The sequence below is a fragment of the Azolla caroliniana genome, unplaced genomic scaffold, assembly GCF_043228905.1.
Source record: "Azolla caroliniana isolate FFs.n. ecotype wild unplaced genomic scaffold, voAzoCaro1.0.p SCAF_21, whole genome shotgun sequence".
NCBI classification, from domain to species: Eukaryota; Viridiplantae; Streptophyta; class Polypodiopsida; order Salviniales; family Salviniaceae; genus Azolla; species Azolla caroliniana.
In genome coordinates, this window is record NW_028230456.1 from 4,024,550 (window position 1) to 4,096,638 (window position 72,089).

Consider the following 72,089-nt stretch of genomic DNA (forward strand, 5'->3'; position numbering starts at 1 on the left):
TTTTACTACCAGATCCTACAAACCAACCCTCTAGATCATCGTCATTCCGGTTCTTCTTGCTAACAAGAACATCCCCAAACCCTGCTGATGCCAACACTTCTGGCTTCTGTTTGGACTGTGGCAAAGCTTCCCCTTCTTCTTCGGGGGCAATCTTCTGCATGTAGGAGATGAGCTGCTCACAGAGGATAATCTCGACTGTGTATGGCTCCACAAAGTTCTCGAGAGCCCTTTGTTTCCGAACCTTCTCCCTCTCCAATCTCTCCTCCCTCACTTTCTCATTCTTCACCTTCATATCTGCAGCCTGCTGCGCTCTCCATTCCCTCTCCTTCTTCCAGAACTCATCTTCTGTAGCTGCAAAATCCAGCTTTAACTGTCGGATCTCTTCGCGCAGGGCCTTGATCTTCTGGTAGGAGGTGTTCTTCTCCTGAACGAGAGCAGGGACATCGAGGGTGAGTTTAATCTCACGGTCCCGGATCTCGGCGAGGAGGAGGCGCTGCTCCTCTTGCTGCGCCTTCAGACCGTTGAGGCGCACATCATCCTCCTTGATGAGTTCCACAAGCTTCGCACGGGATTCCAGGTCTTGCTCCACACGGACTTCGTGAAGAAGGAGGGCCTCCCTCGTCTTCTTCAGCTTCGCAAACTGCTGGAGGAGCTTCTTCTCTTCATCAATGTGAAGGGTTGTGTGGGTCTGCCTGTACTCCAGCTGCTTCATCTCTTCGTCCATCTGCTCCACCTTCACATGGGGGATGCCGGACCTCGCATCCTCACGCAACTTCTCCTTCACCACATCGAGCTCCTGGCGGTGGATCTTCTTGGCCTCGAGGGACTGCTTGAAGAGCTCGTTGAGCTCGGCCAGGCGGTTCCTAGCATGGACCGTCTCGGGGGAGGCGGCATGCCTGTTCTGCAGCTTAGTGTCAAGGAGGTCCTTGATCTCCTTGATGCGGATCTGCAGGGCGTCGATCTGGCCCTCCAGGAGGCCGATCTGCTCGATGAAGGCGGGCTTGTTGGGGCGATCGGGGCGCTTCACACGCAGGGATCGAGGGGGAGGATCTGAGCTGCTGCTGTTGTTGTTGTTGTTGTTGTTGGAGGAGGAGGAGGCTACTTCATGTTGTTGTTGCTGCTGCTGAGTAGATCCCACCATGGCCACCAACACCTGTGTTTCTGGTGTGGCCGATTCGTGCTCCCCAACTCACCCAGAGAAGGAAGGAAAGGGAAGGGAAGGAGGGAAGGAAGAATGTGTACCTCTGCTCTGTGCCTGTGCCTCCTGCTCTGCGATCTCGGCTATGTCTGCTATGTCTGCTATCTCTGCTCTGCGATCTCTGCTATGTCTGCTCTGAGATCTCTGCTATGTCTGCTCTCAGATCTCTGCTATGTCTGCTCTGCGATCTCTGCTATCTCTGTTCTGCTCTCTGATCTGCCAATTTTTGTATTTGACAGAGAGAATGCATAACATAACTTAACATAAACATATATGTAAGTTGTAACAGTATATGTATAGCATAGCATGGATCTTCTCTGTTTTTAGAGTTCTTTATTTAGTTCTTCTAGTTAACCCTTTGAAACGAAGCACCATATATGTATACAATAAAGAGGTTTTTGGTTTTTTTTATGCCTAGGGCCTAGGGATTGACTAACTCTCTTGTGGCCTCGGCGAGAGAGAAGCGGCCTGACACCGCCAAATGCCGACACAATCCCCATGTCCGTCCGGCAGGCCATCACTCACCGCACCCCTCCCCCCCCCACCTTGTGACACTCACAGTATCGTAAGCCGAGCTTACGTATAAAGGTAACTAATCCTCTTAACAACCAGGTGCTTCGCATTGCTCGCCCCCCTGAAACCTACATGAGAAATCAGCTCCCCTTTCAGCCTATGTATGTGTCTATCTGCATGCATGTCATGGCACACCGACAAAGCTGTCGTTTCATATGATTTAGAGGGTAAAGATCAACTCGTTGGATGGTAAAAACAACGCAGACAGAGTGACTAACTTTTCTTAGATAACGATACCCAAAGTTTGTGACGCTAAACAACTTGAATGGCTATCGCGACTACATGCACAATGAATATATATATGCTTGGCAACGCCCATGTGTTATGAACATATATAACAACTCCAAACGCATGATAGAGATTTGAACCCATGACCTCTTCAAAAAAGACATATAACCTTAGCTATTATGATAGATCATATTCTACATAATATGTTACCAAATGATATCATACCTCCCATAGGCGAATTCATGATCAACAAGTGGCATCCTTGCATGAAAATTGTCTTCTTACATCAACATTTGGACATCCTTGGGTAATGCACCATTTAGTGATACCTTGGCTATTTATTGAGCTCTATCAATTTTTGTTATCGGGTAACCAATCTATTCATGGCCTTTTATCACGTCAGTTTTGGAATAAAGGTCACGATGCATATAGTCCTAGGAGGATTAAGTGCATGCATAAATGTAACATAATAGATTAAATAAGGGGTGTGTGTTTGACACACACACAATTGTACAACAAACGTCAACCCACTATTTGTGTTGATAAAGCTATTGCTTTGGATGCAACATTCACAATGGAGGAGCTTTGGAGGCTCATAAGGGTCTCGGGAAAGGCAAAGCACCTGGTTGAGATGGTATTACGTTAGCGTTCATTGCAGAATTTTGGGATGTCCTTAAGAATTTAATCTTGTATATGGCAAATAAAGCTTGGCAATAATGGGATATGCATATCTCATGGAATGAAGGTTTGGTCAAATTAATACCCAAAAAGAAATCGTGTGAATCTTTTTCGAATTGTTGACCAATCACTCTCATGCTAGTAATATATAAACTTATTGCAAAGATTATTGTTAATCATATTAAGGACACTTTGTTGGGAGGCATACACATAAACCAATACGGGTTCATTCCACGAAAGCAAATTACATATAATATTGCTAATGCCTATATTGGAATGGAGTATGCCAAATACACCAAACAAGATGTATTGATCATGCAAATTGACATTGAAAAGGCCGTTGATACCATACAATGGGATTTTGTGGCAACTACAATGGTCAAACTAGGATTTGGCCCAAAAATGTCTCAAATAAGCTATTGGCTTTATGGGTCTAGCACATCTTCATGCATTATTGATGGTGAATTGACATATTCATGGAGCTTAGCCAAATCAGTACGACAACATTGTCCTGTAAGTGCATTGTTGTATGCAATTGCAAGTCATCCACTATTATTGTACATGGATAATCTAGTATCAATTGGTCAACTTCACTGTTTGCAAATGAAAGACGAATATGATTTTGTGGCTCAAGCATATGCAAATGATACATCATTCTTGTCACAAAACAATCCAATTTATGGATGCCCTCAAATTGTATGGATTAGCTACTGGACTACATGTTAACTTCAACGAGTCCAAACTCCTACCCTTGACACCATATAGTTGGCATCAACTTTTGTGACCAGATCAAGTTGTTAGTCCAAATGAAATGGTTAGACATCTTGGTTATCCATTGGGATGGAATGCAACAAGCAAAGGAAAGGTTGAATGGGTTCTGCAAAAAGTGAGACAAAAGCTAAGTTATTGGAAGATTGCAACATGGCCACTCCATTTCAGATTGAGGATAGTGCAATCTATATTCGTGACTTACGTACAATATTACTTAATTATGATTGATTGGTCGAAACACATGATATGAAAGATTAATTCAGAAATCATAAGCAACTTTTGGTGCTCTCAACAGTCACGTAGTGGTGTACGACTCTTATCACTAGAGAAGATATGCACTCAACGATTATGTGGAGGGCTAAATATTCTTAATTTGCAGTAACTATTGCATATGTTGGCTAGAAAAGCTACTTTACTACCAAAAATGGTTGAAAAAGCATTGCCTTGGGCTGGAATGCTATCATATATGTTTGCTAATTTGAAAACCAAGTCATTTGGCTCATGGGATATTAACCATTGGGATGTAGTGTTTGGAAAGCTTGATGGGAACATCAAAGGTTGTCCATTTAGCTCAAAGCTTCTAAGCACTAGAAGGAAGTATTGCACCACATAAAATGGAGAGGCAGGAATTCAGAATTAGGGAACTCATTACACCTCGAAAGCTTACATTGAGGTACTATATTCCCAGAGCCACTAGTTGAACAAGAGCCTAGGAAATCTTTCTTTTTAGCAAAGAAGGGGTTGAAATCAATTGCAGATGTGGTAAATGACCAAGGTCACCTATTAAGCTTCAATGACATGACATGTTGTTATAGTCTTGGGTCACATCATCGCATTATCTGGAATCAAGTCACAGAGTTGGTACTTTCTTTAGTACCTGTGCCACCTCTAGATGGAGATTGCAGGATTCAAGACTAGATGTTACAAAAAGAAAACATTGATATTCCAATGAATAAGATTACAACACCTTCAGTGTATATGATGTTGCAACCTGACCAGTGGTTTCACAAACATGCAAATGCATTGTGGCACATACGCAAAACACATTCTTGGTGGAAAAACCGTCTTACAAGCTTATGGAGCTCTGGTCTTCCACTTAAGCAACGAGTATTCCTATGGAGATACCTATTGGGTGTGCTCTTGACTGGGTCAAATTTTCAAAAGAGATCGATAGCCTTGCCGCATTGTGCAATATGTGGTGGACGATTGGAAGCAGTCCCACACTTATTATGGACTTGCTCATTCACTACAACATTTGTACAAAGATTAAGTGCATCTCTTTCTCACCGATTTCCTGGTCGAAGGTTTGGGAAACACTTTTGGCTATTTGAACAAATTTTATGCGCCCTATCAAGCAATGCCTATTTTCTCCAATGGACAAGATTTTGGGCACTTTGGACCATTTAGACAGCCTGCAATACTAAGGTCTTTGATCGCAACCCACTGCATGAAGTTAGCTTCTTTAAGCAATTCCTCAGGCAATATGTATTCTATTGTCTGCAACTTAGAGACATCACATTGCAAATTTACACTTTTTTCTTTGAGTGCTTTAAAGCTCTTTCATGTCTAATCGACACTTGTATATTTCTCTTTATTCTTTGTGGGTTTTCACCTCACTTTGAGGTATCCCACTAGTAATAAACGTGTTACTAAAAAAAAAAAAATACAACAAATGACATAACTATGTTAGGCAATAAAGGGAAAGATTAAAATGATAGTAATACTACTAAACAATCTATATAATCAACACTTTATACAAGAGTAATTGGGATATCTAGGGATCCACTTTGTTCAATGCAAAGGCATTTCATGTTCATTAGATAAATAGTGAACGTTAACATGCATGTGCCCCAAAGAGAGTGTATGATTGAGCTTATTATCTCAACACACACCTTCAAGCTCAATTATGTCGACTGATCAAGTAAACAATGAGTTTGGTTTTCTTTTACGAGCGCCCTCAAGCTCGATGGATCAAGCGAACATAGATCAAACATAGTTGACATTTATCCAAGGTAGTATGATTCGAGCACTTTAGTAAATATATTCGCCATTTGTCAAGACGTCTAAATATGTTGGAGATTGACATCTTTGTCTACAATCATTTCTTTAATTGTAATGCAACTCAATGTGGTTTTGTGATAAGTTGTGTGTTGTTAAGGTTATCACAATGTTGATCATGATGTTGAAGTCTTTAAAGATTTTATTGAGCTACACATACTCAAGGGCGACAACCATCCCCCCGTACTCTATCTCTGTAATTGAGAGAGTCATAGTTGACTTATTTATGTTGCTCCACGAGACTAATGCCGCTTCCCAAAGAGAAGATGAAAACATTTCAATCATCTATTTGTTGAACCTTCAATCAAATTGCCAGGTGGCTATTTTTTTGTTCCTCCAAGAGATAATGTTGTTTCCCCAATGAGAAGTTGAAAGTTTATTTTGATCATTGAGTCATCAAACTTCTAACCCAATCAACACCCATACACCCTTTGAATTAACCTATGAATTTCTCTTCTTTTGCAAGTGAATAGTTGGCATTTGTCCTTGGGTCTTTTACAAAGCACCTACGAGTATTGAATCAAACTTGCATGCCTTGTGACTGCCACTAAGTCCTTGGGCCTCAAGGATTGTGTTCAAACACAAGGTGCCTAGTTGAGCTTTATATTTAAATACATCGCATAAATCCTTGATGACCTTTCTGGCCATGGTTTTGTCTGATACTTTTGCATGTTTTCAATTATTTAGACTAGTGTAGTTTTCCATTCATTTCTTAAGTGATATTGCACATTTTTCAATTATGTTGTTTCAAGTGGCAAACTCTATGACATTGAGCGGAGGTAGCTACTTGCTTGACAATTCAAAGTCTAATTTTCTCCATGAAAGGAAGAGTCATGGAATGCATAGTATGGGAAAGAGAGAATTAATCCTCCAATATGTCAACAATATAAGATGGGAAACGAATAGATGATTTGAGTCATGTGGAGGCCAAATGCAAATAAGTAGATACATTGATGTACATCAAAGATCTATTTGCCAAGATTATTGGAAGAAGATGAAGGACATGGCAATCATAATTATCACCGACTCTAATATTGAAAGAGGGATTGGATATATGGCAACCTTAACAAATAAGTTGTGATTAATGGAACAACATCATCAAATTAAAGTGTGAAAAAAAACTGAATATGTTGACAAGATTGTCAATGAGTTGACTTAATTTATTGGTGATATCGTTGATATGGTCAAACTTTGTTAGAAAGTTTATCTCTCACTATCATAGCTTTAAAACATCTATTCATGTACATGGATTTCTTAAATTTGAGAATAATAGTGTCTATACTGTTTTCATGGAAAAGCAAACTTTTAGGACAACTAATGATGCTTTGGAATGACAATTATAATTTATTTTTCAACTCGTGATCGAGAAAGAGGTTGTCTAGGGGAGGACAAGGAAGTTTTATAGGAAGAGGAGAGCAAACATTGGGAGACTCTACATCGACAAAGTTCAAGGAGAGAGGGTCATCAACGAGCACAATGGGAGAGAACCTTCAAGAGAATGGATGTTTATTAGGGCACACTATATGGAAAACATGTGCAAGGCAATGTTTTTGATAGTTTGTTTTGGAAATCGGAGAGACACATACACTCCCAAGGTAACGTTGTCGTGAAGGATTCCGGCCATAAAGAGAAGTGGGGCCAAGCACGCGCGAACGGGTGTGTGCACCGATGCACACGAACCAAGAAACATGTACAAACATAATGTAAATAGCATAGGGGCGGTAAGTACTAGGTAGTAGGAATTTAAGGGTACTTTAGAGTCCCACACGCGTAGAGAGAATCCGGGGATTTAATGTGAAGAAATCAAAGGGGGGGGGGGGATCTCTGACACTGATCACGATGTAACGATCTCCCCTTGTGCTATAAAAAGGGAGGCTTGAGCCTATTTTAGGCATCCAGTTTTGGGAGGACGAAGTTCTGTTGGTTTGTGGGCCGAGCTCTCTCTCTCTCTCTCTCGTGTACGATTATGTAAGGAAGCCTCTGCTCGCGTAGGAAGCCCGTGAGCTCTCAACTAGAGGCTCCTGAATCTATTTGTGTGCATGTGTGGGTGGAGGGAAGGTGTGTTCCGATAATGCACGACTCTCCTACTGGCCAAGCCTGGTTGTATTATGCTTGCCTTAATCTATTTGTTTCCATAGTTCGGGTCGATCTCTTCTTGTTTCGGGTTTCATCTCTAATTTTGTTTCTTTGTGTTTGTTTCCTTGCTCTACCTGTGAACTGCGTGATGCGGTTCTTCTACGAACCTATACATACGTTGTTCGGGTTTCGGCAACTGACCAAGCACTCCGTCACAGTTGCTTTTCCTACTCCCTCTGACTCCTTGGTCTAAGATCCCCGTGGTCTTGCATGTTTCAACACATACTAGTTGAAAACCGCAACATCGTAGAGTTGTTATAGATGGACGGTGATGAACCAACTGAATGTGGCAAGACAATTTAGTCTCTTACACAAGCATGAAGATTTTTCTCGAATGTGGACAAAGACAAAGGTACGAGGCAAATACAACGAGACAACATTCTCATGCACGAGGAAGGACACCCGAATGCGAGCTAGGAAAGATATACGAGATGAATATGGGGAGAGGCCTCTCTCTCTCTCTTTTTATCGTAATCAGCTTACCCTAGTGGTAAGTTGTTAACACTACAAGCACTGCTTGGGTTCAAAACCCAATTTTCTCACTTCTCTCTATTATATACTTCATATATATCTCTTAATTCACTAGATGCCACTGTGGAATGTAGGGGTTGAACCCATGACCACCTGGTCTCCATTGGGCAACCTTACCAACTAACCTCTCTCTCTCTCTCTTTTATTGTAATTACCTTAAACCCTAGTGGTAAATTGTTAGCACTACAAGCACTACATTGTGGGTTCGAAACCCAACTTCCTCACCTCTCTATTATATACTTCTTATATATCTCCTAATTCACTAGATGCCACTGTGGAATGTAGGGGTTGAACCCATGACCACCTGGTCTCCATTGGGCAACCTTACCAACTAAGCTACATCCATCTGGGCTCTCTCTCTCTCTCTCATGCGCGAGGTAAAAGAAATCCAGAGAATGGATAGATATTTATGGAGCCGAATACGTTCTTGTGTGGATAGATATATAGGGAGCTATAACCGTTCTGAGAGTTTCCAAACTTGAACCAATTTGATTTCCAAACCGGTTACGCCTAAACCAATTTAGGAACCAATCTTTCAATCTAAATCCGTCCTCAAACACGGACCAAGGAGTCGGTTAAGCTTTAACTGGTTTGGAAGCCAATTTGAACCAAATCGGTTTGGTTCAGATTGCCCCACCTAACTCAAACCAGTTAAGGAAGCTCAAGCCTAAAACTGAACCGTCAAACCATTTAAAAACAACTTTAATGGATCGGTTTAGGCTAGAGCTGAGATGTTGCCGATTCCTACAGTGTGGTGAGAGGGTAGTGAATGGGGAGGGGGGGGGGTTTCCGATGTTGTGAAAGCCACGAGGCGACCGGGCAAATATGATTGCGCTCTTCAGCTTTTTCCTTCTCCGAGACAACGAGACGAGGGTGGACAACCCAAGGGGCACATATTGAATTTGTAGACACTTTTATAAGAGGGGGGGGGGGGGGGAGGGGTATCGTCAGAAATTGCTTCATCGATTATTATTTATTTATTTATCACAAAATAATAATAATAATAATAATAATAATAATAATAGTATATAAATAAATAAATATATTGTGGTGTACCTTTTGTCTATGTGCGTTTCACAATATATAAATATATAAATATATAAATAAATAAATATATTTATATAAATAAATAAATAAATAAATAAATATATACACACAGAGGCAGAGCAGAGAAACAGAGGTCAAGAGACAGAGAAGAAAGAGAGGTGGGTCCCAATCTTTAGCTGGACGCCAGAACATCGCAGGATTTGAACTCCAGATCTCTCTCTCTCTCCCTCGTCTCCACTTTCTGTGCCCCCACGTTCCTGCCATAGCCAGGAGACTTTCTCTCCTTCGCTCTCGCCCACAGCCTAACACCTCTGCCGATGAAAACAGAGTTCTTGATTGATCCGCGCATCCGCATCTCTGAAGGACAGGGTAGGGAACCTGTGGGATCGTTCTCGCATCCCGGACCCCTCTACCCCTAGTGTGCAGTATGAGTTTCCAGGATGTGGAGAAAGGTCCTTCCTTTCTTTTCAATTCCAGACAGCCTAAGGAGAATGAACACCATAGCCAAGAAGCTGTGGCCGCAGGGATCTTCCAGATCAACACGTCTGTCTTCAATTACAAGCGCCTCGTCAATACCCTTGGCACTCCCAAGGACACGCCGGAATTACGCCAGAAATTGTAAGTTTCTTTTCTTTCTTTCTTTTTGCTTTTATTTTATTTTATTTTATTTTACCTCAACATCACGAAATCAATGCAAAGACATAGAGAGGTCAATCGTTTTTGTCGTTTTTTTATGTAAGGAAAATTTAGAGTGAGACGGATTTCTTCCTCTCGCCAGTCTGATTATAGACTACAATAAGCTTCGCTTGCTATAATCTATCATGTATAACCGTGGTACTTTTATTATGGACCAAATGCATTAAGGATCTGTTTATATATTATTTTGTTGAACATCATTTTCTTTATCAGAGAATCTATGGTGTACCTTGTCATCAGTGGTATTTGTTTATCAATTGCATCAAATATCTGTTTATGTAGCAGTGGGCACCTTCGTTTTGTAGCAAGTATTTATCGACTTTAGCATTGATTAAGGAAAGGAGAGGCAAGATTTTTTTCTATGAGAGTCTCCTTGCCTTTAGATTAAATATGTTTTATCCCTCTATATATTACAAAGTGTATGAAAATCTTGAACCTTCAGTGGTTACAGAAAAAGAAACCCAAAATTTGCAGCTTCAGTTGTGTTTTTCATTTACTCCCATGAGTTAGTCAATCAGTTGCCTAGTTGGATGAAACTGAAAGGACAGGTTAGAAACTGCAGGTTTGATGTTCCAGAACAGTCATATATCGAAAGTTACCCCACAGCTCAGCGTTGGCATTTGATTCCATATATATGCTTCATCTATTATAATATATATACGTAATTCATTCATGAAAAATATATTCTAGAAAACAAAAGAATCGATGCACATACTGCGAAAATTTAAATGAGGAAAATTAAGACCGTAATTTGTTTTACAGAAAAATAACTGAATATAAACCATGTAGTGAGGCCAGTGATGCAATGTAACAGGTCACATAAGCAGTCTGATGAGCTCTGTTAAAAACAATACATCAAATATGTGATAAATAGACAACCTTCTTCACCATGCAAGGCTGAAAATATGTAGTTTTGTGAGGGATTGGGATGAGGTTTTATACACATTTTTCAGAAGCTTGTAATCTCTAGACTCCAGATTCTAGCCATATATTGCAAACACGGTTCTCTCCTACCAAGTTATTATGAATGGAATTTTGTAACTCGTAAGTACTCATCATGAATTTGTGAAAGTGTACATATAAAACGTAGTAACCGAAATTAATTTAACAATAAGACCACATGAATGGTGATATTTAAATCATAAATTATAAATGGCATATTGATGTAGTTTTTTGCGGCTTGCCTATGGTTAAAGATTCTCTCTTTTTGCCATTAGAATGATGACTGATGTGAACGGATTAATGCAACAGAGTGTCCATTGAGAATGAAGATATAAAAATAGTCTTATGTGTTAAATAGAGAGTTAATTAATATGCTCCATTGCTCTCTGGTACTTTTGTAAAGAAGTTGTTTAGAATACAGGGATTTATAAAAAGAATAGTTTGAGAAAAAGGCGGGAAAGTCCTTGTGTTCTGTGTGCAATTGGTCCCAAATAGCCTATGAGATTGGCCAATATTTTATATTTTCATGTACTTGAGAAAAAGGTAGGAAACTCTATGTGTGGTCTGTGTGCAAATAGGTCCCAAATAGCTTATGAGATCATGAAACAAGCAACATGTGGTTAATGATTTTATTGGCCTCAAGTCTTTAAGGGTAGGCTTCAATTGTTACCAATGCATGAAGGTTAGGTTTTATCCTGTGTATTTGCTTTCTCGCATATACAGCAGAATACAAAAGAGTATCAGTTCTAAACAAGCCTCTGGTCTTATTTTCAGGCACAAAACTAGGCAACACATTGGACAATTGATAAAAGAAACATCTGCAAAACTTAAAGCTGCTAGTGAGGCTGATCAAAGCACTGAAATTAGTGTAATTCAAACTCGCTGGATTTGTATTCACTATAATAATCACCTCTGGTTTACAGCATTGAATGAGAATTTCTTTGTGTAAGCAGTCTGCCAAAAAGATAGCTGATGCGAAACTCGCAAAGGACTTGCAAGCGGTGTTGAAAGAGTTCTATACAGCTCAACGAAGTGCTGCTGAACGGGAAACTGCCTATGTGCCTTTTGTTCCTCAACCTGCTTATGTGCCTTCTCAGTAAGTTATATTGAACAATCCAGTAAAAGACATTAAACATCAGTAAATGTTTCTATGGTGTACATGTGATTACTTGCTGATCTAACTGTTGCTATTTCGGTGAATTTCAAATAGCAGCTACACTCCTAATGAACCAATTGAAGAGTTCCAAAATCCAGATTATCGAACCTTATTATCAGAGCAGAAAAGGTATCAGCAATAGAAATATTGAGTTAAATTGCAACTGTAGATTGTCGATGGGGTATGATATAACTTTCACCACAGGCAAGAAGTTATTTTATTGGAGAATGAAGTAGTCTTCCATGAAGCTTTGATAGAAGAACGAGAGCAAGGCATTCGGGAAATACAACAGCAAATTGGAGATGTTAATGAGATGTTTAAAGATCTGGCTGTTCTAGTCCATGAGCAAGGTGTTATAATAGGCAAGACAGCTGATCCCTTCTAGTTGTGTCGATTCACATTTACTTGATTGGTTATATCTTCTATTGAGCATTGACATTGATTTCCTGCTTGAAAATATTAGATGACATTGATTCCAACATCGAAACTACACATGCTGCAATAGCACAAACTAACCGACAGCTTGCGAAGGCTACAAAGGGCCAGAAATCAAATTCATCTCTGGTAAGTATTTTCTCTCTAGTAACTGCAGTAATTGCCGCCAGCCATTTTTGTAAGGTTCCCTACTAAAATTTGACATACATACTTGTCCTTGGTTTTACAGGCGTGTCTATTATTAGTAATTTTTGCAGTAGCACTGGTCATTGTCATCATAGTTTTGGCAACATGACTTGCAAGTTACTACTCATAATGGTGCTGAGACAATTTACCTTTATGCGTTGAGTATCCAGGGACACACAATCAACAAAATCATGTGTCATAATCAATGCCTTGTTACATTAAACCTTCACCCCTGTAACAGTTTGCCCTATGTAATAGTGGCCAATGCATTCTTTTTCTCATGTGTACAGATTGCAGTTGTTTCCCAATTTTGAACTAATATGAACCATTTGCATTCATATTTAGTTTATTCGAGTTGTTCCTAATCTATCTCTGATAAATTTTCCATTTGGACCTTATATTTCTAAGAATAAAATACCCCAGGCAACCATTAACCAAAGCTCTCCATCTCTACACTTCCCACTGAACACACAGGATTTTGAGCCTTCTGGGCAAGCATAAGGCTAAGAGTTGAAGGGATAAGTTCCATTCCTAATCTTTTGCCATCATGAAAGGCACACAAATGGTGGGGATTCAATTCCTATTACAGTATAACAGGATTAAATGCACGTAGCATCTAGGTTGAAGATATTAAGCCTTCTGGCCCCTGGCCCAACTTAAGGCTCACAAAACTACATGCATCTGGCATTGTGATCAAAGAAATTGGGCCTACTAGTCAAAGCTTAAGGTTCAGGGGGTTATATTCATATCACACCATGGTCAAAGATTATGGGTTAATTTCTATTCATACTCTTTTGCGTGTGAAAATTACCATTACAACCCAGACTCATGGAGTATTGTTGCATGTTATACCTAAATCTTTTACCCAATTGTAATAGCTATTCCGAACAAAATCTCACCATTCTGCAATGACAATTTCATTGATGTCAAAGATGAACATATAAGCGGGCAACACGAGGAGATCAAAATGAGCTATGGAACATTCAAGTCACTATTGGAATGTTGGAGAGAAGCCTTAATGTGTATGTAACAAGTTTCTGAACTTACTAGACGGATGTCTTTTCAGAAAGGTTCTATTCTCATCTTGAGTGATCAGATGTGAAGAAGTTACTAAATCTTGCAAGAGATGGAAAATATGCATGCAATAAGTTTCTGAACTTACTAGGGGGATGTCTTTTCAGAAAGGTCCTTCTATTAACACCTTGAGTGATCAGATGCGACGAAGAAGTTACTAAAGCTTGCAAGATGATTTTCATCTCTTGTTTGTGTTAAACATGTTAGAGCAAAGCAAAGGTTGAGCTCATCCACGAATAATAAAAAATTGAGCAGGGGATATGAACACACACACAAGCTAGAACTGATTAAATATTTCCAAATGTGCAAATCTCGTCAAAAATATTATCGTCTAGGAACATGTTGGATAACTCAAGCTGATATATTCTTCTTTTTGGGACTTCTTCTCAAGTCTCGTAGCTACTTTTTATGTCATCCATATTTGTTAATTGATAGGTCGGGTAAGTTAATAATATATGTCGTTCATATTTGTTAATTGATAGGTCAGGTAAGTTATATATTATTACGATTGGTTTCTAGGCGGAAGGCAATGCCCCATCTAATCTACCCGGTTAAAATTTTGGTGATCATTCCATTGAACCAGACTAGTCATGAGTGGTGTTGGAAGGTTCGTCAGAAGTAAGAGAACCCTAGATAAGATACCATGTTTTGTAAGAGGAGCAATATCCATTTTTTTATGGAGACTTTTGGGGGAGGTGCCAAGCGAATGCTTGGTGGGGTTTACTTCAAAGAGAAGATGAGGAGGGGAGGAGGATTGATTCCATCCGTCAAAAATATCTAAAGATGCCCATATATATGTGTGTGTTAATGCAAAAGCCCATTTGCTATAAGAACAAACACTGGTTCCCACACAGAAAACTATACAACATTTCCAAAGTGATGGATATATACAAGACTACTACACCTGTTTTTAATCCTTCAAACTTTTTTCGCAGGGTTCTATACCCTTTATATGAAATCTGTGGATTTCTAAGCAAGCATGTGCCTCTTGTATTATTAGTTCAAGGATGTCAAGGATCACAGATTGGGCAGATGGAAATTTCTAAGTGTTCTATTTCAACGTTGTTGGTCTTTCCATTCCCTTAGTTCTCCATGATCCACCATCCCCGTCTTTACTCTTTATTAGTTTGTTGCAAATATTAAGTTCCAGAGTTTTTCAATGGTTTCTTCGCGGCATAATTATTAATAGCTCGTAATTAGTCAGTGTAAATGATAAATTCTGGTCCTTGTGCCAGTGATCAAAGTATGTTGATTTGAAAATCTAATGTTCCATCATTTTTCTTCTTTTTGGGTAACTTTCAGTAAATTATATCCATATGCTTACTACCTGAAGGACATCGGATCAAAATAAACCCAGAATCACAGCCCCCCAAGATCGTGATTCGTTATATCGAAAGAAACAGAATCTGAAGAACATTGTCTGGCATGGGATAAAAACGGAATCAAGGCAAATCTACATCCACTCACTATATATCAGTATTTGAACAGTTAAGAATCCTGATTTGGAGACGTATTAATACATAGCATATGTCATGATGATGTACTTGAATTGAATTATTGTTTAATCATGAGAATGGATAGATTCGTCTAAAGATATCATTCACTCAACTTGAAACTGTCAATATTGTCAAAATCAATCAAATAAGACATACATTAGAACTAAATGAAAACCACATATTTTTATTTTGTATACCACATGATGTGATCTCTCCTGTTTACTACAGCAGATAATGCTACTACTACTGTCCAGGATGTCTGACCAAAGGTATGCAATGTGTAAAACCTTGTGAGTATGCAAACCATCAATAAGTAGAGGGCAGTGAGCCAATTGCCAAATTGCCTTCATCAAAATTTTCTTCTTTTGTCCTTTCTTTTGTTCATAATTGACAGACTTTTGCTTTATGATTTCATTCCATTGATATAGTGAAGAAAGAAATTGCAATATTTTAGTACGGCTCAGCTATGAATCAAGAACATTATATGAACCTATGAACAAAATACAAGCAAACTACAAACGAGATATAATCAAGAAAATTCAAGCAACATGTATAGTGCCATGATGAGTGCAACCAACCAAGAGAAATTAGTCAAAAGAGTTTCGTAAATGGCGTTGACCCCGCAAAAAGCCTGAAGACTCCCTTCATATAGTGCCGACTATCCATGTCGTATAACTCTATAAACTCCGACTATATATAACATGCAATGTAGATAAGATTCTCCATTTTCATGACATCCATGTGAGATAATTTTCGAATAATGATTCCATTGTATAGCATGCAAACAACTACACTATATATTTGCCAACTCTAGATGCAATAGTCACTTTCAATGTGGCATAACTGGACACTACGCATGCTCATCACACATAAATACATCCAAGGAAAATAGGTAGATCTATCACAAATATATAAATCTCTTGAAATATTTTTAAAAGATCTCATAATGAGTGTTCCAAATCTTTGTCATACATTTAAAGAAAAGCATAATCCAATCATTGATATGACATGTGACTTGTTCATTCAAATCTTTACACAATAAAAGCCTGGATGGCTTAGCTTACAAGATACAAGAAGGTTTTTGTATAATGAGCAAACCCATTACACGATGAAAGCTTAGATTACAATTCACAAGATACAAGATAAGTAACTTAATTTCTTGAAAACTCATTACCATGAATTCACACAATGTAGGAGTCTATGCTTGATAATGTTTTGATACCCATGCAGCTTAGGCTTATTAAAAAATCGAAAATTCAGAAAATTCCCTTCAGATAAAATTCAGCTAGTTATCTACTCCATCCGAGTTTCTACGCACCACATATCTATCATTCTTCGAAATTTGAAAGCCATTTTCATTGGAACAACATAAATTGTAGTTCCATGCATTGGCGTTGAAAAAAATCTGAATTTTGGATGATGAGGGTGATAAGGAATATGCTCACATAGATGTTGTGGAAGAGGAAATGTGCATAGGATCCATATAAAGATGGTTTGTATTATGGTTGAGGAAGACAACGAAGAGGCTGCACCATATCATGGATGAATATAATGGATAGCCCATAACATGGGATGTTATCATGCATGGGTCATGGATGGGAAGTACATGTCTGAAGATTCCAAAAGCCATCCAAAATGTGTTAAACCTCACCAATGACTTGCTCCTCAAATAAACATATTAAAAAAATGGTTTTGACTGCATGGGGGACTTGGATGGAGCCACAAATCAAGTGGAATATTAGGTTCTGATGCATATATCATAGCAAGATTAGGTTCTCAGATACACAAGCACACATGCATCATTCATACTTGGCAATACATGCATGTACTACATATCCAAGCAATATTAGACTCAATCCTAAAACAGAATGCATACATACAACCACACACATGTATCAAACATAATACATACTTAGTAATATATTTATTTGAATACATGCACATATCCAAGCAAGCAATATCAACTCCCCCCATACCAACACATACATACATGTGAAAGCTAAGCAATATTACCTCCTCACATCAATTAAGCATTGCATTTCAGAAAACCAGCATTTACATTTCATTTCCAAAAGCCTTTTGAGTTGGAATATGTAACTACAGGCACTGCAATATATACATGATGCAAATCTAATTATTCTATACTCTCTGGAATCACCAACTATTTCCAAGGCAGGCTATCACGAAACAAGGCAATCCGCCATCTTCTCCAGATTGATGGAGCATGCTCATTATATACACAATTGCATTGAATTTGTCAAACCTCATGATTCCCCATCCATAACACTCCACGATCACTGCACAACAACCGTGTATAAAGTCATGAATGTACCACATGTTGAGATATATATGACTGCAGTAACCATTACAAAGTAGTGCCATGCTCGTCTGATTTGTTTCCAAAAACCCTTGCTATTTTTTTCCCCTGTTCTTCCTAGAGGATTAAATTGTGGAAAACAAGCAGAGAATTTGACATAGTTAATAGCACCATGATTCATACCTAGGAGTACAATTGTAGCAAACAAGCAGAGAATTTGATATAGATAATAGCACCGTGATTCATACATAGGAGTACAATTGTGGGAAACAAGCAGAGAAGTAATACATCGTAGCATCATGATTCATACCTAGGAGTACAATTGTGGGAAACAAGCAGAGAAGTAATACATTGTAGCATCATGATTCATACCTAGGAGTACAATTGTGGGAAACAAGCAGAGAAGTAATACATTGTAGCATCATGATTCATACCTAGGAGTACAATTGTGGGAAACAAGCAGAGAAGTAATACATTGTAGCATCATGATTCATACCTAGGAGTACAATTGTGGGAAACAAGCAGAGAAGTAATACATTGTAGCATCATGATTCATACCTAGGAGTACAATTGTGGGAAACAAGCAGAGAAGTAATACATTGTAGCATCATGATTCATACCTAGGAGTACAATTGTGGGAAACAAGCAGAGAAGTAATACATTGTAGCATCATGATTCATACCTGGGACCTCCTCCACTGATTAATTGGAAGAATATCTAGCCAAGCTTTAAGGATGAATCTCGGCTTTCAGGGCTCGTTTTAGGAGGGATGGCACCAGACGGGATTGCATGGTGGGGTTTAGTCTCGCCGGATGGGTGAGGTTGGAGGGGGTTAATAAAGAGGGGATTAGTAGGGTTCATGGCTAAGGCAGGAGGAGGGTGGTGTGGGGGGGAGGCAGGGAGAAGGCTGCCAGGTTTGGGGGGTTGGGCGAGGCGGAGAGAGGGCAGAGGGGGTGCGGGCAAAGGCGGAGGGGGGGCGGCCGAGGGTTTGAGATGGAGAGGTCGGGAGATAGCGCGGGATATGAGGAGGGATTCGTGGTCCGATCGGGGGAGGTCGGTGGTGATGTTATCGGGGAGGAGGCGGAAGGAGCCGGCGGCTTCTGAAGGGAGGTGGGAGGGATTGTGAGGAGGAAGGAAGGGCGATGGTGGTGGAGGAGGAGTGGGAGGAGGTATGGGTGAGACCTCGGCGGGACCGACGAGGCCCGGAAGGCCAGAAGGATGAAGGTCCATAGCCGGGCAGGCAGGAAGGCCTGCCTGTAGAGGTGTCGCCTCAGTGAGAGAGAGCCTGTTAGCCGCTCTGCGTAAACGAAAACCCTTCTGTTCTGTTCTGTTCTGCTCTGCGATCTGTTCTGTTTGTTCTGTTCTGCTCTGTTCTGCTCTGCGATCTGTTCTGTTCTGTTCTGTTCTGGTCACGAGAGATGGAAATACATAAATAGAAGGAAGAGAAAATAATCTACTGCTTCTACTACTTCTTCTTCTTCTTTTGGCGGTGCCCAATATATGTACATACATATACCTTAGTAGGACATATGAGACACTGGTTTTCTTGTCACATTAGCGAGAATGATTTAACTGTTTGGTCATTTGGATCTTTACCATTTGCCTTGCTTGAAAGCTCGAGTGAGTGATCGAGCCATCTCTTAGTAGGGGGGAATTCATTGGAACATCAGCATGGGATAATATAATCCATGCCCATTGGAAAAAAGACTACTGAATGAATGCGATCAGATTGTCATATATTTTTATAGCTTAGTTGGACTAAGCATGGAAAGGTAACACGTAAAACTCTTGTAACTGGTAGAATAAACCGATTGTGGTGATCAACAATTATAAAACTGGGAGGGCAACCCTTATCTTATTGCTCAGGAACACGACGGCTGTGTATTCATTCATCAAACTATACAAAAGTCCCACCAAAGGCATGCGTGATTTATTACACGACGGCCATGTATTCATTCATCAAGCTATACAAAGTCCCACCACTAAAAACAAAGGCGTGCACGATTTTACGAATCAATAAGGAGCACCTAGCGCTGTTATTATTATAAAAGATCAGTGTTGTTTAATCGAGGATGGCCCATAACCACGTATCAGGGGAAAACATACGGATCTCATCCGAGACTGCTTCTTCTTTTCTCCTAAAAAGCTAGTGTCCTCGGGATGGGATGGGAAGATCGGAATGGATTGGAAGGGACGGCAGCAGGTGTGAAACGGACATTCATTGATTCTCATTAAAAAAGCCCATTATTAGAATGGGGCAGGTGTGAAACGGACATTTCATTCATTCTCATTTTAAAAAAGCCCATTATTAGAATTTAGAATGGCGGCGGCGGCGTCTTCTGGCTGGCTCTCCATTCCTCTCTATTGCCTCTGCGTATGTACATATTTGCCTCCTTTGGCCTAGCCATGGTGTCCGCTCTGCGCTGAAGCCCACAGAAGAAAAAACGCAGACGACGATGGGCCTTCTATCCAACCGCATCTCTCCGCAGGATCTGCGCCCAGGAGATCACATTTATTCCTGGCGATTCGCATACTCCTACGCTCACCACGGTATGGTTTTCTTCATTACGTATATACCATTTTTGCAGTTCTGCCATACCTGCATATGGATATGGCCATCATCTATATGCATCGGTCCCCATGCCTGTGTTCGGTATGGTATGGCTTGTGTGTCTCTGATCGTTTTAAATATTTAAACCTTAAATCCAAGCCCTAAACCCTCTTGGTAATCACACTTTCCAATGTGAGATGCGGAAGAAATCCGAAGCCTTTGTTCCGAAGCCGAGATTATTGGGAAATCATCGATGTAAATGAATCCACTTGTCGAATACTAGAGGTCTGTGATTGGCGGCTCTTCGTCCTACCAACGCTGCATGCGGCGGCCTCCCCCAATGGTAATTTCATATGAATGGTTACCCACTGAGCTTGCGATGAATGCCGTGAACATGGATCATGCGGTGTTATTATCGAGCGTTGAACATTGAGCTGGAGAAAGAGTGTTGCTGTCACATGTTTTCACTGCTGTGTGTTAATTAGGAAGGGAGGATTGTTATTGTTATTGATCAGACCCCTCTTATCCTTCACATGCAGGCATTTACATGGGAGAGAACAAGGTAATCCATTTCACCCGAGCCCAAGGTCAGGAACTTGGTACAGGAACTGCTGTCGATCTGCTTCTTTCAAGCTCCATGCCCAGAATTCATCATTCAGACTCATGTGAAGATTGTGGCCCAAATGCTAATGACAATGGAGTCTTGCTCTCATGCCTGGACTGTTTTCTATCGGGTTATCCCCTCTATCTTTTTAAGTATGGAGAAAGTGCAGCCATTTTCTTGGCAAAAGCGAGGGGTGGGACATGTTCGTTGGCCTCATCGGATACACCAGATGTTGTGTTGCATCGGGCACGCTGCCTCCTGGGTAGGGGATTCGGTTGTTATGACATATTCAAGAATAACTGTGAGGATTTTGCAGCATACTGCAAGACAGGCCTAGTGATCATGCACGGGAACACAATAGGGTCAAGTGGGCAGGCCATATCCTTCCTTGGGGCTCCTCTAGCAGCCCTTTGCTCCTCTGTGTTCAAACTATTCATGGGAGCATCGCTTGGTACATTGGTTCCTACAGCTGGTATGTATTGCATGAGTAGGTACTGTGCTGATCTTGGCAATAGGAAGGATGTGGTTAAGGTTGCCGTGGAGGATTTGATTGCTCAAGAGGATTTGGGTGCTCGATTCCGTGTAGTCCCAGTTGGCATCGCCCAGGATCTCATTAATAAGCCTTCATAGGGGACTTTTGGAATCTTCCTAATGGTAGGTTCTTATCAGCTGATCATAGAGATTTCATAAGTGCATTTGGTTATTGAAAAAGGATTTCATCAGTGCACATTTTTATTGTGTCTAGAAAAATTTCATCATCACATATTATTACTTATGGTGGTAGATTTGAGTGCATTCAAATTGGTTTTGTAGAATTTCATCTGTGCATATTATTATTGTTGTTGTTATATTATCCTATGGATTTCATCATTCTAAAAGTTTATTTATCTGGTAGACTTCATTTGAAGCCATGTATATGGACTCTTTTAACTGATGGAAAGTGATGATAACTTAATCTGCAAGAAATGGAATAATTGTCTTCCCTTTCTCAGTGGGCACATGGTATTGCAAGTGATTTCTTTTTTTTATTTGATATGATCTTCTATGCGCACTTAGATTTCACCTATCCCTGGAAACCCTGTCACCCTCAGTTATCCAGGAGTCTTAAGATAATCATCAGCCTCGTTATTGACAAGTTAAAGTCCATCGTCACTCAGTTTATTCCATCTCAAAGATGGAGAGGTGCTTTCCTCGCGTAGGATATTTCTCAACCTTGGAGATATTTCGATTGCAGTTGTCTCAGTTCTGCTAAACCCTAGTTATATCTAAGATGACACATCGTTTAAAGATATTTCTCAATCTTGGAGATATTTTGATTGCAGAAGTTCTCTGAATTTTGCCAAGCCCTAATTGTATCTAAGATGAGACATCGTTTTAATGTAATCATCTTAACAGTTTCATAGTTCATTTTCACCTCTTCAAACATGTGAATGTATTTTCCTTTTTCTCTCCAAAATAATGAAATAAAAATTAGTTTTAAAGATGGAGAAGTTTACTGATCTTATTGAGTGTAGGTATATTTTAACTTGCAAGGTTTTGAATCTCTATTCTAGATTGATCCATGCTTCCCTTGCTGAATCAACAAATGCTGGAGATATTTCGAAAACAGAATTTACAATGTATTTGACTTGGGAACCTTGTATTGTTTAGTCTTTTTAATTTTTAATCGGTGACATTTATTCTGTTTCTCAAAAGACGGGACAATGTTTTAAGATGTAACCTCTTGTTGGGTTGTATATAGGCCATTTTGGCCTCTTAAACAATGCATATATATATCTTTATTTCTATAGAAATGAAACTATAATGTTATACAATATGATATACGTTCTTTAATCATTCCCACTCGAAGAGTGGCATGCCATTTGTTTCATTAGAAATGTTCATCCAGAGCAATTAATCCCACTAGGTGAATGATGGAGAAAATTGAAGAAAATTCAGTTTGTGATAAACAGTTTTGCATCAACTTATACCTCATAATGAATTGTTCAGTAAACTAGTGGAAATGACAGCCTGAATTCAAAAACTGTTTCCAAACAGAATTGATTCTCCACATTTTAGCCAGCAACAAAAATTGGCTCCGGCCCACTTGTATGGATCTTTGCAAGTACAGCCCAACATTCTCAAGAGTGTTGTTTGAAATAACATAATCTCATTGGAGTTCTTTATAAAACAATGTAATCTTCGATTTAGTCCTTTATAAAATAATTGTATCAGAATATTCATATACTTCCAGGCCTTTGCATGTCTTATTTATAGCTTCTTTTTAGTTGCAAAAGATTGGGTTTATCCGTCTTGATTCTTGCCCAAAATTGTCTTTCTTTAACATCTACTTTTTGGGAGCATATGGAGTGGCAGGACCGATAGCAATGGCAAATTGGGTCTTCCATATCTTCGATCCACAACGAAGGTGGGCATCCCTCTCCACGTTGGGCTTCATCTTTATCAATGTGGTTTATAGCATCACACAAGTAGCTCTGCACAAATTTTGGAGTGCAAGCATTGTGGAAGTTTGTGTATGTTGAAATGCTTAGATGTGCTGCAAGTCTGATATAAGCAGGTCACAAGAACGTGAACACAGAAAAGGGCTGAAATGTAAAGGTTGACAAATAGATTGTCAACCAAACATCAACTTTGATTCCATATAAACATGTTCTGGTACATTGCTCATTAACACTTATTCTTGCTAGGTGAAAATAATGAATCTGAACACACACTTATGGCATATTATTACTCATTTAAGTGCTGCTGTACCTTAGCCAGGACTTTCACATTGAATAAGGACAATTTGATTCCATATATATATGTTCTATTTACACAATGAGGTACATTGCTCATTAACACTGTCTTATTCCTGCTTGATGAAAATAATGAATATGAATACATACAAAATTGGCATATTAAGATTCCCTTAAGTGCTGTTGTACCTTAGCCAGAACTTTCACATGGAAGAATGCCAAGAATGGGAGTGAACTGGTGCAATGACAGGCTCTGATAATGCCATGAGACCGAGGAGAATATCGTGTAGCCATGATACATAACTCCTATTTCTACAGAGTTGCTATGATAATATTTTCCTTTGATCACATTCAGAGGGCTTATGCTTAACCAAAAGTTCCACATAACATCGTTAGAAGATCTCAGGTTAGGCACTCCTCTGGGTTTGCATAGAAGTAGTCCTCTTCTTTTGGGCTATCAGGTATTGCATTCCTCCTCCGCGGAGCACCCATCTCAAGGTTGTGATTTTCCTTCACCCTCCGAGAGAATGCATCCCAATCCAAGAAACCATTGCTATATTCATCAACAAGTTCCACAAGTTTCTTACGATCCGGTAATATAGTTTTCTTGAAGCCCAAAAATCTGTAGCATATGCATTAGTACTGTATAAAATAAAGGATACAACAAAAGCACATTAATGCTATGCTTAAACACTAGTATTACCTGCGATGACCTTCAACCACTTTCGCCATGTTCCCGTTATATGTTGGCAAGAAAACATCACTTGCAAGTGCAACCAAATAATCAATTGCAGCCATTTGAGAAGAATGATTTTGGACATACTTCAGATCTTCTGGACTCAAAATAACCTCCTTTCTTACCTGCATATTCCAAAAGTGCTATCAGAATGGAAGGTACTCAGACACATAAAATACAACATTCATTTTTCCCACTAAATTTAGATCATTTACACTATCATTTGCTGTGGGCATCCTAATGGTCTAAATTAGATTTTTCGAAGAGCAGCAAACATAAAGAGACTCCCTTGTCAGATGCTACCACTAAACAAGTGTTATCTGTGATACTTTAAGGTAATTTCGAAAACATGGAGCCCCAAATTTGATACAAGAAGTTTAGATTTTACTCTTAGTTTAAAACTCGCCCATTATTATTTTATTTGCGTTGATAAGAGTAGTGACATGAAACAAGGTTCATCAGGATTGTGGAAACTGATATAGTTATTGAGTCCTTGGATTGTTTTAGCCACTGGACTTTTTTAATGACATTTTAAAAAACATCATTGTAAATATTATCATTAAGTGTGTTTAAACTGTTTTTTCCTGAATGACCATGTATGTCCAGTGATAAGACCCATATACAAAACAAATGTTAAGCAGACATTATTTTGGGTTGCAGTGAAAAGTTGAACTCCATTAGTAACCCGACAATCCCATAGAAAGCATTGACCTCTACAGTTTATATTCATTCGTTCATTATCTCCTGGTAAGCTTAAGACTTACAGTGTTTGGGTAGGTTGCATATAATGGACCCATTCTCCTCTGACTCCCATAAATCTCACCAGCAGCAATATAAATTTGTGTGTCCTCCTTAATGCCTAGTCCTTGTAGAAAAAGCACTGTTTCTTCAGGTGTTAGTGGACAAAGACCATCAAGACGCTTTTGTTCTGAATCTATAACTTTCTCTTTCCACCATGGATAAGCATACCTATTAATTACCATAGTGACAGTCAAGACGACTCTGTCAATCAATGGAATTAAAATACACAGAAGTCTCTGAAAACAGTTGTATGAATAGTTCCAACCTCATTGTAGTGAGATTATCTGCTTCTGTGTCAGTGCAACCATGTGTGCATCCAGAAAAAGCCAGCATATCCATCTCATATCGCAAATGGAGTACCAAGAAAGGCCCTTTAGCTTGTAAATATTTCACTATCTTTTGACCTAGCTCTTCAATATGATGTGTGAACTTGAGTGCTTCAAGGTTCACTCTACAACGCAGCTTTTGCATTTCTAAAGGAAGACCATTATTTGCTAGCCGGGTGTCTGTTTTGCTAAAATGAAGAACCTTTTGCTTCTTTATCAAAGGAAGTATCTGCTTGAAAGATTTGCAATGTGGACAAGAATTAGCGAGGCAATTAAAACAATTTCCTACTAAAAAGTAGACAGCAATAATAAACTTGTGCACAAACCTGGTTTAGATAGTAGGATGCATTAGACCAGCTGACCGGAGGCATGGACATTATGTCACCTGCCACAATTTTTTCATGATACTTAGAGGGGAGCTTTTTAAGTATCCTCACTTCATTGCGTAATGAATCGATAAAATGATCAGCATTAAAAATGTCCCCAAAATCACTGCAAATTGGAGAAGAATAAGATGATTAAACTGGAAACCAGAACACGTAGACATTAAAGTTAAATATTAAATATAATCATATTAATATGACTGAGAGTAGAGCTTTAGAAACAGATTAACATAATCTTTCGTTCTTGCTTAGAGCAAGCAGGGGGAAAAAGTCAAGGGGATAGTTTTCAATATGGGAATATTCATTTCATAGAAGATTACAGATTTATAATCATGAATACTTTTAAGTGATCGTTTCAACAATGTTTTCAGAGATGTTCCACGTACGAATTTCAAATACACAATCTTTGGAGCAACACATGCAATTCATATTTTAATGAGATGGAAAAGTACAAAAAGACTGATTGAGCAGTATATAAGCAAGCACATGATTGTACTGTGACCTTGACCTAAAGAAACCTAATGGCGATGAAATACTTCATGCCCTTGTGGTATGGCCAATCATTGCCCCAAAAGCCCAATGAGCATTTAATAAAATGTACTTCACCATTGCGTGTAGAATTCCTATATAACAAAGAACACGACAAGTGTATGAAGCAAATAAGAGAAATGCTGATGCATTGGAATACACAACCTAAGAGACCAAGTTTATACACGTTAAAAGTTGCAAGCCTAGAGATCTCACTGGTAAGGAAGGAGAAGGCCTAAATAAGGTAATCCCACAAACTGACATCCTTATTCTTCAAGATCCATGAGAGCATGATGTATATTGATTCCCATTTATTGAGGATTACGTAATGCACTCTCACACAAGCTGACATACTTACTCTTTGAGAGATATGAGGGCATCATACATGTCAAGTCCCATAGGTTGAGGGCCATGTCATCCACTCTCCGACAAGCTAACATACATATTCTTCAAGACACAGAAGAGAGTGATGCATGTCAACTCCCATATATGGAGGGCTATGTAATGTACTCACTCAATGGGGATGCTACATATGAGAATGAGAGAACAAAAATTGCAACTATGTTCAAAGTCAAACTTCAAGTTCCAAGTTGCGACTGTAGATTTCATTGGAAAGAGAGGAGATGGCCTAAATAAGGTAAACCTACGATTGTTGAGGAGCAAGACAAAATAAGGTACTCCCACAAGCTAAAATACTTATTCTTCAAGTCACATGAGATCATGATGCACTTCATCTCCAATACATCGCTGGTTATATCACCCAGTCAATGAACATGACAATGAGATATTAAGGATTCAATTATTTTTGTAGTCAAACTACATGACACAATCACTACTTGTAAATAAGAGATGCATGCAGGTAAAGATTGATGCAACATGTACACCATTTACAAAGGGCTGGTTGTTTCCACACAAAGGATCATGTTACTATCATGCTTTTGCATTAGACAAGGATGTATGAAAGTTGTTAAATATGTAAAGTGAAAGTGTTGGTTATAAAAAAGATCTGGATGCAAGGATTGAACAAATGAAGCCCGAAATCATTGACAACCCACTACAACCATATCTGCATAGTTTGTCAATGCGCCTGATTTGACCTATTTGTCTTCATTTTTTTTCCATTTGTTTTCTTATAGATACCCACATGTCACATCAGGGGGGTGGCTCAGGCTTTAATTTCTCTCAACTGGCCCTCTTTTTTCAATTTTTTTTTGTTATTAACCTTCCCTAATGATAAGCTATTGGACTACCAACAAAGGTCTTGCATTCAAAGACCTATTTTCACACATCATTATTGCATGATATACTGTTGCTAATTTACCAGATGATATTGTCAATGTAGGGATTGAATGCGTAACATTTGCTCTGTTTTTTCATCTCAAAACTGGCCCTTCTTCTCCCTCAAAACACATTTTTCTACCTATTGCTCCACTCCCATTAGAGCTGCCTTGTTTTCCACTCTACAAACATACTATCTTTTAATTCTCTACCCCCCTCCATGGGCCGGCCTCTATCAAAAATTTGTTTCCCGAAACCTCCTTTCTTCTTGAACGCCTCTTTTCTGTATCTAGCATCCCCCCTTTTTCGTCACTAAACTAATCTGTACTCGGTCTATTGAACTAGAACTTGGCATTCTCCATCTGTTTCTTCTTAACAAATCATATTCATCTTTTGTAGCCCCATCTAGTCAATTCAAACTTTCCATACTCAGCTAAGCATTTTTTGTGATTGGGGAATCTCTCTCCCTTAAGGGAAAGCAGTATAATTTTGTTGTGTGGCAAGCACTTTTTAGAAAAGTATTAAACTAAGAAACTACAACTCTCCGTTACAATCTTGGCTTTCGTCTTCATTATTACTATATTTGAGTTATAGTAGTCCACGGGATGACAGTAAATGAAAGATTACCTGGGATCAGCCCAAAATGAAGTTTTGTCAAGTTCTGGAACAATCAAGGTCAAGTTGAGAAGCCTGGCCACCGCTACCATGTCACAAATCTGTCGGTATTAAAGAACCAGGAAAACGCAAGCGTGAGGAAAGTGTACCAAACAGGATAACCATGTTATATACATAGAAGATATATAATGACAGGAAGCACTTACTGCAGCACGCATTTGGTTGAGGCCTCCATTACAAGAAACCATCAAGTAACCATTACTTTTATACTTTCCTGACAACACTCAGCAGGAACGAGCAAAAGACACAGATATTAGAGAGGCATAATTATAAGGAGGCATTATCAGTTTAGGGAAAGGTAAAGTTCAAGGATTGAGAAATAGCTTAATATACTTGTTAGAGGAGGCTTAATGGAAGAGACCAGAGAAGGCAAAATCGCAGCATTATCAGATGCAGGATCTGACAAACTCGAAGAAGAAGAAGAGGAAGAGGAAGAGGAAGAGGAAGCGGAAAGAAGCTTTACATTGTTGTTAGTGTAACCAAAACGGATATCATTATTCTGATCGAGGCAGGAGGGCCAACCCTTCAAGAGGAGAAGATTAGGGTGCCATGAGAGCTGTGCAAGTGCCATTAGCTGAATAAGGCAAGTCCACAGAAGGATACTACTACTCAGACGAATCAGCCAAACATGAAGGCGAGAGCGTTGCACTGTTCTCGCACTATTATTACTTCGGGCACTGCCTCCTCCTACCCCTGTATTATAATAACTACTATTAATTCCTCCATCCAGGCTAGTTGTTACATGTCCAGCTTCAAGGGAGTTCAGGTCGACCGGATGATCTTGCAGCCATAACTGATCCCCCGCCATAGATTTTCTATCAGATGCTTATTATTATTATAAAAGCCTTGGATATTCATCGCACAAACGTGAGCAAAATGTTCAACCAGGTTACACAGAAATTCCAAGTAATAGATATACTTCTTTCTATATCTCGATATTTATTATGAGGTTCCATGGCTGAGGGGTATTCCATCGCAGATGTATCAACCTTGATCTGTTTCTACAGTTTCATATTTCATTGTTAGCGGAAGCAGACTTGAACGTTTTAGGTTACAGATCCCTTAGTGGAATTTGGAAAAGTAATGCGATAGGAACATGATAGTGTGCTGCTGTGAATGGATCGACAGAAGAGGGCCGAGAAATCTGTGGCTCGGCATGATGGAGAGGAGAGCGCTTTCTTGGCGTGGAAACGGACTTTCTGCACCCGCAGCTTCGGCGTCAGTTCCACAGCATCTGATTCTCTGGTCTCTCGGTCGATCTCGAAAGCACAGACAATTGAATGGTGTTCACGTGGGGCGCGGGAAAAGACAGGAAAAAAGAAAACAAAAACAGTACAAAAACGGGGAGAAGGAGGGCGTGGCTGTGACAAGAAAAGGTCCCCCAACTGCGTCGATCAAAGAACAAATGAAGGAAGGTAGATTACAGAGAAAAAGCTATGGCGGATTCCGTCTGCACATGAAGGAAGGTAGATTACAGAGAAAAGCTATGGCGGATTCATCTGCACATGTAGAGTATAGACACAGATTATTGGCTCTGCTGAGAGTACGGTATACATACATACATACATACAAGAAAGACTCAGCGTACAACGCGTTTTTTCTTCGTCCCACCGTAGACCCTTCTCTTCTCTTCTTCTTCTCTTCTATTCAAAGGAATACGGTCGTCTGTATGTATAATGGAGATATACATACGATTAGGATCGTATAATTTTACATATACATACGTTTACTGTTGTATATCATTCACATATACATATATATGAATACGGTCGGTCGTATACTTGTATTGGTATACATTGCATATATTCGAATATGGTTGTATCAATTACATATATACAAATACGGTCGCATACCTTATATACGAATACACCTTCAATACCCTTCACCATACCTAATGTATCGAATATACACCTTCAATACCCTTCACGGGAACAACCCAATATCACCATGGTTGGCTTGGCCGTCGATTTGTCTTGACCATATGTTGGGATCGTTGGGCATCCTCACCTTTTATAGAGTTGTGTGTGTGTGTGTGTGTGATGATTTCCATTCCTGCTAAGTTGATCATACCATTGTAATGACACATAGCGCACAACTAGAAGCATAATGTCATCGTGATTGGGCACACTCTGGGCCACACTTTTACAAGTCCCTATATGGTCCAAGGAACACGAATACGAGAGATCTTAGGGCAATCACGATTTAGCAAAGGGCTTACTATGACTATTCATCATTTTCTCGGCTCTCTCTCCTGAGTGAGAAGCTCTGGCAAGAAAGAAAAAATATATTATGCTACTTTGTGGGCATCCTTAAAGCATTTGACACAATGCCATGAAAGAAACTAACGATGTGATTACATGTCACTGGAGTGTAGGAGAATATATGATTTAATTGAGATTATTACAAGGAGAATATGAGCACCAAATGGACAACCCAATATTGTATAATAAAGTACCATTGGAATGAAGTAAGGATACATAGATGATCTACCAACATGTTTGGAGCAGGAAGGGCAAAGTTAGACCAACAAATGTGGTGATGTTTACATTGTTCGATGTCGACAATGTCATGCCCATTTCAAAGAATCATAAGGGCTTCAAAAGCTCACGAATTCTCGTCACTCTTTTTATGAAGATAGAGATACCAACATTTTTTAGTTGAAATTTGCCTTTCCACTATTTTCCAAGTAGTGACATTCATATGAAAATGGTGGAACCTACCCGTGGCATGTACTTATGACTTGCTCTCACTCCCTTGATAAATTTGGGTAGGCTTGCATAGCATGCAATGCTGGACATACAATTGCAAGAATTTGGATATATATATATATATATATACAATGTTGGTAAGTGCTCAAATTAGTACTTGATTATCTTGCATGGCATGCATATAGACAATATAATTCCTTTGACTAGTCACTACCCTATAGATTGCCTTAATTTATGACACATTACCATACCCACTTTCTCAAGCTCTCCATTATTGGTTTCATCATCTGCCCTAATTACATGGATACACACCTTACACACGACTAAATGTGACCGTTGGACAAACACGTATCCTCAATCGAGAAGACATGGATTAATTGCTCAAATCTCAAATCCTTGTGGCTTGAGGATAACACATTATTGTATCCACTTTTTCAAGCTCTCCCATATTGGTTTAGGGTTTACTACCATGTTAAAAGTTAGTTTACTGCCACACCCATGGGAAGAAAACAAGGCCAACAACCTAACTTGTGACACCCATGTACCACATGCCCCATAACTCACTTATGTCAAATAGAGGAGATGATAATCAATTAAGGTTACCTAACAAGATCACCTTGGAGTGAGCTTTATGACCACAAGGCTAGGAGACTCCCTATATGGAGAAAACAAAGACCCTCTCCATAAATTGATAGCAGTGATCCCAAGGCTAGAGTTTGCACTCTCACATACTAGTACAATCTAGATGAAATGTCTCATGGATCATGGAGCTTTGTGGTAAGCGAATATGATAAATTTTTTGTTTATGTATTGTTTTTTAATTTTCATTTATTAAACAAGTGAATAAATTATAAGATTTATATCATTCTAGTGTCATAGGCTGCCACATTGGTCTCTTTGGAGACATTATTATACTTCTTCTTCTCATCTTTTGCATCAAATTTGTGGAATGTGGAGGGGGAGAAAGAATGACAAAAGGAGGAGAGAGAGAGAGAGAGAAAGAAAGATATATTAACGTCTTCTAAGGCCAAAATTGGCCCATGAGACGAGAGAGAGATTAAAAGTCTTCTAAGACCAAAATTAGCCCGTGCAACAAATGATTACAATAAGGTGATGTGTAACCAATCATTGAAAATAAAATAATGAGAGAGAGAGAGAGATGTGTGTATGAATATCGTAAAAGTACGGTAAATAATCAAACATGACAATATCAAAAGTCCTTGTGGCATCATATTTGTATTTAATTGTTTATAAATGCGGTGTGGATATCTTTAATTGATGTTTGTAAAACACCTTTCCAATGAGACTTTGAACAAGTTTGTTCACGAATAATATTATTGTCTCATTTTGTAGTTTGTGTTTGATTTGTTTTGAGGTTTCGTGGGTTATGACATAATGGTGTATGAGGAATGACTTTGTTATTGAAGGTTCAAAGGGTGGTTGCTTTGGCAAGTTTATTTGTTGGGAAAAGTTAGGTGTTTTGGATGAAGATGAATTGCGATTGTGTAACTTGGTTGGCCACCATCCCCCCATCTCTCTCTCTATCGCATTCAAGCATTCCTTTTTCTCTCTCTCTTTTGATCTGCACTCGCACTTGTAGAAATTTTCAATCATAGGCCCATAGTTGAACAAATAAAATAATTATATTATGCACTCATAAAATCTTCTTCTTATTGACATATACATACACCTAGTGATTCCTCATTTCCCCACATAAAGTTTTAAATGCTATCTTGTGCGTTTCGTTTGGTTGAAGATTCTCTCGTTTCCCCACATAAAGTTTAAAATGCACTTTCTTGTGTGTTTGGTTTAGTTAGAAAGCAAGGGCATGTCATAAAAGTATAGTTGAAGGTTGTTGTTATCTTCCTAAGGAGTACCTAACAACACCATTCAGAACTTCAAACTTATTGTTGTGGAATAAGATGAGGTGTTGTCTGAGAGGATTGAAGTGTCTTCGGGTGGACAATGGCCTAAATTGATCTTTATACATTCATGTTAGGAGAATGATTTCACGTTGTCTTGTTGTATGCCATATGGGATTGATTCCTGGTTAGACTAGACACAGAGATATTTTTTTGATGTCCACGGGACACCGACTACAATGAAACTTTATGTTTGGTTTGCATAAAGGTTTTTGCCAAAATATTATGGAACTCCAAACAAGTGGGTACATTAATATTTTGAGTTCCCGTCTATGACCTAATTATTTAGATGAAACAAACATGTATTTTATCACAAACATAACTTACCTCACTGTCACATTTGGACTCTTTATGTAAGAGGTTGATTATGTGTTCTATTGGCCAATGTCAGCAATCTCTTTATTTTTTACCATTTTCTTTTGTTTCATTATGTTCAACCACTAGTCTAAATCATCCTACTTTGAGGTTTTAGAATGAAGAAGAATCAAATTCATTAAATATTATAACTCTACAAGTCACCTAAGAGATATCAAACAAACACATCAACCATCTTTTAATATTACCTACTACCTTCTTCTTCTTCTTCTTTTTTCCAAAAAAAAACTCCTTCCATTAGTTATAAAATTTTACAAATGAGACGATTATGTACAAATCCCTGAAGGGACGCGATAGTTCCATCTTATGTGGATGCCCACTGACTCAAGAAAGGGAGAGGACGACCATTGTTGGATGAAGGCTATTCGTTGTCTTTCAACTCCCTCGGAGCCGCCCTTAAGGCCATCATATTGGCTCTTCAGAGTGGCTACAATTTCACTCTATATCTCTTGCAGTAACCTTGTTGGATGTGCAATTTGGTTGGAGAAGACTCGCCTACATCGTTGTTTCCATAGAATCCAAAGGGTTATTGGGTTGACCAATTCCAACACCCCTTGAGATTTTTCATTAAGAGGAGTGGAGTGGACATTGCCACTGGAGGAGAAAAGGACCTCTTGTGCTTTTATCACCAAAGTCATCACCTCCTCCTGATGCTCGTATTTGCCAATTGCGGCCTGCCATGATAGCCAACATATATTTCTCCACTTGATTGAGCCTTGCACCTGGCATAATTGCAACAAGCGGCCAACCCCCCACCATATTCGATGGGACGTCGGGCAGTCCCACAGAGCGTGTCGTATTGATTCTACTACATGTGGGCACTCTACACAATTAGGAGAGCTAAGGTTCCCACGTTGCCATGCTCCCACCGGTAGGGAATATTACCTACTACCTCTTTATGAATGTTCATGGTTAAAACAAATTATCCTCTCGCAATATTAAAATAGTTGTTTGGTGTGAGGGGTTCTAAGGTTATTTTGTCAATATTCAAACTTGGCACCTTGGGAAGCTACAATAGTTATTGCGTATGCAATTCGAGTAATCAAATTCTACCAAAGAAGAGATATTCCATAAGTAATTATATAAATGTTATCTTTTCAAGCTCCTCACTCTATGGCATGCATATATTATTGTGTTTGGTAAAGGTCAATGTTTTACAAATTACAACATTGATGTAATGTCGAATTGTTAGTTCAAAATATTGAATAAGAGAACCCATAGATAGTTTAGATTTCTATAAAAAAATAATAATTTGATATCTCAAGAGTCACGGAAACCTAAAATATTGTTTTGTGAAGAAAAAGATTTTTTCATGTTACATGAGGATTATTTGTAACATTATTATGTGCAATTTGCTAGACTTTGGGTACGATAGCTCAATCCTTATTTATCTTATCCATTTGGAATGTGTATATGCACGACCTAACATGTATTTAATGTTCCATTGTTTAGTTCATGTTATACGCTTCATTCACATTGTGTTGGCCGTAATCATATAGTGGTGTCGTTAGGCAACCCACTTACTTAAAGGGTTGTCAAATATTGTTATGGGGAAGCTAGGGTAAGAGTGAAACAAGTTTTGGAGACATTGACATGGTAGCTAGAGGGACAATATGACAAGTGTTGACTTAAGAGGTGGCAAGGACACGAAATCATATCCTTATAGGATCAACAAGAGGCAACACTTAGTTTTTGGAGCACCCAAATCACATTGCTAGAAGGTTATGATAAAGTTACAAATACATGAACTTTCTATGCTTGAAAGTTGAGATCTCTTTGTTATGCAACTTCATTCTTGTAGGACCCCATAAATGTTGTTTTTGCAAGAAATAATCTATGAAATCAAGACTTTCCGTGTGACGATCCTAAACCTTTACAACAAGCATTTGAAATTACCTTTGAAGTTCATATGGAAAGTTTCAACTTCAATTAATGCCAACCACTGAGTAGTTAGAGGAGAAAGTCTTGAAGTGTATTTTGCATTTTCACTATAGAGGATTGGAAATTGTCAAACAAAATCCGCGTGATGATTTAACTACTCTTACTATTATAACGATCATAACATCATTAAAAAGAAAATTTGAAAAGCAATATGGATCGCGTAATTACTTTAAGGAACTTAATTACATAATACACAATATTAGGGAAGTAGTTTGACATGATAAATTAGTATCAATGATGACTACGATAGAGTAAAACTATGATGAACCTCTCTCTCTCTCTAGGTAAAACACACAATTATTTTAATTGTATGTAAAATCCAGTTGTTACAACTTCTTAGTCTCCTCTCCTATGTAGGGAGAGGGACATCTTATAAAGCCATCAGAAAATGTGAATATTCGCTTGAGGAAATGATCCACACATGCTCTAACATCCGAAAATTCCACATAAGAATGCCTTTCAATTTCTTCAAATCGGGTTTTACCCCACTCACGTCTTTTACCCCACTCACGTCTACTATCAAACATGAAAGCGTTACACATATTTTTATTGTGTTGTAGTCCGCAATAGAATGATTTAAGTTGGATATATAGCATCCTTTATATTAACTATGAGATAAGGGAGTTACATCATTGGGAGTTATAAGGTTATGAGAAAGCCATGTCCAGGTTACAATGCACAAACATGTTGGATAGTTGTAGAGCCACACATGTGCACCCACTACTCTTGGGATCACATACATTGAACAATTGAGTTAGATACCTCAACATGTAATAGTCTAGTTGATGAATCAATGTCTAAGTTACTAAGGTAATACATGATGTGACTCCACATGAGTGATATTATGGATGGAAGTTGAACATGTTGCATTTCAAGGTTTTCTGATGGATAAAGTATGTCGATGTCCCAATTTGAAGGTTGGAACCCAAATCAACGAAAATATCTTTTCACCCTCTACTAGCTTGAACAAAAAGGCTACAAGTACTTGAATATGACTACTTGAATAGCTTGAATGTAAGTGGAAAGGATGTGTCCGATGAAATGACATTGTGGTATGCTCTTTAAAGCCAACCAAAATTGTGATAGCCGAGGATGACGCTAAAGCTGACATCAATATTGGACTAAGCCAAACACAATTTAAAGATCACAACTTGACTTTGAGGTTAATGAGCAACTCATATGAGTTCTCGAACCCTTGATCACTATACATGATGACACAATGTGATTGTGGCCTAATTTGATAAAGCCAACGCTAAGTTGCTAGACTATCACAATAAATATCGAAGCTTTGATTATTATCGATTAAGCTAATGCTGAGGGATATGATATGGGAGCAAGGAAAAGAATGGATTAAGTGTGCTTAACCATATTGACTATACCTGAGTAAGGAGATGAGACAAACATAAAATACCACAGGTGTCCCATACTCCAAATATTACCTTATGTTATACCTTGGTAGTTGAACAATGAACAATGGATCTAACCACACACGCTTACCCTCACCAATAGATTCTCGACAACATCTCAAGATTTCATATGGGGATTGCTACTCTTGTTTATAGCACAACACTTAAGGCTCCTATACCACCACATGTTTCCTCGAGCCATAGGTTCTTATGGGCTTGTCCTCATTCCTAGGATAATTGGTTTCCCAACTATCCTACTCTTAAAAACTAGCTTTAGAATTGGTCCTTAAGGTTAAGCCTATAACATATTACTTGTTTTCAAAACATTGCACTCTTGCAATGAAAAATCAAAATTGGGCAAATTAGATGTAAGAACATGCTCATTCTCCAAGTGGCATTATTCGTAGTTCAATCCAACCATTTAATTTTGAATTCTCAAATTTGTTTACATCTCAATGTTTAGTTCAAGCATTGAGTTTTTTTCTACCAAATGAGGTTTAGAAGATACATCTTGTGAGTTACTAGATCTTTTGTGGTTATTATGTTTTCATCAAAACCCATAAGTTCTTTCAAGTGATGACATGGAAAACAAGATGGTTGTCAACCCCATAAGGAAAATCAAGGTGATAGGCAAATGAACTGTGTTGAGAATCAAGCTCAACTTGGTCTAGTGTGTGAACTCACCTTGAGAGTGAAGAGACACCTCAACGGTCAAGAGTCACCATTATGTCACCACTTTGTATTCTAGCATTTAGTATGAGTCATAGAATCATATTCTATGACACATAACTTATGAGCTTTCACATTCCCCATGCTCCATGAGCCTTGTAGTTAATGAGGAGAGAGGGTGACTACATAAAGCAGCCTCCTCCCACCTTGTATAATGTTGAGTCTTTCTCCTTTGTCAATATACCTTTAACTTGCGTGTCTTTCTCCTTTGTCAATATACCTTTAACTTGCGTGTCTCTCTCACTCACACACACACACACTCTCTCATACACACACATAACTCATATCACTTCCGCTTCACAAGAATCAATCTCTTGATTTTTTACATTGTATCAGAGCGATTTGGTAGCTCGATCTAGCCCATTCGCCTTATCGTGATCGTGTGTTGTGCTCTACGCCGACGACCAAGAACCAGCTCATCGCTATCGTAGCTTCGCTACATAGCTCGCATTCGAAGAGAGAAGAAGAAGAAGAAGAATCGAGATAATGAATACTCAAATGGGGAGCGCTCTCCCTACCGAGAAGTTGGATCGAAACAACTTCGCATCTTGGGAGTACAAGATGCACCAATACCTTGTCGGACAAGGCTATTGGAGCTACATCAAAGGAGTGCATGAAGACCTACCCGCCGAAGCGGCTCCCGGATATGTGACATGGGAGAAAGCCGCAAGCCGCGTGATGTATTGTTTGGCGACATGTGTTCACGACCACATGCTCGGTTACATTCGAGAAGCCAAGACGCTGAAGGAAGCGTGGGAAAATCTACGAAAGATTTTCACCGCCAACACGACCGCGAGGAAGCTTCAACTCCGCCAAGAGTTGAACAACATTCAACAAAGGGACATGTTCATCACGACATACACCTTGAAGATCAAGGAACTTTGCGACTCGCTTGGCTCAATAAGCGTAAGTATAGATGATGATGAGATGGTGCAAATATGCCTCGGCGGCCTCGCACCACGGTTCGGCGCGATGCGAACCACTGTTCTAGCATGGGAGAAATCTCCCTCCTTCTTCGAGCTCCAATCAATGCTATTGGTCGAAGAAAACCACGTGCGTACAAGGAGCAATGAGGCGGAAGGCCACATGCTCTACACGCACTCTAATGGAGGAAGAGGACGCAGACGAGCGAGAGGCCGATTCGACCAAGGACAAGGCGGACGAGGTCCGACCTACGACAACAACTCCCAATTTCGGCCGCAAAACGGAGGCCAACGAGGAACCTTTGCAAGAAGGGGGAGCTTCCACTCAGGCCCGAGCCGTCAAAACGCAACCAAATGCGGATATTGCGGAAAGCTTGGCCACCACGAAGAAGAGTGCCGAAAGAAGATGCGTGAATCGGCTTCCACAAGCCGACAACTCACGAATTACGCGCACAATTCCGACTACGAAGAGTATAGCGGAATGTACGGGCACAACTCCGACTACGAGGATCGTGGCGGAATGTACGCATACAACTCCGACCGTGGCGGAATGTTCATGATGAAACATAGAGCAAAGCCTATGTCGGCCTTTACCTCAACTAGTGCCCTCAATCCAGAGGACGTATGGTTTGTTGACTCTGGAGCCTCAAACCATATGACATCCCACAAAGAATGGTTTCTCGAACTTCGAGAGACGGAGCGACCTGGTTATGTCGAAACCGGAGATGACACTACACACCCGATTCGGCACATCTGCAACATTCCGTTCAGCGAAAGAGGTAAGCAAACATACATTAAAAATGTCTTGCATGTACCCACCATCACAAAGAATTTGGTCTCGGTCGGCCAAATGGTTGAGCAAGGGATGCAAGTACGATTCGACCAAGAAGGGTGCTTCATCGAAAAAGAAGGCCGAATCATCGCACGTGGAAGAAGAGAGGGCCGGATGTTCATTCTCGATTCGCACAAGATGAAATCCGCCATGTTCGCAAAAAGCACGAAAGCCGACTCCAACATAGAGCTATGGCATAAGCGAATCGGCCACATCAATCTTAACAAACTCAAAGCAATGAAATCGAAAGGAGTCGTCATCAGACTCCCGACATTCAAAGAGAACGAGATTGAAGGTGTATGCGAAGCGTGCCAATTCGGCAAGCAACACCGACACCCATTTCCGAAGGAGCGGAATGTGAGCAAAGGCGTACTCGACGTAATTCATTCCGATGTATGGGGTCCAGCTCAAATGGTGACATTCGGCGGATGCCGCTATTAGGTGCTCTTCATAGACGACTTTTCTAGGCACACTTGGATCTACCCGATGCGACAAAAGAGCGAAGTGTTCGGACACTTCCAAAAGTTCAAGAATGAAGTCGAGAAAGCCACGGGCCGACATGTACGATGCCTTCGATCGGATGGCGGCAAGGAGTACTTCTCGGATGATTTCACGGCGTATCTCCGAAAGGAAGGAATTCGGCGAGAATTCACTTGCCGATACACTCCGCAACAAAACGGAGTAGCCGAGCGCAAAAATCGGCACATCCTCGAAGTAGCACATGCCATGATGAACGAGAAGCATATGCCCAAGTCATATTGGGCCGAGGCGGCAAATACGGCTGTCTACCTAATGAACCGGTGCACAACATCCGGCGTGGACGAGGTCACTCCGCACGAAAGATTCTTCGAAAAAAAGCCGAATCTATCACATGTTCGGATATTCGGCTCCATTGCATACGTGCACATCCCCGACGAGAAGCGTCAAAAGCTCGACCCGAAGTCGGAGAAATGTATCCTCGTAGGATACTCATTGGAGCAAAAGGGGTACAAGTGCTACAACCCCTCAACTCGAAAATCTCGGGTAAGTCGAGACGTCCTCTTTGACGAGTCTGCATCCTGGTACGCACCAGAGACAACTCCGACTCCGACTCCACTCGACCCAGAATCCGCTGAACAAGAGATAGAGGATGAAGATCATTCTACGGCCATGTTCGAAGAAAGTCCGATCACGACCCGACTGAGCGGACCACAAGAGCCTTTGAGCGATCGAAGCACATCACGGCCTAGCCCGAAGATGGACAAAGGCAAGACGAAAATGGCGGAATACGAAGACGATCGCTTCACCAACGATGAGTCAACTCACTCACTCGACAGTGAGTTTGACGGTTTTGAGGTACCAATCGGAGCAAAGAAAGCCCTCATCTCTGCAAATGAAAAGCTCCGCCGATCCACTCGTGAAAAGAACCCCGTAAGTCGATTCAGCTACAACGATTACATGGCGTACCATTACGCCTTTATGATGAAGGTAGCGACAGTACGGGAGCCGGAAACCTTTTCAGAAGCCGCGAAGGACCCGCGATGGATCGAAGCAATGAACGAGGAGATGCAGGCACTATGGAAGAACGAGACGTGGGATCTCGTTCCCACCTCACCACACAAAAAGGCGATCGAATGCAGATGGATCTACAAGGTGAAGTATAACGCCGATGGCTCCGTAAACCACTACAAAGCTTGACTCGTAGTGAAAGGATACGCTCAGACGCATGGCGTCGACTACGAAGAGACCTTTGCCCCAGTGGCAAAGATGACAACGGTGCGGACCGTAATTGCGCTTGCCGCGGCGAAAGGGTGGCACCTCCATCAAATGGACGTCAAGAACGCCTTTCTACAAGGTGAATTAGAAGAGGAGGTGTACATGATACAACCACCCGGCTTCAACTCGAGCACCCATCCGAAAGCTGTATGCCGACTCAAGAAGCCACTCTACGGCCTCAAGCAAGCACCGCGTGCTTGGCATTCGAAGATAACGCAATATCTTCATCAAATCGGCTTCCGTATGTCAAAATCGGACAACTCCCTCTACATCCGAAGCGATTCCGCAAGTCCGATCGTCATCATTTTATATGTGGATGACCTAGTCATTGGAGGTGAGCATCTCGTCGAAATCAATAAGGTCAAATCCCTTCTTTCCGACAAGTTCGAGATGACGGACATGAAGGAGCTCCACTACTTCCTCGGCATCGAGGTAATTCGGACTTCGGCCGGAATCATGATCTCTCAACGGCACTACATCCTCAACTTGTTATACAAGTTCGGGATGGCTGAGTGCAAATCCGTGGCAACCCCGCTCGATCGTAATCTCAAACTGGATGCGAACTCCGGCACCAAAGCGTGTGAGCCGACTCAGTATCGGCAACTCATCGGGAGTCTCATCTACCTCACGATCACTCGACCCGATCTTAGTTATCCGGTCGGTCTCCTTAGCCAATTCATGCAAACACCGCGTGATACTCACTTGGATTGCGCTAAGCGAGTTCTACGATACGTGAGCGACACAATGGATTGCGGCATCCTCTACAAGACCGCAATGCCAATACAACTCAAGGGGTACACAGACGTTGATTGGGCCGGCTACAAAGCTGATAGAAGATCAACCTCCGGATTTGTTTTCTCCCTCGACAGCGGAGCAATATCCTGGAGTAGCAAGAAGTAGCCTACTGTCGCTCTTTCGAGTACGGAGGCGGAATACAGGGGCGTAGCCGTAGCTGCGTGTGAAGCCGTATGGCTCAAGAGGATTTTGAAGGATTTGGGCGTACCCATCAAGGATCCGACTTCCCTTTACTGCGACAACATGAGCAACATCTATCTGGCTCGGAACCCGGTGTTCCACGCGCGGACAAAGCACATCGAAGTGCACTATCACTTCATTCGAGAGCGCGTTCTAGCTGGCGATGTCGACCTACAACACATTAACACCAATCTTCAAACGGCCGACATCTTCACTAAAGCCTTAGGTGCTGACAAGCTATGGCAATTCATGACCGGTCTCGGATTGACGATCCCTGATCTGCCAAGCTTGAGGGGGAGTACTGAAGACACTACGCAATAACGCGTAGATTCTGCAACCACACACCGTAGCACCAAAGAGCCGATCTACCGCGGAAAGCCGCGAAGAAAGACGCAAGCCGAAGCACATACTTCATAACTACGCACAACGCAAGCTGGAGCACGGATTCCGCAACTCCGCATAAAGCGAGTCGACGCGAGTTGACGCGGACTCCCGAACGTGAATTGAAGCGGATTTCGGATACCTTCTGAAACCGACCCGACTTGAGCTTGAGGGGGCGTGTTGAGAATCAAGCTCAACTTGGTCTAGTGTGTGAACTCACCTTGAGAGTGAAGAGACACCTCAACGGTCAAGAGTCACCATTATGTCACCACTTTGTATTCTAGCATTTAGTATGAGTCATAGAATCATATTCTATGACACATAACTTATGAGCTTTCACATTCCCCATGCTCCATGAGCCTTGTAGTTAATGAGGAGAGAGGGTGACTACATAAAGCACCCTCCTCCTACCTTGTATAATGTTGAGTCTTTCTCCTTTGTCAATATACCTTTAACTTGCGTATTCCTTGTCTCTCTCACTCACACACACACACTCTCTCTCATACACACACATAACTCATATCACTTCCGCTTCACAAGAATCAATCTCTTGATTTTTTACAAACTATAAAGAAATGGAAAGCGTAGGTGATATTGTGTAGCGGAAGTAAATTGTGTGTGAGTACATAAGACGTGGAGAGAGAAAAGGAAGAGAGAGAGAGAGGGACTAGAACAAGAAGTTGTATTCGTGAAAAATATGATTATATCCAACAGTAACTAAGTTACAAAAGGTTGGTTTAAATACCAACTAGTCTAGGGCAACTGCCCTTTCTGTTATTTACAAAACTAGCCTAGTGTGTCCATTGCTAGTGTGAAAGCACTTCATTGGGGAAGTTGAGTTCGATTCTCAACATGAACCAATACACTTTCTGACTTTGAAAGTCTACAATAGTGTATTGTTAATTTAGCAGACTTACCCATAATACAAAGTTTTGGAATTAGGAGGTAAACACGAAAGAAGATATTTTGTAGTGGTTAAGAACATGAGGATGCCTAACATGATTGATAGAAAGACATGCTCTTTCTTGAGTTACTTCGATTTGGTTGTTCAGTTGGATTCAATTTTCGACTTTGTGTACGGATGGTTAGTCAGGACGGTTTCGACAGTTTGATTGCTTTGTGCTCCTTGTTCTGTTCGACTGCCATCACCATACTTTGACTCCTTTGGTCGGCTTCGATCGACTGATCGACTGCTATTCGACTTTGACTGTTGTACTCCCCCTCAATCTTGGCAATATGTGTATCGTGAGACCAATATCCGATGTAAATTGCTCGAGTTTGTCGACTCCTAAGGCCTTAGTGAAGATGTCGGCAACCTGAAGGTTCGTGCTGAGGTGTTATAGATCGACATCTCTCGCCTGGGCGCACTCTCGGATGAAGTGATAATGCACTTCGATATGCTTCGTGCACACATGGAACACTAGGTTCTGAGCCAGATAAATGTTGCTCATGTTGTCGTAGTAGAGAAGAATTGGATCCTTGATAGGAACGCCCCGATCCTTCAATATGCGCTTCAGCCAAATTGTTTCGCATGCGATGACGACCGCTCCCCTGTATCGGCCTCTGTGCTCGACAATGCGATTGTCAGCTGTTTTTTACTACTCTACGAGATGGCTCCGTTGCCGAGTGAGAAGACGAATCCAAACGCTGATCTTCTATCGGCCTTATAGCCAGTCCAGTCTGCATCTGTGTACCCTTTGAGCCGAATAAATGTATCTGACTTATACATGATGCTAAAATCCATCGTCCTAGGGACATACTTAAGCACTCTCTTAGCGTAATTGAGATGAACATTTTGAGGGCTTTGCATGAATTGGCTAAGTAGACTGACTGAATAGTTGAGGTCAGGTCGGGTGATGGTAAGATAGATTAAGCTGTCGATCAATTGATGGTATTGAGTAGGTTCGCACTCTGTAGTGCCAGAGTCGGCATCAAGCTTGAGATTTTGATCGAGGCACAGGTTTGTACTCAGTCATCCCAAACTTGTAGAGCAAGTTGAGAATGTAGTGCCGTTGAGAGATCAATATCCTGACTGGTGTTTGAATTACTTCGATACCAAGGAAGTAATGAAGCTCGTGCATATATTTCATTTTGAATCTGCCAGATAGGAGCGATTTAACCTTATCAATGTTGGCTAGATTCTTTCCTTCAATGACCAAATCATCCACGTACAGGATGATGACAATCGGGTTGTCCGACTCGTTTTTTATGTATAGGGAGTTGTTCGATTTTGACATTCAGAAGCCGATTTGGTGAAGATACTGGGTGATCTTTGAATGTCAAGCACACAGTGCTTGCTTGAGTCCATATAGCGGCTTCTTGAGCCAACATATTGCTGTCGGGTGTTTGGTTGATTCGAAACCGGGTGGTTGAATCATGAACACCTCCTCTTCTAGTTCACCTTGGAGGTGTCACGAACACACCAAGTGCGAACTAGGACAGAGCACAGATGATGGGGCTATGAGCGACGAATGAACTTGGATCTAGTTGTGACGAGGCTAGGAACTCTAGATGTTGTGAGCGACATGAGGGCATGAAGACAAAAATCAAGATCAAGGAGACAAAGATGAGGCGAAACGAGAATACTAGATTGATGTGTGAATGACTGGCGTTGAATCCCTTGAAAGGGACCAAGATGGTTACTAGTATTTATACTCTAAGTTGAAGTACATGCATTGGAATATTTTGAAGAATATTTTAGAACCTTTTAGAACCTTGGAACTTTCTAGAACTTTCTAGATGTCTAGAGAGTATACCTAGATCATGTACATCTTATACAATGATATGTAGATCAAATATATCTTATACAATGCTCATATCAAGATGGTTGAGCATGATGTACTGTTGATGTGAGGTTGCAAGTTCAATCCTCGTCAACTATATATTTTATGTCATCCTATCGTGATAGGAGGAGGGTGTTCTTTACATCCATTTGGTGGAGGTGCCACCCTTTTGCAGTTGCGAGAGCAATGGTTGTCCGAACAGTCGTCAACTTTGCCACCGGGGCAAAGGTTTACTTATAATCGACTTCGTGTGTTTGAGGATATCCCTTGGCTACGAGTCGTGCCTTGTAACGATTTACCGAACCGTCATAATTATATTTTACCTTATAGATCCATCTACAACCAATGGGTTTCTTGTGTGGTGAATGGGGGACGAAATCCCATGTCTCATTTTTGCATAACGCCTACATTTCTTCGTTCATAGCTTCGATCCATCGTGAATCCTTGGCTGCCTCGAAAAAGGTTTCTAGCTCTCGGACCATCGCCACCTTCATCATGAAGGCATAATGATATGCCATATACTCATCGTAGCCGAATCGGCTAACATGGTTTCTCTCTCGGGTGGAGCGATAAAGTTTCTCATTTGTAGAGACTATGGTTTTCTTTGCTTCATTCGTCCGAATGATTGGGATGTCAAGGCCTTTGAACTCACTATTGAGTGAGTGTGTTGACTAGTTGTCGATTGGGTCCTCGTATTCCGTCATTTTGGCCTTCCCTTTGTCCAGCTTAGGACTTGGTCAAGATGTATTTTGATCGCTTGGAGGCTCTTGAGGTCCACTCAGTCTGGTCATAATTGGACTTTCTTCGAACAATTGCCTCAGTTGATCTTCGTCTTCTATCTCTCGTTCGGCCCATTCTGGGTCGACTAGGGTCGGAATCGGAGTCCTCTCTAGCTCATACTAGGATGCCGACTTGTCGAAAATGATGTCTCGATTCACTCGAAATATTCGGGTGGATGGATTGTAACATTTGTACCCCTTTTGTTCGAGGGAGTACCCTACAAGGATACATTTCTCAGACTTCGGATCAAGCTTTTGTTGCTTCTTGTCGGGAATGTGTACATATGCTACTAGTCGGCCTTCTTTTCCAATAAAGCTCCCATCATTGTTGAATTGTACTTGCATGCCTTGCTCGACAATCTAGGCGACTGAGACCAGGTTTTTCGTGATGGTTGGGACATGCAAGACGTTCTTGAGGTAGGTTTGTTTGCCGTCATTTCTGAATGAAACATTTCTGATATGCCGAAATGGACGAGTTATGTCATCTCTAGTTTTGACATAGACGGGTCAATCGGGCTTACTCAACTCTCAAAACCAATCTTCATGAGACGCCATGTGATTGGACGCTCCAGAGTCTACAAACCATACATCGTTTGGGGAAGAGGTACTAGTTGGACCTTGTGCCGACGTCGAATGTGCTTTATGCCTCATTACAAACATTCCACCATGATCGTCATAATCAGAATTCATAGCATAATTTGTGAGTTGTTGGCTAGTCGAAACCAACTCTTGTTTCTTCATTCGGCACTCCTCTTCGTAGACTATGGCTGAGTTTTCCACAATACCTGTGTTGAGAGACAAGCTCAACATCGGCCGGATCGACTAAAGAAGCCGAGGACCGGATCGGTTGGGACCGATCGGTTAGGCCGAGTACATAAACCGGGAGGTCGTTAGGAAAGATATTCCGTGAGGAATATATTTGGGAGTTAGTGTAGGGGCTCTTGAAGAGCATTGAAGTACTGTCAGTACTTCGGTCAGTCCTTCCAGGACTTGTATAAAAGTGCTCACTGAGCACGTCTTATGTACAGACTTGAGTATCATTATTGAATATAGTTTTTTGTGTCTACTCACTCTGTCTCTCCCGCGTATACCGTGTAAGCCCAAGCTCTCCATTGAACCTGAGTTTCCTTCCTCTGTTCTGTCTTCATACTTGCTTCCGCACGCTACTTTTTCATGGTATCAGAGCGCGAGGGTTGAGAACCTCTCTGCAACCGACACAGCTTGACGAAGAAGAACAAGAAGAACGATGGATAGAGGCATGGCGAGCTCACTTCCAACAGAGAAGCTCGATAGAACCAACTACGCGTCTTGGTCCTACAAGATGCACCAGTACCTGCTCGGGCACGGCTACTGGAGTTATGTCGAAGGAGCTAATGATGCGGCACCCGAATCGACACACAGAGACTTCCCGTCGTGGGAGCAATCGGCGAGCAGGGTACTATACTGCTTCGCGTCGTGTGTGGGCGAACAACTATTGAGCTATGTTTGGGATGCAAAGACACCAAAGGGTGCGTGGGAAAATCTGAAGAAGATTTTCGCCGCGAACACCACAGCCAGGAAGCTTCAGCTCCGACAAGAGTTGAGCAACCTACGACAACACGACTTGTCGGTGGCGGACTATACCTCGAAGATTAAGGATATCTGCGACTCCCTCGCCTCCATAGAGGTGAAGATCGAGGAGAGCGAGATGGTCCAGATCTGTCTCAGAGGTTTAGCGTTGAAGTTCGGAGCGTTCCGAACGGCTACGTGTACCCGGGAGAATACGTCGTCCTTTTTTGACTTACAGTCAATGCTCCTGGTAGAGGAGAACCACGCGGGTGCGTCTACAAGCATACACACCGACAACAGAATGTTGTACACAGAGGGAGATAGGCCCCGTGGACGTGGAGGACGAGGCGAGTTGGCGCGCAATGGAGGCGGCCGACGAGATCAAGGAAGATGGCACCGAAGTGATGCCGACAGCAACTCCGGACCCTCCGGAAACAGGGGGAGTCGAAGCGATGAGAACTGGCAAGGGAAGTCCATCGCGGTGTGTTGGTACTGTGGCAAGAAAGGCCACAAGGAAAGTGAGTGCTGGAAGAAGCGCGCCGATTTGGAGAGAAATGGCTCCAGAAATACCGACAAGGGAAATCAGCAGCAATCGCACTACGCCGAAGACTCCGGGAGAGCCGGAGAAGGGTCTGCCTTCGTGACGAGACACGAAGCAAACTCAATGAAACAGAGCACCCCGAGATCGGACGAGGTGTGGTACGTAGACTCCGGCGCGTCAAACCACACGACGAGCCATAAGGAGTGGTTCTCGTACCTTGAAAAACCGATACAACCGGGAGTAGTCGCAACAGGAGACGACACTCCACATCTGATCGCGAAAGTCGGAGAAGTTCCCCTTAGCCATGTCGGGCAGAAAGGGAAACTCAAGAACGTGTTGCACGTTTCGACAATCATGAAGAACTTGGTCTCGGTCGGACAGATCGTCGACCAAGGGATGGAGGTTCGGTTTACACACCTCGGGTGCTTCATTGAGGAAGAAGGCTGTGTGATTGCGCAAGGGCGCAGAGACAGGAGGATGTTCATCCTCGACTCCACTGACGGCGGCACCGCAATGTTCGCGAAGGGACAAAAGACCGAGTCGGACATCGACTTGTGGCACAAGCGGATAGGCCATGTCAACTACCAGCGGCTTCAAGATCTGCAAACGAAACAGGTAGTGTTCGGTTTGCCCAAATTTAGTGGCCGAAAGGCACAAATTTGTGAAGCCTGCCAGCTCGGGAAGCAACACCGACTTCCCTTCCCCAACGAGCGAAACCGGAGCCGGAACAAGCTCGACCTTATACACTCCGATGTATGGGGGCCGACACAAAACGTTAGTCTTGGTGGGAGCCGATATTTCGTCTCCTTCATCGATGACCACACGCGGCACACGCGGATCTACCTCATTGAGAGGAAGAGCGAAGTCTTCGACTGTTTCCAGGACCTCAAAGGGTTCGTGGAAGCCGAAATGGGACGAAAGATCAAGTGCCTGCGGTCGGATGGCGGAAAAGAGTACTTTTCGGTCAATTCAACGGTTACCTACAACAAATGGGAATTCGCCGCGAATTCAATTGTAGATACACGCCAAAGTAGAACGGTATGGCCGAGAGGAAGAATCGGTTAGTTGTGGAAGCGGCACGGGCAATGCTGGAGGAGAAGAGCTTGCCCAAGTTCTACTGGGCTGAGGCGGTAAGGACCGCGGTATACATCTAGAACCGGATCGGAGACAAAGTGTCAGCGCACGAGCTATATTTCAGAACGAAGCCGAACTTGCGACACTTGAGGGTGTTCGGTAGCATTGCGTATGTGCATGTACCGAAGGAGAAAAGGAGGAAGCTGGATGCAAAGGCCGAGAAGTGTATCTTGGTCGGTTACTCGGACGAGCAGAAGGGTTATAAGTGCCATAATCCTCGCACCAAACAAGCGCGTGTCAGCCGCGACGTTGTGTTTGACGAGTCCGCGTCCTGGTACCTGCCCCCGACTCGGAACCTCGACTCCAATACGAGTTCTGACGATGAGGTCAGCGAGGCTAAGATGCCTCCGGATGAGCCAGAAATCGAGACCCGCGAAGAGAGTCCGATTTCACTCCGGTTAAGTGGACCAATTGGACGACTGAGTCGGTACGACCAGTTCGATGAATAGCCGGCGAGTAGTGGAGACTCGGCCGTGCATTCCCCGCACAGGAAGCCGAGGAGACAGCTTACGCGCAAAGAGAAAGGGAAGAAGAAGGTGTCGGATTCCGGCACGGAAAGAAACGAGTCAGACCGACGCGAGTCCGACTCTGAGGGAACCGGTGACAGGTCTTTAAAGGTGAAGACCGCGTCGACCGAGAAGGCCTCGACATCGGCTAATGTGAGATTACACCGATCTACCCGCCAGAAGAACCCAGTTGTGCGGTTCGGATACAACGAGTACATGGCGCATCACTATGCGTACATGACCCGTGTAGCGAAAGTGTGTGAGCCGGAGAGCTACGCAGACGCGGCAAAAGACGCAAATTGGCGTGCCGTGATGAAGGAAGAGATGCACGCATTGGCGGAGAATGAGACCTGGGACTTGGTTGACGCACCGAAGGGTGTGAAGCCAATCGGGTGTAGATGGGTGTACAAAGTCAAGTACAACACCGATGGCTCGGTCAACCGGTACAAGGCTCGGCTAGTGGCAAAGGGCTACGCGCAGAAACACGGCATCGACTACGATGAGACGTTTGCGCCGGTCGCGAAAATGACGACCATTCGTGTTTTGCTCGCAGTAGCTGCGGCCAAGGGGTGGCACTTACATAAGATGGATGTAAAGAATGCGTTCCTGCAAGGTGACCTTGAGGAACAGGTGTACATGGTACATCCCCCCGGATTTCACTCTGGAACGAACTCCTCGGCAGTATGCCGACTGAAGAAGTCCCTTTACGGACTAAAGCAAGCCCCACGTGCCTGGAACGCGAAGATCACGCAACAACTGCGTCGGATGGGCTTCGTCACGTCAAAATCGGACTCTTCCCTGTTCATTTGGAAAGGTCGACTCGGACCGGTTAGTATTTTACTGTATGTTGATGACTTGGTCTTCACCGGCGCCGACCTAGGTGAAATCGACCGTTTGAAGCTCCAGCTTGCGGCATCGTTCGACATGAAGGATCTGGGGGACCTTCATTACTTCCTCGGGATCGAAGTGATCCGTACCCCCGAAGGCATATTGATTAGTCAACGTCACTACGTGCTGAGTATGCTCTTCAAATTCGGGATGGCCGACTATAAGTCCATCTCGACTCCTCTGGACAGAACCGTCAAGCTTCGTCCCGATACGGGAAAGGTATGCGACCCGACGAGGTTCCGACAAATTGTCGGAAGACTCATATACTTGACCATCACCCAACCCGACCTCAGTTATCCAGTCGGAGTGATCAGTCAGTTCATGACGCGACCTACCGAGGAGCACCTTCAGTGTGCGCAACGCGTACTGCGGCACGTAAGTGGCACTAACGACCGAGGACTGCTATATCGGACCGGTGCAGCTGCGCAGTTAGTTGGCTACACCGATGCTGATTGGGCTGGTAATGCCGCTGATCGCCGATCCACGTCTGGATACGCGTTCTCCCTTGGGAGTGCCGCGATCGCATGGAGCAGTAAGAAGCAGCCGACAGTTGCACTGTCGAGCACCGAAGCTGAGTACCGAGGAGCGGCTGTCGCAACATGCGAAACCATATGGTTGAAGCGGCTACTTAAGGACCTACAAGAGGAGGTGTTAGATCCGACAATGATCTACTACGACAACCTCAGCAGCATCCAACTCGCGAAGAACCCCATCTTCCACGCACGGACCAAGCACATTGAGGTGCACTACCACTTCGTCCGTGAGCGTGTCCTTTCCGGTGAAGTCGAACTTCAGTACGTTCCGACGGATCGGCATGCTGCCGACATCTTCACCAAGCCTCTTGGTCTGGACAAGTTGCGGCAATTCTCAGGTGCGCTCGGGTTGCGTCACCTCGACGTGCCGAACTTGAGGGGGAGAACAGTCCCGAATGACCAAGCAAGGCAGCAGGAAAGGAGCGGTGACCATGACACCGAGTCGGTTGACTCGTTTGTTGACTCGGTTGAAGAAGGATCGGCTGAAGAAGCCGAGGGCGGACCCGCGGAAAAGTTCGGAAGAGGACAAAAGGGGAGCAGCCGAAGGAGAGAGCCGAAGCCAACCACGCATGGGGGAGATGACGCCATCGAGGGCGAGAAGACCGAAGACGAGTTGGAGACAGCCAACTTGGACGAGAGCGAAGACCGATCGGAGGAAGCCGAGTCGGTTCGGATGTTTGATTCGGACACGCTGAATCAACCGAGGCCCAAGCGGAAGAAAAGGCAGCAAGAGAAGCGTCAACACCGCAATAGCAGAAGAGCTGATAAGGGCCGCATGAGCAGACAAGCCGACCGGAAGGGTCGAAGCGCGCGGAGTCGAGCAGGTCGAGGAGTGCGAGCGAGGCGAGAAGCCAGGAGGAACCGGTGTTGTGAAGATCCCGAAGAGCCTCAAGTTGAGCTTGAGGGGGAGTGTTGAGAGACAAGCTCAACATCGGTCGGATCGGCTGAAGAAGCCGAGGACCGGATCGGTTGGGACCGATCGGTTAGGCCGAGTACATAAACCGGGAGGTCGTTAGGAAAGATATTCCGTGAGGAATATATTTGGGAGTTAGTGTAGGGGCTCTTGATGAGCATTGAAGTACTGTCAGTACTTCGGTCAGTCCTTCCAGGACTTGTATAAAAGTGCTCACTGAGCACGTCTTATGTACAGACTTGAGTATCATTATTGAATATAGTTTTTTGTGTCTACTCACTCTGTCTCTCCCGCATATACCGTGTAAGCCCAAGCTCTCCATTGAACCCGAGTTTCCTTCCTCTGTTCTATCTTCATACTTGCTTCCGCACGCTACTTTTTCAACCCGCATTCGATCGAGCTATTTTGATGGCTCGGTCCGACAGGATGGCTCCCCCTTCTACCGAACTCCCTAGGAGTGTTTTTGGCCTCTTGCCAATTATGGGAATCAGGTTCTGTTTCTTCGGCCGAATCCTCTTCCATCATCCGACTAGGAATAGAGCATCTAACCATCAAGTGCATCGCTCCTTTGTCGGGCATGATTTTCTTCAACCAGTAGTATCGATTGAAGGTTGAAAAACGAGGGAGGATTCTCCCTTTTAAGAATGCACGATCTAATGGCGTTGAATCGTGGTGCTAGGCCGTTGAGGCATATTTGCACTAGTTCATTATCATTGATGATGACATTGATCGATCGAAGGGCATCACACAGTTCCTTGATCTTCAAGGTATAGTTGGTGATTGACAAGTCCCTCTATGGCATATTGTTTTAACTCCTATTTGAGTGGGAGTTTTCGTGTAGTCGTATTGGCTGCAGAAATCTTCTTGATATTGCCCCAAGCTTCTTTTGGCGTTTTTGCCTCTCGAATATAGTCGTGAAGATTTCCGGCTACGGTGAGAAAACCGGATGGAATGGGCAAAGTCGTCGATGTACGACAAGTGCACGTGTACATTAGGAAATGTATATAAAATAATAGGGGCTATTTATCCCACATTGTAACATCCTTCCTTCCTTGGACTATAAAACGAAGGGAGGGTCTCTCGTAAAGGGTTGCCCATTTTTGAGTTAGGAGGGTATACTGTTAGATCTAAGGTATGTGTTGAGAATCAAGCTCAACATAGTGACGGGAACTAAAACGCTCCCTATACGCAACAGTCGGCCACAACCGAGCTTAGAATCATACACAGAATACGGGAAATGAATGCACGACACGAAGAAGAGAAGAGTACACAGGATGTTTACGTGGAAAACCCAAACCAAGGGAAAAAACCACGGCAGCCCACGGGCTGCAAACTATCACTATGTTAGAATGTACATTAGTGAGTTCATGGAGGCAACGACCTCGTGCTCACGATCTTCGCCACAGGCGGCGGTTACAACAGAGGCAACGACCTCTTCCTCTCTCTCACTCACATTGTACACAGTTACGCGCAAGAACAACAACAATACTCTACATACACAATAAGTTTGCCCTAAGTCATATTTATACTAATATGACTTTTCGGCTATTTACAAATATAGCCTCGATGGACTCTCAGAAACATATTTACGAATATGTCTCTTCATCCGGTGAGCACTCCTCACCGGGCCTGCATCATCCGGCGCTTGCCGGGTACTAGCCATCCGGCTCTCCGTAGCCGGGTTCTCCTCATCCGGTTCTCACCGGGTCTGCACCATCCGGCTCTCCGTAGCCAGGTACTCCTCATCCGGTTCTCACCGGGTCTGCACCATCCGGCTCTTCGTAGCCAGGTACTCGTCATCCGGTTCTCACTGGGTCTGCACCATCTGGCTCTCTGTAGCCAAGTACTCCTCATCCGGTTTCCGCCTCGGCCTATCGGCCTCGGCCGAGTTTGCTCATTAGCACTGTTCTTCTCTCTTCCCATCCGGAGGGACATGTCTCCCAACACATAGCACAACGTGTGAACACACCTTTTGAGAATCTATGATTACTCAAAGGTCAAGAGTCACACCACTACTCTCTACACATTAACTATGATTCTATGACACATAACTAATAAGTTACATATTCCCCATGACTATGAATCTTCACATTTCCCAAGAGAGAGAGTGGTTGTTGTAAAGTTAATGAAGAGAGAGGGTGACTCTATATAAAGCACCCTCCTCATACTTCATACTAAGTCAGTTGTGACTCCTTGTTATGCTACATTTTGTAAATCTCCTTCTACTTGTGCAATATACACCTTCTTCTTGAGTATTCTATTTCTCTCTCATTTATCTATCTTGAGCTCTCTTTTCTCTCCTCTCTTTTTCTCTCACACGTATATACGCACATAACGCACATCTATTCCGCTGCACAAGAATCACCATCGATTCTTTTTAGTATGGTAGTTTTTCTCTTCTTCTTACTTTCTTATTTTCCTTAGGGTTTCGTTTAGGTCTTCTTCTTCGTCTTGTAGGGTTTCGGTTCTTTGTGTGATCTTTCTTTCTGAGTGGAGGTTTAGGGTTCCCAGTCTTTAGTGGGTTTCGAGTTTTGTTAGTTCCCCACTTTGGGTTTAGTTTGGTGCAGGGCTCATATGCTTTGAGGGTTTCTGTTTGCATCTCTGTCTCTTGTGCAAGACTCCACTCTTGTAGGCGAGCCCGAGCGCTCCTTGATTGGTGGCTTGGCGGTAGACAACTGTTGTGCTTCGGTAAGAAGGCTCGTCTCAGCGCTAGGTTTCCACTCGCGTAGGCGAACCCTATTGCTCCCCGACTGGAGCTTGCTTGTGGATGACCGTTGTATATGTTCAATATTGAACTGGCTTGAAACCAACATTGTAACTTGTGTCCCTTGTAAATATATATGAGAAACCTTCGGTGTGCATATGTTTGTGTCGGTGTCTTTGGGTTTTGTCCTATCCAGATGCGCTTGTGATGTGTGTGTGTTGAGTCGTTCAGTGTCGCGGCGTGTCTCATCTTTCGGTCCAGAGACTCGTTGTCTTGTATATAAGAGGGTGCAAGGAGCCGGTGTGCGTGTGTGTGCTCTCCCTCTCTTCAATCCGGTTGCTTCCGGAATGAATCTAGACCCATCCTGTCGCATCCGGATCTGTCTGGTTCGGTTGCTTCTGGCTTGCATTAGGAATCGTCCCGGTTGGTGCCATATCCGGTGTAACTGGCCCCAAAGAAAGCGGCCTTCTGGCAACCATTTCTCCCCAGTCCATGACCCCGATGGTCATGCCCAATCCGAGACACGCGCATGGATTTTCGCGACATCTTTGGTGAACCCAACGTGAAAGGGTGGCAAGGGAGGATGCAATTGGAAGATGAAGACTTCGAAGAGATGGTGGCGGAAGTGGTGATGGAGTTCGGAGGAGTGACGATGAGACGAGAGGCAGTGCAACAAGCGGTTAGGTGTGTGGTTGAAAGAGTCGATCGTTTCAACGGAGACAAAGTCCCATCCTACTTGGAAGTCTACAACGCGAAAATGGAGGCACGAGGTATAGACGAGGCGTTGAGGCTGGAGTTCTTTTGTCGGGTTGCAGCAGACCGGAAGCACGTAGAAGTAAAGGGGCTCCGAGAAGCTCATTGTTCGTGGGAGGCCTTCGAAGAGGCGCTCCCGCAGGCATACAGAGGGCGACCAAAGAGTCAGGGATGACGCAACTTCGACTAGTCTCGAGCGACACTTACCTCGGCTCTTGGAGCGGCAACAAAGACTGGTGGGGGTGGATAAGGTCTTGTTGTTCGTGAAGTCGATCGACCAGAAGGAGTGGATGGCCTTCGTGATTGAGCTCGAAGACAATGGAAGAGCAAATGGCCTTACCGAGGACTGGTCAAAAGTCGATCGGGTATGCTGAAGGATGGATAAGGAGCGGCCCGCGAAAGGTAAAGGGAAGATGACGTGCAACGACACGTTGTCGCTCCAGGGAGCGGGCGTGCAGCGAGACGGAGCAGAGAAGCTCGATGTTGAGACCCAGGTCTAGGAAGCGCACGAGGCTCTAAAGGCGATGATCGAGGAAGAAGAGAGATATGGCAAGCGGTTGGATTTTGGAGGTTTAGAGCTAGTCAGCCTTCCGGACAAGACAGATGGGGCCTATGTGGAGGCCGGGCGACGGTACAATGGTAGCACAGGAGAGGGTGTGGACCAAGACGACCTCCCAACTTGCGAAGAAAGATCGACCGAGGATAAGGTCGGATTCGGAGAGGTGATGATTGCAAGTTCAAAAGGAGATTGAAAGTTTTGGGCGCAGCTGCCCAAAACTCCAGAGATTGGAGGAGCAAGCCCAGGCGACGCTTGCGTGATCGAAGAAGAGATAGCTACCGACAACACCATCGATGAGTCGACGGCTATGGACGAGTCGTCGGAAGGCCAAGTCACGAGATCGTTCTGCACACTGAATCCGGAGACTTCGGCAGTCGGGCCCAAGAATCGACGTGAGACCGGAGAGATGGAGGGTGTCTATGTTGGTGTCTTTGGGTTTCGTCCTGTCCGGATGCGCTTGTGATGTGTGTGTGTTGAGTCATTCTTTTGGTCTGGAGACTCGTTGTCTTGTATATAAGAGGGTGCGAGGAGCTAGTGTGCGTGCGTGTGCTCTCCCTCTCTTCAATCCGGTTGCTTCCAGAATGAATCCGGACCCATCTTGTTGCATCCGGATCTGTCTAGTTCGGTTGCTTTTGGCTTGCATCAAGAATCGTCCCGGTTGGTGCCATAGCCGGTGTAACTGTCCCCAAAGAAAGCGGCCTTTCGGCAACCATTTCTCCCCGGTCTGTGACCCCGGTGGTCTCGCACGATCCGACACACGCAGGCGGATTTCCGCAACAACGTTACATTAGAATAACTCATCAATGAATTGTAGGTTGATTAATGGGTTGTTAATGTGGTTTTAGTTGGTATAAATCTAGTTAATTTTGTTTGTTAGTCGATTGACAACAACCCATACAGTCATGAGTTCTTTGTGTTTATTGCAGGCTAACAATAGAATCCATATATATACTTTCCCATTCATGATTAGGAACATCTAGTGGACGCAAAAGATTTTCCCTTTTTAAGTCGCTCAAACTTATTCACCTAACATTGCAAACATCTAATTGCAATGTTAGTTGGTATAAATCTAATCGCAAGGTTCATGATCAACAACAACCCATAGAGAGTCATGACCTCTTTGTGTTCTTTAGTAGATATACGTTCCCATTCATTATTAAGAACGTCTAGTGAATGCAAGATCCACCCCATTAAGTCTCTCAAACTTATTCACCTAACATTGCAAACATTTGATTGCATAAATTTGCATATCATGGTGTAATTTAGGCTAGGAACATTTTGTAGAGATTAGGATGAGCCCTTGATCCGTTGCAAGGTGCCTAGTTGAGGATGTACCATGACATTAAAAAGAACTTTCCTTTTTAGCTTAGGGAGGTCTAGAACATAAACCTTCCCATCATGTTATAGCTGACTATTACAAATATAAAAGGTTAACTTCGAGATTATGGTGATTTTAAAGGCATCTTTACCAAATTCAACTCTCATCTAGTATCTTTTGAATAAATTATTGTCAAGGTATTTCCCTCAAACTTGATAAAACAAATTAGATTTTAATTCTTGAAGTTAAGCATGTTAACTTCATGAATATGAGTAAAAGCATCAACAAGTATGTTCATTGAATCTTTGCCATAACAAATGGGTCTTGGATGAGATTTCTCATCTATCTTTACAACAACCAATATCACATTGATCATAAAAATAAATACTAGTGATATGTGGTGATCACACAACAATTTCATTGAACCTTTGCGATAACAAATGGAAAAATCGAGGTCCTGGATGATCGAATAACACAAATACCTTATTTTTCGACTTTTGGTTTCATTCAAGTTGAGCATTTATTTTGTAAACATTGACAATAATAATAATAATAATAAATAAGGCTTGATGACAAACTAACAAAATGTATGTAGTCAACCTTTGTGCATGAGCAACGATAACATTTACTAAATCATCAATACGTATATTGTTGGATCTTACTTTTGAAGAGTCACCATAGGAGAGTGATAGATCTCATATTCACTTCTCAACAAGTACTTTGTTTGCATGCCCCATTCACTTGTGCCATTGTGGTCTACACTTCTCTAGTTGTATGTTTGGCATCAACACATTGGTAGGGCTATTAATTATATACCTATATTTTCACAATGTCTGTCTTGTGTTAAAGCCAAACTTATGACCTCCTATTCTCAATTACATAACATGTGTACTCAAGTTAGTGATTTTAATTGGAGTTTCACAAGTTTCTCCCTAACTTTACATGGTGTTGATTATATTTCTGATTGTATAGGTTTTTGTGATGAAATCCATCAATGATTTTAATCGGAGTTTCACAAGTTTCTCGCTAACTATACATGGTGTTGACTATATTTTCGATTTTAGAGGTTTTTGTGATGAAATCCAAACATAAAAGTACACTTCAAAAGAGTGACATTTTGCAAACTAACAAATTGATCATATTTCTTTGGGTTTGCTACACGAATGCACAATAAGAAAGTTATGTGATAGGATTATTTAGTCTTCTTGCACAACAATTGCTTGCTTACCAAGAAATAGTCACCAACTCATGGTGGTTGGGATCTGTTCTCAACCATATTCTGACTAAGTGATGTGTCTTGATGCTCCTAACATGATTGCTTATATCATCTCTCCAAAGGTGGTGATGCCCCAAACATGAATGCTTCTGTATGTCCAAAATTTTATCGATAATGTATACTGTCAAATCCCACGAAGAGTTAGCGACACTAAATAAAATCCTAACATCTAGTTTCCCATACCATAGAAACAGAATAGTGAAGCTAAGAATGTAATCAACTAGTAATGAGTTGTCTCCAACGTGGCAACAATTAAGAACATATTTGCTAATCAAGTGCATGTTGCTCATAATTTGTTTGTATTTGTTCCCACAATATATTACTCCAAAAGCTTGCTCAATGGTTGAACAGCTCTACAAAAGCTCCATTCTACAGCAAAATATATTGCTAAATTTCTGTAAATGGAAATTCAAATTTCATACAAATATTATCTTGATCTGTTTACAATATCAATGCATGTAATGATAGATATGTCTTATATGAGAGAGCCATTAAATTCACCATGGCCTTCTGCCCACTTGACAAATTTTCCACCAAGATAATAGATGTGTAAAAGTTCTAATTCCTGAAAAATGCCTGAACTAATTTGCATTACTCATGAAAAAATAGCAAATTACAAAAACATCAATGAGCAAGATACCTGAAATCATCATTCGACAGCTGTACCTATTCACAGAAAGTCCCTCGGTACGACTAGGAGCCACCCTTGGAAGTTCAAGTGTGAATCTGCTTTTGCTTCATTTGTTTACAATATCAATGCATGTAAACGATATATGTATCTTATATGAGAGTTCATCAAATATGCCATATGACCAATTTTGTTCAATCAACAATTTGCTCACCAGGATAATTGATGTGTAGAAGAATTCAAATTGTGAAATATGTACAACCTAATTTATAGTACATATCCTAATAACAAATCACGGAGCCACCAATGAGCCAATTGCCCAAAACTATAATGTGCTGGCTTTATCAGTTCACAGCAAGTTTCTCGGTATCGATAGGAGCCTCCATCGTCTTCGAACTTAGCAAAAAATTACGAACCTTGAAACTTTGAGAATTAATCCACTTTTGCCAACTTTTCAAGCATGTTTGTTCGAATTTATAAGTAGGAAGTTCTACTTTTTCAGTAGCAAAATGAGAATTTTCACTGGTTTTAATACTCATGAAATTCGAGTTTAAAATGTTTTTAGCAACATTAACGGTTGCTTTAAAATGATGTCGAATAGCTGTGGCAGCATGTCATTACCCTGCCTTGACTTATTACTGATATCATTCTTTGGGTTCTTTTAGGCTTTGGTCAACATGGATGATTTTTCTTCAATACCTGCATGATTAGCCTGAAGTAAATACAGTCTCATAAAGTCTTTCACTCCTATACTCAAGTCCGGATTTCACATTGGTATTGTTACAAGTAATGAGTTGGGTTCTACTGAGGAAGTTGCCAAAAACATTATTGGCAACAATAATTCTATATCAACAATAATTCTCACAAGTACACTTTCCATTCTCGAACATATGGATGGAATTCGCATCTTTCATGTGAATCTTGCACCTCTCCACTTTTGATATGAGTAATGTGGCAAGATGACAATCACGACAAAAACGTGTCTTTTTGGTGATATGTACAGGCATCCCTTGAGGTGTATTGATAAGGGCAAATGCAAGGGTCAACTTCTCACTATGTCCACATCCATCTTCATTCTTGCCATAAAAAAATGTTTGTAGAGATTGGCGCGAACAACCTTCTAGTGATAACTTTTTACATATATCTTCTATCTTTGCATAGATAGGTGCAAGTTGGGGATGATTCTTATTCCCTAAAGTAAACGAATGCACATTCCCATTCGCATCGGTCCAATAACACCCAGGCATCTTAGATGTCTCTTCATTCTTTGCTCTCCAAGATTTTATTTTCTTTGCTTCAGCAAGCATGCCAGCAGCCGCATATATGTTTCCCATGCACACATATATTGCAGAACATGTCTCATCCAGTTCTAATGATTGCTCAAAGGCCCATTTTCCAAGTTCCACATTTGCACATTCTCTGCAAGAGCTCAAAAGAGCCAGCCACAATGGAAGTTGCTCCGATTGAACTACTTTCTTAATCACAATGACAGCTTTGTCAAAATGTCTAGCTCGGCTGAAAAGATCAACCATGCAAGTATAATGTTCTGTGGTAGGTGTAAGAGAATACACAAGGCCCATATCATCAAACACCCTTTGTCCCTCCTCAACTAGGCCTCCATGGCAACATGCGGTAAGAAGAAGAACGAAAGTAACCACATCTGGCTCAATGCCTTCTCTCATCATTTTGTTGAATATGTCTAAGACCATTTTTGCCTGACCTAGCTGGGCATACCCAGTCATCAATGCACTCCATGAGACAACATCCTTTACTATAAGCTTGTCAAACACATGTTGGGCTTTCTTCAATTCACCACATTTGGCATACATGTCAACTAATGTATTACCTAGAGCAATGCTTTTCTCTAGTAATCCTCGCTTCTCGGCTCTTTTATGTATTTCCTCCCCCACCTCAAGTGACCCTAAACTGCTACAAGACCTCAAGATGCACATAAAGGTTACGGCACTTGGAGAGATACCCTCATCTTGCATTTCCTTGAAGTATTCCAAAGCTTCTTCATTAAGCCCATGCTGAGTATACCCAGCTAGTAACACATTCCATGATACGACATCCCGACGTGGAAGCATATGGAACACCTCTTGCGCTTTTATGAGCACGCCACATTTCACATACATATCCACCAATGCCGTCCCAAGGATGATATTTTTCCTTAATAAACCCTTCTTTGTGACCTCGGCATGTATGGTTTCACCCATACCAAGAGATCCTATGCTGCTACAAGCTTTCAAAATGCAAATAAAAGTCACCACATTCGGAGAGACACGTTCCTTGCGCATTTGCCTGAGTAGCTTCAAAGCTTCGATTCCATGACCATGCAAGGCATAACCGGTTATTAAAGCAGTCCAACATACGACATCTCGAACCTGAAGCAAATCAAATACTCCTTGTGCTTTATCCAACATACCACATTTAGCATACATATCAACCAATGCTGTGCCAAGCACAGGGTCTTTCTCTAAAAGACCCTGTTTTTGAACCTTGGCACATATCTCTTCTCCAAGCTCGAGGTTTTGAGTTGCACTACAAGCTTTTAGAACACAAATGAATGTGACTGAATTTGGGGAGATCCCTTCTTCTTGCATATGCTTAAAACAGTTCAAGGCTTCATCAGGGAGACCCTGTTGAGCATAGCCCGAGATCAACGCATTCCAACTGACGATATTCTGTGTTGGGCGCTCATTGAAGAGTTTTTGGGCTTCTTCGAAAGCACCACATCTAGCATACATGGTGAGGAGGGCATTCCTGATGTAAATGTCCTTTGAAAGAAGGTCTTGTTGGAGAAGGAGATGGGCATGGATCTTCCGGCCTTTCTGTAGGTCTTTCTGTTTGCCACAAGCTTTGATATTGTCCACGAGGGTAGAAGGATCATGAAGGATCTCCTGAAGGTGTGGCAGTGCGGGGATTTGAACCAGAGAGGATCCCATCTCTCATGTGCCTTCCTCACATTGCCGATCCCCTAGACATAAGACCAAAATCTATCTATACACAGACACATACATACTTCCATAATATGTAAGATATAAACCTTCTGAAATGGACTCCTAACTAGGAGTCGGCAAATGGCTCGGCTCAAGCCTATTACGAACCGTTAAACCGTTTTGGCCAAGGTTTGGTTCAAGTTTGAAAACCTCCAAACCGGTTAAGGCTTAACCGGTTTGGTTTGGACAAGGCCAAACCAGTTAACCCGAAACCGAACCGTTGCCAATTTCTACTCCCAACTTGATGTCGCCCTGTTCTATGATCTCACAGCAGAGAAACAATCATACATGCCAAATTTGCTTATTACATTCCTCTTTAATGAATGATACACAAATTGCTAGAGTAGTCATTTTACCATTACGGTTTAAGGTTTCAAAACATTGACTAACCGCATAAAGCAGTGTATTGGAATGACTTTTCCTATTTACCTGGGAATCTTGTTGTCTTCCATCCAAACCATTGCTTCCATATGACTTACTTCACACGCTTGGATGTGAGATGCAATGTTTTGGCATAAGTAATGAGACTAATTGACTATGCAAATTTTCCTATAGAAACAAGTATGAGAGTGTGTGTATCATACTTTGATGCAATGTTCTGCCTTTGATCACATTCGACTATGGTTTCCACCCATTTTTGACCCAACCCAATCCTTGTATGAACTCATCGACACAATCATAGTGCTCACCCTCAATTGTCACATTCATTAGCATGGCTCTTGAACATTGAGAGTCTTTATTCACTTTCACGTGTATTATATAAAGGTATTATATTTTTTTGTCTCATAAATCATATTTGACCTCCAAAGACAATAATAAAACCTATCTATCCATCTCACTTTTCAAAGAGATTAGTGTAAGCACATTTTTCATAGTTAAGCTATTTATTCAAGAAAGAATTCATTTAAGTTTTATACATGACAGTTGGTAATTCTAAAAGTGCATGATAACCAATTTTGCCATTTTCACCCAACATAAGATAAATGATTATCTAAGCCCACAATAAGACATTGAGAACCATGTTAGAATAATGTGTCCTTGGATAGGATTTATGTGGCTTTAGCTAGTGTATGATCGTATCAAATGATCAATTAGTATACTTCCCAACCATGGATGGTTTTTGATCAAAAGTCTTCATATGGAACATAACCCTAAGTCAGTCACCTTGAAAGGCAATCATGTTCATGTCCAAGTCCACACCTCTCACCTATTGGCATCCTTTCATTTGACCAATGAGAGCAAGACGTTCCATCACCTAGGATAGTGCTATACCTTGAACGGATGGTTACCTTCATCACTCCGCCAAGCCCTAGATTACCAAATTTTCATCATAGATCCAAGTTGTAGGTGGGGTCACTAAAATGAACACCCATCAAAGCCTAGGTGATTGTGCCCAATGATGGGATAAAAAACAAACTCCGTGTTTTGGATTCTCACACATCCAAATTCAACCCCAGTCCAATCATAGGAGTTAAGCCGCTAGAGTGACCATATTGCCTAAGCCAATGGTCTACATAAAGTTTTATACGCATAAATGCAACTCAACCAAATCAAGTCTCCTCTCCCATCAAACCATGAATGTGCAGGGTTGGTTCAAAGGTAACATACAATTTTGCCACACTCAACAGTTTGAGTGATGGATTACAATAGTGGCAAAAAACGTTAACTATTAAATAAGAAACGAAGATGAAAGTAGGAGGGGTGGGTTGAAGTTTTTGGTGATGGGGAGTCAAGTAGGCCGACGAGATCGCAACTACCTCCAACGGTTATAATGCATCGAATCAGGGTAGAGTTCTTGGGCCACTCCATCCTCCCTTCAAACGATTGGTATGCGAGCTTGCTGAACCTCTCCTTGAAGCCTCCACAAAAAATTGGAGAAGAAAGTTGAAGAAGGTCAAAACTCAAAGAGGAGAACCTCCAAAATGCCCAAAATTGAAGAAGACGAAGAAGAAGAAGCAAAATGTGCCCTCTTCCCCTCATTTTATAAGGGGAAGGTTTCTCATTTGCATTTAATGCAAATATTCTTATTTATCTTCAAAAATGAAAAGAGAATAAATCATTCTTAATTTGGACCGCGTTGCAAAGATTCAAACTCCACACTAGTACAAAGGTCATAGTTTTACCACTTTCTACCTTTGGCCATGCCACATCATAATAGTGTTGTTGAGCCTTTGCTCTCTTTCTTACAAGGTAATCACCATGAAGTGTTGATTCACTCAGAAGACATGAATCTTTGCCCCTTCATTAGAATTAACTTGACCAACCATCAAGTTAATTCTTTTCTTTATATCTTCAATATTGTTTATTGTCCCCACTTTCTTTTCTTCTCTCTCTCTCTCTCTCTCAATATACCTCATGGTATATCTCACGATATTTTTCGCAATATGTCTTGCGCGGACACTCCCTTCTCTTTTTATAGTCAAGGGAGGCTATAGCATATGTGTTATGTGGTGCACACATAGAGAGGTTCTTGCTTATGTGCCATGCGGTGCACAAGTAGTACATTGCTTGGCTTTTACTATAATGTAAACGCCTTCAACGATGAACCATAGGCGGTGAGATACCAAAGATATGGTCTATTGAGCAAGATCCAACATCGATTGAGCGTGGAGTGATGGGATTTGAAAAACCAACCTATAGAGATAGGCTCAAAGTCTGACTTGGCTAGCTGTTGTGAAAGGTGTGTAAAAAACCTAATTTGGTAATGTTGGCTAAATTGTAAGTCTTCAGTTTCAAAATGTGGAGGTTATAGGTTCAAATCCTCCTTCACCCACACAATGTTTCTTTGCTTCGTTCGCCTCTTCATATATTAATAATACATATGAACGTAATTATCATAGTTTTTATGCTAAATCATTAAGATAACCTTTATCTCTATTACAAATATGACTCTATCAAGCTTTAATATTATTTTAGTTATGTATTTATCTTTTTGTGGATTTGCATTGTGAATTCTTTCTACTTCAGACGCTAGACGCTACTAAAGGCATGCATGCAAAGTACCAATATTATACCATCCAATTTTATGTTTATTGATCTTCCAATAGACTTTAGAAAGGTTCAATGTAAATGTATCAAACACATTCAATATCCAATGCTCGTAGCACACATTGGAGAGTTAAACCTTTGCACCTATAGAGCTAAACCATCTTCAAGTCAAACATTTGTTCTTTTAATTAGATTTTCAATATGGTGGGTCTACAATAGATTGCAATGTGACTTTAGATTTCATAAGCATCCCACCCATCATCGTGATTCACTACCCCCATGTTCCATTTGTTCTTGAGCTTACATGCTTGAATCCTCAAAATATCGAAGAGCCCAACAATGAGTTGTCTTGCACGTTGTCGTGAAGAATTTCGGCCAGAGGCGGAAACCGGGAAACATTGGCTACATCGGCGGGGTGCAGCGTGTGTACGCACCCATGTACATTTAGTGTGAATAACGAGGGCGCCTTTATGGCGCCGAAGAGTAGTCAAGTCGGGACAGACGGTCCCATGTAAGTCGGGGTTTATCCCACATTGTAACGCATCCCTGTCCTTGTTCTATAAAAGGAAGGGAACGCCCTTTGTGAAAGGGTTGCCCATTTTGCATTAGAGGGTATACAGTTAGGTTTAGAGTTAGTTTCTTCTTCTTCTTCTTCTTCTTCCCCTTCGTGTTCGCTTAGGGTTTGCTTCAGCTCATCTCCTGCGCAAGACCCCGCTCGACGTGACGAGCCCGTGAGCTCCCCGACCGGCGGCTTGGCAGTTGACGACTACTGTAACCTACCTCGGTCCGGCTCGACGCCGGGAATGTATTCTTCTTTTATATATATATATACGTTTGCGTTTGTCTGTGTATATTCGCGTCTTCGTTGGTGTCGGGTGCTTCCCCTTTCCTGCATTTCCTGTACTTAAGGGTGTGAGTCGGGTTGGCCTGTGTGTGTGTGTGTGTGTGTGTGTGTGAGTGTGCGTGAGTCGATGTTAAGCGCGCACTCTCTCTCTCTCTTCGGTTGCTTCCGGTGTGCTTCTGGGATGCCCCGGAGACAGTGAAGCACGACTTCCTACGCTCCATCACTCCCTAGTCCAAGACCCCCGTGGTCCCGCCTTTCTCCACGCACGCACGTAACAACGCGACATCTTTGGTGAACCCGACGTGAAAGGCGGCAAGGGAGGATGGAGTCGGAAGACGACGACCTTGCGGAGATGGTGGCCGAAGTGGTGTTGGAGTCGGCACGAGTGGTGATGAGGCGAGAAGCAGCGCAACAAGCGGTTGAGCGAGTGGTCGAAAGAGTCGGCCGTTTCAACGGGGACAAAGTCCCATCTTACTTGGAAGCCTACAACGCGGAAATGGAGGAGCGTGGCGTAGACGAGGCGTTAAGGTTGGAGTTCTTCTATCGGGTCGTGGCTGTCCGGATGCATGCGGAAATAAAGGAGCTCCGTGAGGCTCATAGTTCGTGGGAGGCCTTCGAAGAGGCGCTCCTGAAGGCATACGAAGGAAGGCGGAAGAGCCGGGGACGACACGACTTTGACCAGTGGGTAGCATCGACAAAGACCCACCGGGGTGCGGCCAAGGCGTTTCGAGAGTTCGAGCGGCGGCTTGCTCGGCTCCTGGAGCAGGAACAAGGTTTGGTGGGGGCGGACAAGGTCCTATTGTTCGTCAGGTCAATCGACCGAGCGGAACGGGAGGCCATCGGGATTGAGCTCGAAGACGATGATGGAGCGAATGGGCTTACGGAGGACTGGTCGAAGGTCGGAAGGGTGTGCCAACAACTAGACAACGAGCGAGCCGAGAAGGCTAAGAGGAAGGTATGTGACGGCATGCCATCACAGCGGGAAGAGGCCGAACGGCAAAGAGGGTCGGCAAGGGTCGGCGTTGGGGCCAGGATTGCGGAGGCGTACGCAGCTCTCGAGGTGATGCTCGAGGAAGAGGAAAGACGGAGGCCGCAAGCTAAGACTGAGGAGACGGACTTGCCCCACGCGACGGCGGAAGATCGGTACGACGATACCATAAGAGAGGGTGCGGAACGAAACGCCCTCTCGACTTGCGGAGATAGAACGGCCAAGGACGAGGCCGAGATACAGATCGCGGAACCGGAACGTTGGGACCAGCGGTTTCGGGCGTGTCAGCCCGAGATCCCGGTCATTGGAGAAGCAAGCCCAGACGGGGCTTGCGCGATCGGTAAGAAGACGACCGCCGACCACGAAGAGTCGGTGGCTACGGACAAGGGCGTAAAACGGACGGGCGATTCTTTGTGTCTTCCCACACTTGCTCCCGAGACGATGGCAGTCGGGCCCGAGTGCCCACGTGAGTCCCAAGCGGAGGAAGGCGGCGGCGAAAGGCCAAGAATAACCGGCGAGACGATACGGGGAAGGAACAGACGAAAGCCTACGGACCTGATTCTGGAGAACTCGGCATTCGGGCCCGTATGCCCATGTAAGACCGAGGAGATGGATGGCAGTACCAAGGAGTCCTGGCACGATGCCAGCGAAGATGGATGGGAAACGACCTGTGAGGAGGCCGAGGACGGACGCGACACGAGGAGATCGGCATTCCGATACAGGTGGAGCGTGATCCGGTCGTGGATCGTTCGATCGGGGCCGGATTTGGCATGAAAGTGCCGATACGGAAGGGGGTGCGGGACGAGCCGCCCTCTTTTACATGGGGAGAAAGACCGACCGGGCGAAGGTCGAGAGTTGGAAGGAGAATGAAAGCTAGTCCTATGGAGTTCCTTACACCGATCCGGCTGCCGGCCCGAGTGCCGACGTGAGTCCTATAAGAGAGATCGGTGGCGATAGGAGAACGGGACTCGGCAATCCGGAGAATGACGAACGGACCCGAGCGAGAACCGGGCGGAGCGGACTCCCAGATGACCATTTCGGGAGGGAGGAAGAGAGCTGGCCTACGAAGAGGCCGAGGACGCGGTACGTCGGTACCACGGGAGAGGGTGCGGAACAAAACGCCCTCTCGGCATGCGGAAAAGGACGACCCGGGATAGGGTCGGGGCTGCAAATCGGGCGGTCTACGGAGGATCCTTCACACCGGTTCTAGAGACTTCGGCAGTCGGCAACACGGTCGACGTAAGACCATGATATTGACGGTGGCGGCAAGGTGACGAAGGCAAAAGGGCTACGGATGGGCGGTCTACGGAGGATCCTTCACACCGGTTCTAGAGACTTCGGCAGTCGGCGACGTGGTCGACGTAAGACCAAGATACTGATGGTGGCGGCAAGGTGACGAAGGCAAAAGGGCTACGGATGGGCGGTCTACGGAGGATCCTTCACACCGGTTCTAGAGACTTCGGCAGTCGGCAACGCGGTCGACGTAAGACCAAGATACTGACGGTGGCGGCAAGGTGACGAAGGCAAGGGCGTAAGGAAGTCCGGTCCTACGGGATCCCCACACTTAACCAGAGACTCCGGTAGTTCGGCCAACGTGGCAACATGAGACCGAGAGAGAAGGTTGGTGGCGGCGGGAAACGGGACCCGACGACGCGGAAGACACGAGGAGAGTCCGGGAGGGACTCAAACAAAAGACACCCGAATTTCGGCAAGCATAGACACGGAGCCCGGTCCTATGGGACCCTCACACCGATCCGAAGACCCCGGCTGATCGGCCAACGTGGCAACGTAAGACCGAGGGAGAAGGAAGGTGGCGGCAGGGAACGGGACCCGACGACACGAGGTTTCAGAAGGAGCCGGTAGGGGCAAACATGGGGAGGTGTGTCAGGCCGGAAAGGCACACCTGGGACGGAATAAGAGTCTCACAAGTGGCCATCGCGGTGTCGTGAAGATTTTCGGCAATAGTGTGAAAATCCCATAAAACGTACGAAATCGAGTATGAATCACATAATACAATAATTGTGAAGAAAACATTTTTAATATCCAAGTACAAAATGATGGAGGTTTCGAATGCACTTTATTACACGAGAAATGGACAACTAAATGTCAAGATATGAGGGTATAAAGTTTGTGAAAAGAAAAGAGAAAATTGTGAGATATCCCACATAGGCACGACAAATACAGCTCTCATCATATAGAAGGTGGAACAAAAGATATTATCTTTGTGTCTATGTGTGGAGCATAAAGAGTTCAAGGTAACTTTAACTTAGAGTGGAGGTGGCTAGCTACTCGAAAAGGGTTTTGGCCAACCAAAACCGGACCGGCGATGGAGCCGGTGATCCGACGGCATCCGACCGCAATCCGGCGGCGGCATGCGGCACCGGTATGCGGCGTCGGCATCCAGCGGCGGCATCCGGCATCCGGCGTCGGCGTCGGCATCCGGCGGTGACGTCGGCATCGGTATCCGGCGGCGACATCCGGCGAACCGGCGACTAGATAAAATAAATATATATACATATTTACATATACAAGGAGGGCAAGTGTGGATTCGAACCTTGCACCTCCAAGTTAGGAGTCAAATGGCTTACCATTAAGCCATGGTATTTAGTTGAAATTATATTTCTATCATTGTACTTTTACATGTAAATTCTCATACATGAGAGTTAAAATGAGTGACATGGTTAGCATGCACCACATGTAATACTTAAGCGCCAAATAGCAAACATGCAATTTATGCATGTCTTGTACCCTCACATGCATCATATGCATGAGAGCATCTATAAAAGAGGGAAGGGGGAGGAGAAAAAGACGGTTTTTTTTGTATGAAAATTAAGAGGAAGAAATTCGTTATCAAATCAATTGTGTAATCTCAACTTCTCTCTTTCCCAATCTATCTTAAGTACTTTCTCGCCAAAGCTTGTATCGACTCTAAATCCTTCCGGTCCAGAACCCCGACGGTTCCGCCTCACGATCCGCGCGTAGTGACGGATCTTCACGACAGCGGGCCGGATCAAAGCGTGACTAAGGGACAGTGTTCGGCACGGGTGGAAGACGACACAAGGGAGGTGCCGGGAACGAGGTGACAAGTGCCTAGTGGACTGCATAGGGTCGGAGTCAGGGGATTGCAAGAGAGGCCGGAGGAGGATCCTCCACACTCGCTTCGTAGATCTCGGTAGCTCCGTCGAAGTAGCGAAGACTGACACGGCAAGCCGGGATGACAAGCTGGTGGGGGCGAGGGGACGACGGCAAACAGAAGACTCAGGACCTGTTGCAGCAGCATGAAGACGGGAAGGGCCAAGCGGGCTACTACGGGGTGTTCCTCGGATGCAAAGGACACCAGTATGCGGGGAGCGGCGATGCACGATCTGGCCGGAAAAGGGGCCGACAAGGCGTGCAATGAACCGGAGTACGATACAGGCAGTGCCAAACAACGGACGAGGGTATGTGGCACACGGAGGTGCCGGAGCGGGAAGGCGAGCGCGGAGAAGACCGAAAAGGGATCCTCCACACCGTTTCGGAGACCATGGCGGTTAGAGCCGACGCGGCGATGTAAGACCATGGAGAAGGAAGGTGGCGGCGAGAGGACGAGGGCATACGACGGGAGCGGGGCGTTCATACGGCCGAACAAGGGCCAACGGAAGTATGCGTACTATGGAGATCACGGTAGAGGACCCATCGACGGGTCGAACAAGCCTACGGGGAGGTAAGCGCGAAGGAAGAATCGAAGCCGACGGATCAAACCGGCAGCGAGCCGGGATGCGGATCACGGAAGACCGGTTTCTCACAGGCCGAAATCTCTCACTCTTCAACTGGACTTGGCACATACTGGCGGATGTCGTGAAGAATTTCGGCCAGAGGCGGAAACCGGGAAACATTGGCTACATCGGCGGGGTGCAGCGTGTGTATGCACCCATGTACATTTAGTGTGAATAACGAGGGCGCCTTTATGGCGCCGAAGAGTAGTCAAGTCGGGACAGACGGTCCCATGTAAGTCGGGGTTTATCCCACATTGTAACGCATCCCTGTCCTTGTTCTATAAAAGGAAAGGAACACCCTTTGTGAAAGGGTTGCCCATTTTGCATTAGAGGGCATACCGTTAGGTTTAGAGTTAGTTTCTTCTTCTTCTTCTTCTTCTTCCCCTTCGTGTTCTCTTAGGGTTTGCTTCAGCTCATCTCCTGCGCAAGACCCCGCTCGACGTGACGAGCCCGTGAGCTCCCCGACCGGCGGCTTGGCAGTTGACGACTACTGTAACCTACCTCGGTCCGGCTCGACGCCGGGAATGTATTCTTCTTTTATATATATATATATATATACGTTTGCGTTTGTCTGTGTATATTCGCGTCTTCGTTGGTGTCGGGTGCTTCCCCTTTCTTGCATTTCCTGTACTTAAGGGTGTGAGTCGGGTTGGCCTGTGTGTGTGCGTGAGTCGGTGTTAAGTGCTCTCTCTCTCTCTCTCTCTCTCTCTCTCTCTCTTCAGTTGCTTCCGGTGTGCTTCTGGGATGCCCCGGAGACGGTGAAGCACGACTTCCTACGCTCCATCACTCCCTAGTCCAAGACCCCCGTGGTCCCGCCTTTCTCCACGCACGCGCGTAACAACGCGACAACGTGACAACTATCCCACCAAACTAGCATGTTCTCTTTGTAAATTATATTGATTTGAGGATTAAATAATATTTTATTCCTTATTTTTTTATGTGTTTCCCTCCTCTCTTAAACAAGTGCATATAGATCCACCTACTCCAACAATGCCATGATGTAGTGTAGGCTAGGTTGGAGGGCAAAATCATGATCAAGCTCATGAATCGCTATGACACTCTTGAGCACCAGCTAGCCAATGTGAAGAGGCCATCCAGGTGCAAGATGAGCAACTTGCGACATGTGGAACTCCAAATTGAAATTCTTGAGATGCAATTTCATTTCATAAAACATGCAATGAGAACTAGGTGAAGTGAGTTTTATAATCATATTCTCATTTTTATACCTTTAGATATGCATCAATTACATAAATATCAATTCTTGTTTGACTCGGGTAACTGCATCAAAACAAATTGTGGATGAAATCATTGAAAGGAGTAGAATGTGCTAAATCATTCTATCAAATATTGCAAGTGAAGCAACAAATGATAAATGACATTATCAATCATTTGTCTGAGAGAAGAGACTTCCACAGTGATGTTTCTTAAAGTTTATTGTTCTTTGAGCTATAACAACTCCATACATGGGATTCAAAGTTGAAGAACTAGGATTCCAACTAAGGATAAGCACTAGAGAACTCAAAAAATTTGACCTTCTAGGAAGTCGATGCATGGATCTAACGCCCA

At 42.8% G+C, this 72,089-nt stretch overlaps 5 protein-coding genes and 1 long non-coding RNA gene across 7 annotated transcripts in view; 2 read left to right on the top strand and 4 right to left on the bottom strand.

Moving 5' to 3' along the window:
- Window positions 1–1,225, bottom strand: part of LOC147850427 (uncharacterized) — a 2,427-nt gene extending 1,202 nt beyond the window's left edge. The window contains exon 1 of the mRNA XM_087336448.1: window positions 1–1,225. This exon is cut by the window's left edge and continues 1,202 nt beyond it. Coding sequence (XP_087192574.1) covers window positions 1–1,141 — 1,141 coding nt within the window. The 5' untranslated portion in view covers window positions 1,142–1,225.
- An 8,316-nt stretch (window positions 1,226–9,541) lies between these two features.
- Window positions 9,542–13,000, top strand: LOC147850428 (syntaxin-22-like). Of its 2 annotated transcripts, none has more exons than XM_087336644.1 (7): window positions 9,542–9,838; window positions 11,633–11,726; window positions 11,812–11,954; window positions 12,069–12,143; window positions 12,219–12,376; window positions 12,478–12,578; window positions 12,679–13,000. In XM_087336644.1, the coding sequence occupies exons 1-7, from the start codon at window positions 9,648–9,650 to the stop codon at window positions 12,742–12,744; spliced, it is 828 nt and encodes a 275-aa protein (XP_087192770.1). In that variant the 5' UTR covers window positions 9,542–9,647; the 3' UTR covers window positions 12,745–13,000. The 2 variants fall into 2 exon arrangements, with proteins under 2 accessions (XP_087192770.1, XP_087192771.1); XM_087336645.1 differs by having other exon boundaries at window positions 9,565–9,838; window positions 12,072–12,143.
- A 4,202-nt stretch (window positions 13,001–17,202) lies between these two features.
- Window positions 17,203–18,917, bottom strand: LOC147850429 (uncharacterized). Its single transcript, XR_015531676.1, has 2 exons — window positions 18,205–18,917; window positions 17,203–17,502 (listed from the first exon to the last, which is right to left on the bottom strand). It is a non-coding gene; the product is annotated as an uncharacterized LOC147850429 (long non-coding RNA).
- Window positions 18,918–19,943: 1,026 nt separating this feature from the next.
- Window positions 19,944–21,528, top strand: LOC147850430 (protein LEAD-SENSITIVE 1-like). Its single transcript, XM_087336126.1, has 2 exons — window positions 19,944–20,072; window positions 20,613–21,528. The coding sequence occupies exons 1-2, from the start codon at window positions 19,979–19,981 to the stop codon at window positions 21,305–21,307; spliced, it is 789 nt and encodes a 262-aa protein (XP_087192252.1). The 5' UTR covers window positions 19,944–19,978; the 3' UTR covers window positions 21,308–21,528.
- A 1,924-nt stretch (window positions 21,529–23,452) lies between these two features.
- LOC147850431 (rhamnogalacturonan I rhamnosyltransferase 1-like) lies at window positions 23,453–29,224 on the bottom strand. Its single transcript, XM_087336229.1, has 8 exons — window positions 28,473–29,224; window positions 28,286–28,353; window positions 28,092–28,180; window positions 25,602–25,767; window positions 25,215–25,504; window positions 24,913–25,117; window positions 24,116–24,273; window positions 23,453–24,034 (listed from the first exon to the last, which is right to left on the bottom strand). The coding sequence occupies exons 1-8, from the start codon at window positions 28,945–28,947 to the stop codon at window positions 23,815–23,817; spliced, it is 1,671 nt and encodes a 556-aa protein (XP_087192355.1). The 5' UTR covers window positions 28,948–29,224; the 3' UTR covers window positions 23,453–23,814.
- A 29,659-nt stretch (window positions 29,225–58,883) lies between these two features.
- Window positions 58,884–61,938, bottom strand: LOC147850432 (pentatricopeptide repeat-containing protein At5g16860-like). The gene has a single exon (XM_087336496.1). The coding sequence runs from the start codon at window positions 61,892–61,894 to the stop codon at window positions 59,798–59,800; it is 2,097 nt and encodes a 698-aa protein (XP_087192622.1). The 5' UTR covers window positions 61,895–61,938; the 3' UTR covers window positions 58,884–59,797.
- Between the last annotated feature and the right edge of the window lie 10,151 nt (window positions 61,939–72,089).

Excerpts from the sequence above, each read along its gene's own strand:
- LOC147850431 (XM_087336229.1), bottom strand. The coding sequence starts at position 28,947 with ATGGCGGGGGATCAGTTATGGCTGCAAGATCATCCGGTCGACCTGAAC. Across the intron at positions 28,181-28,285 it reads TCAACCAAATGCGTGCTGCA|ATTTGTGACATGGTAGCGGT; the intron begins GTAAGTGCTTCC and ends TAATACCGACAG. Across the intron at positions 25,505-25,601 it reads CATCCTACTATCTAAACCAG|ATACTTCCTTTGATAAAGAA; the intron begins GTTTGTGCACAA and ends TCTTTCAAGCAG.
- LOC147850432 (XM_087336496.1), bottom strand. The coding sequence starts at position 61,894 with ATGGGATCCTCTCTGGTTCAAATCCCCGCACTGCCACACCTTCAGGAG.
- LOC147850430 (XM_087336126.1), top strand. The coding sequence starts at position 19,979 with ATGGGCCTTCTATCCAACCGCATCTCTCCGCAGGATCTGCGCCCAGGA. Across the intron at positions 20,073-20,612 it reads ATACTCCTACGCTCACCACG|GCATTTACATGGGAGAGAAC; the intron begins GTATGGTTTTCT and ends CTTCACATGCAG.
- LOC147850428 (XM_087336644.1), top strand. The coding sequence starts at position 9,648 with ATGAGTTTCCAGGATGTGGAGAAAGGTCCTTCCTTTCTTTTCAATTCC. Across the intron at positions 11,727-11,811 it reads ATCAAAGCACTGAAATTAGT|TCTGCCAAAAAGATAGCTGA; the intron begins GTAATTCAAACT and ends TTGTGTAAGCAG. Across the intron at positions 12,377-12,477 it reads TGAGCAAGGTGTTATAATAG|ATGACATTGATTCCAACATC; the intron begins GCAAGACAGCTG and ends TGAAAATATTAG.